Source organism: Castanea sativa, chromosome 9 (genome assembly GCF_040712315.1).
Source record: "Castanea sativa cultivar Marrone di Chiusa Pesio chromosome 9, ASM4071231v1".
Lineage (NCBI taxonomy): Eukaryota > Viridiplantae > Streptophyta > Magnoliopsida > Fagales > Fagaceae > Castanea > Castanea sativa.
In genome coordinates, this window is record NC_134021.1 from 8,874,227 (window position 1) to 8,944,131 (window position 69,905).

General features: G+C 34.1%; 4 protein-coding genes and 2 pseudogenes across 4 annotated transcripts; 3 read left to right on the plus strand and 3 right to left on the minus strand.

Annotated features, from left to right (window-relative positions):
- Window positions 1-11,377: 11,377 nt before the first annotated feature.
- LOC142608712 (uncharacterized) lies at window positions 11,378-11,956 on the minus strand. The gene has a single exon (XM_075780403.1). The coding sequence runs from the start codon at window positions 11,954-11,956 to the stop codon at window positions 11,378-11,380; it is 579 nt and encodes a 192-aa protein (XP_075636518.1).
- Window positions 11,957-20,437: 8,481 nt separating this feature from the next.
- Window positions 20,438-25,036, minus strand: LOC142609978 (asparagine--tRNA ligase, cytoplasmic 1-like; annotated as a pseudogene).
- Window positions 25,037-28,270: 3,234 nt separating this feature from the next.
- On the plus strand, window positions 28,271-32,018 carry LOC142608713 (uncharacterized). Its single transcript, XM_075780404.1, has 4 exons — window positions 28,271-29,537; window positions 29,717-30,806; window positions 30,885-31,114; window positions 31,408-32,018. Exons 1-4 carry the CDS (start codon window positions 28,271-28,273, stop codon window positions 32,016-32,018), a joined length of 3,198 nt encoding a protein of 1,065 aa, XP_075636519.1.
- A 1,427-nt stretch (window positions 32,019-33,445) lies between these two features.
- Window positions 33,446-34,753, plus strand: LOC142608714 (uncharacterized). Its single transcript, XM_075780406.1, has 2 exons — window positions 33,446-33,602; window positions 34,335-34,753. Exons 1-2 carry the CDS (start codon window positions 33,446-33,448, stop codon window positions 34,751-34,753), a joined length of 576 nt encoding a protein of 191 aa, XP_075636521.1.
- Window positions 34,754-63,678: 28,925 nt separating this feature from the next.
- Window positions 63,679-67,887, plus strand: LOC142609593 (AT-hook motif nuclear-localized protein 7-like). The gene is made up of 6 exons (XM_075781211.1): window positions 63,679-64,368; window positions 65,152-65,219; window positions 65,488-65,619; window positions 66,737-66,898; window positions 67,077-67,414; window positions 67,627-67,887. The coding sequence occupies exons 1-5, from the start codon at window positions 63,966-63,968 to the stop codon at window positions 67,404-67,406; spliced, it is 1,095 nt and encodes a 364-aa protein (XP_075637326.1). The 5' UTR covers window positions 63,679-63,965; the 3' UTR covers window positions 67,407-67,414; window positions 67,627-67,887.
- A 317-nt stretch (window positions 67,888-68,204) lies between these two features.
- Window positions 68,205-69,567, minus strand: LOC142608715 (uncharacterized; annotated as a pseudogene).
- Between the last annotated feature and the right edge of the window lie 338 nt (window positions 69,568-69,905).

The window sequence follows — 69,905 nt, forward strand, 5'->3', positions numbered from 1 at the left end:
GTTCAAATATATATATATATTTTTTGGAGAGTAAACGGCAGAAAGTTCAAATATATTTTACCACTACTTTCTGTGTACCTACTCCACTACTTTGTTGACAATTTGATTATCTTTTGACAACTTAACACTATAAATTACTCCACAACACCTAATAGCTCCCATATAATACAGTTTTCTAGCCTCCACCCCCCCCCCCCCCCAAAACCACCCCAAAAAAAAATCAATTAGTAGGTTTTATTTTTTTAATTTCCAGAGAAAAGAAAAAAAAAAAAAAAAAAGGCAAATACTGTGCCTTAGTCTCTTTTGGACCATAGGTCAATATCAGAATGAGTTATATTTTATTCTTACAAGCTATGGATACTTTCAGCAAAAAAAAAAAAGCTATGGATACTCTGAAGTCTGAAGTCTGAATCGTGAGGGATTTTTTTTTTTTTTTGGTCCTACTAATCCTTTGAGCACCGGTCCCTACTGGACTGGGCCAGACCAATCAGCCCAAATCTCTATAAACGGGCTACAAACCAGCCCTAATACCCAAATCATTTGGGCCAACTGTCATTCACGTTTATCCTGCACAAATTGCTTTTTAACGCTCTCGCCTCTCTGGTTTGCTAGTACATACACTTGGCATCCTTATTCATCGTTTTTATTTATTTATAAATCAAAAGGGATATCAATCTAAATCGAACTTGTTTATTAGAATATTTTAAGTATTTCCATTAAATATAAACAGTAAATTCATGCCCATAAAACTTCAACCTTTTTCTGTGCGTCTTATTGAGCATAAGGACTAATTATTTTTTCAATAGATATGGGTATAATGCATTAAGTTAGTTATTTTTTTGTCTTTAAACTCTACTAAAAGTTTATTTTTCATCTCTAAATTTAAAAAAAAAAATCTTTTTTCATCTTTAAACTTTGTAAAAGTCTTTTTTATTTATTTATTTATTTTAAGAAACAGGCCAAGGAGACCCAATTTATTGAAATGCTTGAAAGTCAATCAAATAATAATTATAAAGGTCTAGTGGAACAATCTCCATTCATACTTAAAAAAAGGAAAAAAAGACTTTGCTCTCTTAGCCAAAACATCCGCTAGAGTATTACCTTACCTACAAATATAAGAGAAAGAAAAGCTCTGAAAAGAGTTAGTAGAAGACTAAATGTCTTTTTTTTAATAGTTTAGAGACAAAACAAGGATAAATTTTTTTTTTCAATAGTTTAAAGACAAAAAATAAGCTTTTGGTAAATTTTAAAGATATAAAGTAATATATTTTCAATAATCTATGGATAAAAAATGAACTTTTCAATAGTTTAGAGATGAAAAATAATTTTTTTTAATATTAGGGATAAAAAATAAATTTTGGATAAAATTTAGAGACTAAAATTGTATTTTATCTTTTTTTATTTATATGTTAAATTTGTTGTTCCATATTGTGAGATCTTACCATAATAAATTTAACTTATTTACGGAAAATTCTTAAATAGTTTTGGAGTATAGTGAAATGGTACTTCCTCCTCTTACACTCATGGTAGACCCCACCATGAATTTTAATGAGCGAATCCTATCATGAATGTGAAAGGAAAGAGCATCATTCTCCATTCTATTGTCAAATTCATTGTCAATCATCTCCGAGAGTACCTAAGAATTACTCCATATCTACATGCAGGAACCGTTGATAATTTGATGTCAATCATCTCAAATTAGAAAAAAACGAATGAATAAGCATCATCATTAATGGTTCATTTATGCAATTGTCAAATTCATTGTTGGTGTGCGAGACCAATTGTAGTTGTAGATCCATCACCGAACAAACTTCAGGGTTTTTTTTTTTTTTTAATGATGATTAATTTGGTTCAAATATGCTCTAGTAAACTTGTTCTTTCTTTAGTACCAAATATAATCAAAGTGGACAGAATGGACCAAATAGGACCAATGTGGACCGAAGTGGACAGAGTAGGACAAATAGGGACCGAATAGAGCCAATGTGGACTTAATGAACCAAAGTAGTCTGAAGATGACCCAATGCACGGATTTGGACCGAATAAAACTTTAGTAGACAGAATGCACTAAATAGGACCAAATGGACCAAAGTGGACATAATGGACCAAATAGAACCAATGTGGACCAAATGAAACTTTTGAATATTTATCATTTTTATTGCATTTTTAAGGCTCATATTTATAATTTCTAATGTCCATATCCTTTGTATTTTTTATCTCAAAACTATAGAGTTTAGCACTAATACAATAAATTTCATACTTTTCAACCCAAAAATTAAGAAAAAAAAATGAATTTTTGAGCTAAACTTGAGAAGACAACCTACAAAAAGAATTAATTTAAGGCCCAATTAGTCTAAAATGGACTGAAGGGGACCAAAATTGAACAGGTAGACCAAATTGGACCGACATGAGACCAAAATAGACCTAATTGGACCGAATAGAAATTGTTTAATTTTTAGAGAGAACAAATTATCTTTAAAAAAATTTAGAGAAGAAATTATACATTATATTACTATACAAAATAATTATTTATCTCCACATATCGTGTGAGTCTACAACTAGTATTAATCAAACTTCATTTCATTGAAGCAGGAGCCTTTCACTTTCACGTTTTGTTAAAGCCATATCACTCGCCTTAGTAATTACCATTTTATTAGATGGTTCTCTAGTCTCAGAACTCTTTGAATCTGGTCTTCTGTTGGACAACAATGTGTATCTGCACTGGGACAACCAAGTGACCAAGTAACCTGCCTAATTTCTATATGCAGCTGCACAGTTCAAAATGTCTGCTTGGCGACCCAGCCATCCATAAAGTAGGGTTTCGTTTTATTTGCAAATTAGATTTAGCAACCATTTGATGAAATGAAAGTATGAATTAAAAGTGTAATGCTTGAGAATATTTTTTCTAGTTATTACCAAAGCAATATATGTTTCTTAATTTTATTCTTTTTTTGAGAAACACACACACACAAAAAGAGACACACAATGAATTATAACACAAAAACACTACAATTCTACTCAAAAGTCATTATAACTTTTAAGGAAGGGTGGAGCAAGTTATACTACACACAACACACTCTCTTAAGCAATATGAGACAATTACCTTTTTCTTTTCTTTTTTTGAAACAAACACACACAAATATATGTTTCTCAATTAAATACCACTTTTAAAATTACTCCCACTTTCTCATATTTCTAAATTGTTGAACAAATCATGATTTCAGAAGGACGAAGGGCAAATCTTTCTTCCATGAGGCATGAATCTTTCCTGAGTTTTACCCAAGCCAGCCTTAAATAACTTCGGCAATTTTAATGCTTCGACCCACCATGTTCCACATCCATAGCCTAGCTGAACCCTTCCTAGATTCATCTTCGTAACAACATTGGGCTTTATCCTCTTCAACCTTAGTCAATAGATATAGCCACTCTTCTGATGTTCCAAGCACCTTTCTTAATTTAAATAGTTCAAAGACTTATAATTGTTGCCACCTACTTCCGACACCAACCACACGTTGAAGTAACTAGACTTGTGGCCAAATTTTAAAAAGGATATTTAAGGAATAGTACATAAAGTACTATATCAAAATTTGCCATATTTTTATAATGCACCCATCAATAGAGATTTCAAATAGACATGCAAAATTGGACCTAATCCGAACCTGAATTTTTTGACCAATATTAAAAAAATTTGATCCCTGATCCGACCCAACCTGGCTCAACGACCTGTTTTATAAATTTTTTTTTTTTAATATACAAAACTAAGACATTGTTTGTTTGTTTTGGGCTTTACAATACTTAACTCAAACTCAATTGAAAATTATAATGCTAATGTCATGTAATTGTTACTTTTAAAAAGTAATTAATTTTTTTAAAAGTTTTATGGGTAACGCCATTCAATAGATATATTAGCATCATTCAAATACAATGGCATAAAAAAGGCAATTGAGGCACTTATCTGGTTGCTTTTGAAAGTGAAATTTTTTTTTTTTGATATATACTTGAAAGTGAATTGAAAGGTGAATGATTGAAGCATTCTTCTCACTTGAATAACACAAGAAGTATATATTTTTTATATGCCAAATGACAAAGTGCATGACAAGATAATTTAGTTGAAGTAAAGTTTAAAAAAAATCGAAATTATAGACATGTATGAGAATTATTCATAAGTGTGAAAAGAATAAAGCCAAAGTATATCAATGAAATTGGTGCAAATTATGGATATATATACTGGGATTTATTTTTTAACAGTCCATAGCCAAAATAAACAGTTTTTCAAAATATAAGACAATATTTCCTGGAACGTGTGTTGCTTAACAATGACATGATATTTATAAAAGAGACAATTTATAAATAAATAAACAATCAAACTTTGATATATATATATATATATATATATATATATATATATATATATATATATATATATATATATTCCCAAATTGAAATGAAGGTCAACCACAGTGCATCCAAATTTAAACAAAAATATTAGATTTTGAAATAAAATTTCAAGAATGTAAATTTCTTATTTTGTTTTTATCTTTGTCAAATTAGCTACCTAATAGGTTCTTTGTAATTATGTTATCTGTTTTGGGATGTTGATATCGTGTGGAATTGAAACTCGTTTGTTTGTTTTTGTTAGATTTTCAAAGTGTAGACTAAACTCCTTTATGTTTGTGCTATTTTGTTTTAATTAGCAATACTAGGACATGTATAATTTTATAATTATTGAATAAGTATTAATAATTGATTTGTTGATTTGAGCTCTTTCTTCACATAGGTGAATAAGTATCTCAGTCCTAATCTTAAGATCTTAAGATCCTACATCTCTAAACCATCTTGGATCTCACTAGGATCTCTACTATGGTCAAATTTGTGTGAGATCCCGATTCGGATCTTATGAGCCTATAGGATCCCGATCCCAATCCCATAGACTAAAGACCCTATGATATAAAACAAAATAGCACAAACATAAAGGAAAAAAGTTTGAGCCTTAAGGTGACGACTTATTACTAACCTAATAGCCCTAGCCCAAACCCATAAATATATATATGAAAAAGGAAAAAAGAAAACTCTAAGGCACACGTTAGTAATAGATTGTCACCTTAACGACTTAACCTAATAAACAAAATCACATAAGACAGAAGGGAAGAGAAGAGTCTAAGTGTTCCACTTCCACAATATGAATGGCTATCTATGTTTCCAAGAATTGCTCAAGGGAATCAACAATCATAATGTAAATGGGTTTTAAATTAGAAATTCATACAAAAACTTCTACTTTTTATTTGCACAAATAAAAATTTAAATATAAAATTCCATTTTTCTTTTTTCTATTTTTGGCTAAGTGACAATGATAAAGAAGTTCATGCTATTAGTGATGAATCTGAGTTTGGTGATGTCAATGAAGATGAAATAAATGAACTTCCAAATACAACATTAAGAGATTTTGATGATTATCTAATAAATTATGTAGGCTATGTGACTGCTAACAATGACAATAATGTTGTTTATAGGCGTAAATACACTTTTAGTCCTTATATTTTGCATTTTTTCCATTTTTGTCCATACATCTTCATTTTACTACTTTTAGTCCCTAAATCAATTAACGCGTACCAATTTGACCCTTACCATTACTCACTTAACAGAAATTGATAATATGGCAAACAGAGTGCATTGTTGGCATATTAAATGCTAACATGACCAATAAAATAATATTAAAAATATCACGTCAGCATAAAATAATGATTAAAAAAGACACATAAGCATCCACATCAACTTTTAATTTTGAAAATTAATTTATCTATTTTAACAAAATAAAAAATGAAAAAAAACAAAATTAGAACCTAAAATACATGAATTTAGATCTGCCATCCTCTTCATCAAAAAGACAGAAAAGCACAAACCCAAAAAAAAAAATCATACAAATCCAGAAAATCAAACATAAGAACACAAGAAAATCAAACCCAGAAAAATCATAAATGAATATTGTACGAACAAAATCAATCCATTTATGTATATATACATAAACCAAATTATCCAAAAAAAAAATCAATCCACATATACCAACACACACCCAGCTCAACCATACCAACACAAAGCAAAATTAAAATTAAAATAAGAACACAAACCCAGATTAAACATAAGAACACAAACTCAGATTTTCTAGGATTTTCTTACCCTTTCTTGTCAACCAAACACAAACACAAACTGATCTCCAACAAGAACACCAAAACATCTCAAACCTAGCAATCAACGATCAACAAACCCACCCCACAACCCACTCCAACAACAAACCAACCCTTCGATCCACCATCGGACCCAACCGACCACTGCTTCACAATCATCGACCACCACCATCGATTTTTGTTTCACAACTACCACCACACCGATCTCAGCCTCTCTTTAAACCTAGATTAAAACTATGAAGGTTGTGGAGAAGGGAGGAAACAAGGAGAGCTGAGCAGAAAGGGGAATCGGGGAGGAAGAGACACCGGTCTAAGACAGAGAGACCCATCGAGAGAGAAAAACATCAATCTGAGCCACACACACACACACACACAGAGCAAAGCACTGATTTGAGTGAGGAGCTTGAGGCATTTGGGCGTGGGTTTGGGTTTAAGCGAAATCAAGAGATAAAGAGAATGGGTCAGTCAAAGAAAGAAAGAAAAAAAAAAAAACCATAACTAGTTGTGGTGGTGGCGATGGCGATGAGCAAGGAGGTAGAGCTCGAAGCTTTTGGCCATGAACGTGTTTTGGAAAAGAGAGATCTCAGTTTTTTGGAAGAGAGAGAGGAAGCTTTGAGTTTTGGAAGAGAGAGGAGGCTTGGAGAATGTTTTAGAAGGGTTGGGGGAACCGGTTTTTTATCAGGAAGTTTTGGGTTGAAGTTTTTTATGGATTTGTGTTCATGTGATTGAATATTTTGGTTGTGTGTTCTTTCTTGTTCATGTTTAAGATGAGACCAGATCTGAGTTCATGTGTACTTTAGGTTCTAATTTTGTTTTTTTTTTCATTTTTTATTTTGTTAAAATAGATAAATTAACTTTCAAAATTAAAAGTTGATGTGGATGCTTACGTGTCTTTTTTAATTGTTATTTTATGCTGACATGGCATTTTTAATATTATTTTATTGGCCACGTTAGCATTTAATGTGCCAACAGTACACTCCGTTTGCTACATCAGCAATTTTTGTTAAGTAGCGGTAAGGACCAAAATAGAACGTGTTAATTGATTTAGGGACTAAAAGTTGTGAAATGAAAATGTAGATACCAAAATAGAAAAGATGCAAAATGTAGGGACTAAAAGTGCATTTACGCGTTATTTATAACGATCAACTGTACTTTTAGGAACCCATCCAAGATAAGAAAAATTGTGCTCTTCGTGATTGAGTGTGTTTGTGGAGTTGTTTGAAACATTGTTTTTTGCTTTGAGTTTTTTTATTGAGACATTTATTATGCTTTGAGTTGTTTAACTCGGAACTTGGAATTTGTGAGTTGTAAATTTTGCATTTTGCACTTTGAACTTTGTTTATGTATTTGTAATTTGGTACTGTACTTTTTATTAGTAATTTCACTAATTTATATCAAAAATTATTTTTTTTCAACATTTCTTTAATATATATTATGAATTATAATTATGGGTATTTTTTAGTATTTTTTTAATAAAAAAGTAGAATCTTACGATCCTACAATCCAAGCTCTAAACCCTCTCACCGATCCTACGTAGGATGTTGATCATAATAACTTTGTTCAAATCCAAATCAATACATTTCACAGTAAGTAATTTGTTTCATAATTTACCAAGTGGTAAATAACACATAATTTTTTTTTTTTTTTTGAGAAAACAATGATGGACTTTTCATTAATCAGGCATAAAGCCTCTATCAAAAATTACAAATTGCATTACATTGCTATGAATATCTTCCATCCACACTTGTGGTTCATGCAAGTTTTTTGCTAACTTTGCTAACTTATCAGCTACATTATTTCCTATACGCCTTGTATGTGAAAAGGATGCCATTCTCAGCTTTCCAGATAATGATCGGGCTTCATCTATGATGTGGCCAAAAGCTATCTGACACGGCTGGTCTGCTTTGAGGTGGTGGATAATAACCCCAGAGTCACCTTCGAACACCACGTCTTGGAGCCCAATTTCTAGTGCAAATAAGATGGCCCTTCTGCGTGCCAGTGCTTCCAGGTCTTCAATTGTTTGTGGTAATCTGATGTGTTCCGAAAGAGAGGCAATAACCATGCCATCCAAGTCATGAGCAACCACTCCCAGTCCCGCCGAGTTCGTGTCTATGAAAGTTGCTCAATCAAAGTTTATTTTGTAGACTGAAGGTGAAGATGGCAACCATTGAGTTGGGTGGGAAACCCAATCTTGGTGTAATGGTTCTTCTTGCACCGAGTGATACTCTTGCAACCGTTCAATGGCGTCCTTGTATATTTTTTCCATTGGCAAAGAAATTGATCCTTCTCATTTTGCATTCCGGTCATACCAGATACTCCACCCCATGTAGGCAAAGAGTTCAGCCATCCTCTGATTTTTTTGTGCAAGAATTCCTTGAAATAAATCTTGGAAGCTTGCAAACTTTTCTGATAAAAATTTCCCGCAACTTTCCATTTCCCACCAGACATGTTTCACCATTTGGCACCCCCACAATGCGTGGATACCGCCTTCAACGTCTTCGCCACATCGATCACAGGTTGCATCTTGAATTATTTTCCACCTTTGCAAGTTCTTTTTTGTTGGGAGTGAATCGGTCGCAGCCCTCCAAATGAAGTGGCGTATTTTGTTAGGCACAATCATGGACCAAAGCTCATTCCAGAACTGCTTATGAGACACTGGATTGGAGGTACCAGGGGTTGAAGCCTCTGCCTTTCTTGTTAATACTTTGTATGCCGACTTTGTCGTGTACTGACCAGATTGCGTTTTAGCCCATATCAGTCTATCCTCTGTGGCATTTAAACTCAAGGGGAGCCTCAAGATTGCCTCTGCTTCGTGTGGAAGAAACTCATCACATATCAATTCTTCAAGCCAGCACCTATTCTCCTCATTAATAAGGGGGCAAACCCGACTATTGTTGGGAAAATTTTTCTAGGGTGAAATTACACGGCTAGAATACAAGTCAGGCAGCCATTTTTCTCAACGAATCTGAACTGATTTCCCATCCCCTATCCTCCATTTCGTTCCCAGTCGAACCACTTTTCGTGCTTGTAAAATACTTTGCCAAGCATATGATCCCTTCTCATTTACCCCCTCCTCCAATATGGTACAATTGGGAAAATATATCACTTTAAAGACCTTGTAAAAAAGTGAGTCTTTGTTCTGAAGCAGCCACCATACCTATTTACCCAACATGGCTAAATTAAAATTCTCAATGTCCTTGAAACCCAAACCTCCTTGGCTCTTTGGCTTGCATAATTTGTTCCATCCCACCCATTGAACCTTTCATGCTTCCCCTTTATACCCCCACCAAAATTTCCGAATAAGATACATAAACTTTTTGGGAGTTTGAAACATCCCATGGTATAGGTTGGCATGGCTTGGAAAACCACTTTTATCAAGACTTCTCTTCCACCTTGTGACAATAAATTCTCTTTCCATCCTCGCATTTTATGCCATATCCGTTCTCTAATATAATCGAAACTTTGTTTCTTTCCCTTTCCCACAAAGGAGGGTAAACCAAGGTATTTTTCATAATTGGTTGTGGCTGCCACTCCTAGCAAATTTTTTTATCTCCTCTTGCATGTATGTCTCAATGTTTGGGCTGAAAAAGAGTTGTGTTTTGCCTCGGTTTATTTGTTGCCCTGATGCTTCTTCATATAGCTTCAAAATCTCCAAGGTATGGATACATTCCTGTGGAAATGCTCGACAAAACATTAGGCTGTCATCAACAAAAAACAAATGTGAAACTTTTGGGCTTGCACTACAAAGAGAGACCCCTTTGATTGCACCCAAACTTTCAGCTTGTTGTATAAGTGAGTGTAACCCCTCTTCACACAAGAGAAACAAATAAGGTGATAGCGGATCCCCTTAGCAAAGACCCCTTTCAGGGGTGAAGTTTCCACGAGGTTCACCATTAACCAATACAGAGAATGAGACATTTTGAATGCAAGAACAAATGAGAGAGATCCATCTTTTGTCAAAACCCACTTTTTTTCATTACTTTCTCAAGGAATACCCACTCCACTCGATCATATGCCTTACTCATGTCAAGCTTAATGGCCATGTACCCCGTCTTTCCCTTTTTTTTTGTTTTGAGGTGGTGAAGGGTTCCAAAGGCTACAAGGATGTTGTTTGTAATTAATCTTTCTGACATGAATGCACTTTGTCTTTCTGACACCAGTTTTGGGAGAATTTTTTTTAGACAGTTGGCTATGGTTTTAGACACAATTTTGTATAAGACATTGCAAAGGCTTATAGGTCGGAAACCAATGGCTTTTTCTGGTGATTTTGACTTTGGTATAAGTGTTATGTAAGTATGGTTTAGACTGGTTTGCATGGTACCCAAATTTAGGATAGCCAAAGAAGCATCAACGACATCTTTACCAATAAATTTCCAACAAGATTTGAAAAAAATGGGAGACATACCATCTGGACCAGGGGCTGTTAAAGGCTTCATCTGTTTTAGAGCAAATTCAACCTCATTTGTTGTATATTCTCTTGTCAAATCTAAGTTCATGGTTGGGGTGACCCTTGAGTCAATACCCTGAAGAATCTGGTTGAAATTTGTAGGCAAGGTGGATTTGAAGATTTTCTTGAAATACTCCACCAAACTGTCCCCAATTTGGTTGTCATTCGTCACCATTGATCCCTCCTCCAAGAACAACTTAGAGATAAAATTCATTCTATTTCGTTGTGTTGCTCGGCTATGGAAGTAACTTGTGTTCATGTCTCCACTCTTCAACCATTGCACCCTGGATCTTTGGTGCCACAAGCATTCTTCTTTCACCATAAGTTCATACACCTCACTTCTTAAGACCCGGATCTCTTCATGGTTAGCTCTCACCATTGACATAGTCTTGGCTTTGGTTAGCTGTTTCTTTTTATGGTTTAGCATGTGTCGTATATTGCCAAAATTCATTCTACTTCATTTTTGCAAACTTAACCTACATGCCTCTATCTTGCCAATTAACCTCCCAACCGACTCTCCTCCATTTTGACCATTCCAAGCTCTTTCAATAATCCCCTCACATGCTTTGTCTTTTAGCCAAACCGCCTCGAACCGAAAAGGCCTGGATTTTCTATAAAATCGAACATTCTCATCGTCAGAACATAACCCCAAAGGACAATGGTCAAATAAGGTACCTTGAATGTGGTGAATGCGGACCATTGGAAACAATTGTGTCCATGCTGGGGTAGCCACCCCTCTATCCAATCGAATCTATGTTACTTCCCCATCGAACTGATTGTTACACCAAGTGAAAGGTGCACCAACAAATCCCAAATCTCGGAATCCACAAAAATCCAATGCTTCTCTAAATTCCCTCATCTGTCTTTTTGGTCTATCAGGTCTCCCCTTTTTCTCCTCGGCTTTTGTAATTTCGTTGAAGTCTCCCATACATAACCATGGTAAATTCAATTTTAGACTGAGATGTTTTAGTAGTGCCCATGAATGTTCCCAGTTGGCTGTTGTTGGATTTGCATAAAAACCCGTCAACCGCCAGGCGTCATCCATTCCTAGGTAGACTACTACATCTATAAAGGTTGGTGTTGAATCCAGAACTTTAAGATTGATACCGTCTTTCCAATAAAGGGCCAATCCTCCCCCTGTGTTAACCTGCGGCTCTATGAAAACATTCTCTAGGTGCAACTTTAAGCAAAGAGTTTTGAGCTTGTGATCCTTTGCTCTTGTTTCCATTAGAAAAATAATGGAGGGAGAGTATTTTTTCACCAATTTGGTGAGTTCAAGAACTACCCATGGTTGCCCCAAGCCACGGTAGTTCCAGCTAATGCAATTCATTGGCCTTGGCCGGGCTGTTGGATAGCCACCGCCACTTCGGGTTGTTCATCGTTGTTGCCTTGAGAAATCTGTTGTCGTCTGCTAGGAAAAGCAGGTTCAGGACTTGATTCTAGGACTCCACGCTTTCTGCCCAGGAGATGCTCTGATACCGGGGTTGAGGAATTTGTTGTTGGACGTATTCTTCATGTCCATGTTAGGAGGACTCGAAGCGTGGCTGGTGATGTGTTGGAAACCCTATTCGTTGTGTAGTCATCACGTGCTTCACTTATTTTGTCCTGGCACGCCTCTATTTTAGTGGCACGTGATATTTGTTTCCCATGGATTATGTCCGAGACTTCACAGCTATCGCATGTTTTCAACTCCAAATTAAATCCCTTTAATTGTGTGTTAAATCCCTGGATATTCGGTGGAGCAACAGATTGGTTATTGATGGAGGTTGAATGCACTTCAAAATCTTGCTGAGGTGTATCACTCAACGGCTCGGAATTTATGTTTGACTTGAAAATAGAATCATCTCCACAATTAATGTCTCGCACCAACTGCGGTTGCAATTGACACTTACAGTTAATGCTTTTTTGTGCGTTACACTCCAGGTCTGTGGTGAGCAGTTGGCTGGCTTCCTGACCGTTGGTTTCACTCCGACCAACAACCTGTTCCTTTTCCTTGACTGTCGTCGGCAGCTGATCTGAATTGACATTCACCTCTGCATCCATCGATGAAGCACGAGTGGTATAGTCATATTTTTTCGTCGAAGTGTAATAGCCTGGCACTATCATTCCCATCTTTCTTGTTAGGACGAAAGCTGGAGTTCGTATTCCCGGACCGAACTGTCTTTCCTCTATCTTTAGAGTTCCCTCACTTTCTATCCATGTCTGGCAATCCTTGTCGTCGTGGGTTAGACGCCCACACCAATAGCATACATTTGGAAGGCGCTCATACTTGAAGCTTATCCAAATTTGTTTCCCATTCTCTAGAGTAATGAGTCTGCCCCGGCATAGAGATAAAGATAAATCTACGCTCACCCTTACTCAAAGGAAATTCCCTCCATCAATTTCCTTGAAGTCTTTGGGAATGGACACTTCCCCTATCACTCCACTGATCTTCAAAGCCGCTTCCTTTGTCATGTACCATGCCATGTAATTGGACCCAAAAGCTTGCCCTTTCAAAATTGACCTCATCTATCAGCGTTTCTTTGTCATATCTCTGCATCGTGACCAAATGCTTATCAAAACTCCATGATTCACTTGTTATGATTCTCTCAATTTCATTCTTGTTGTCAAAAGTAAATAAAACCAAGTGGTCTCCATCGTTTTGGATTTTGAAACCATTGCAAACCCTCCTTAGGGGGTTGAAAGTACGAGCAATTACGTCAATGCTTAGATTACTCTTTGTAAAGAACTTTGCAATGATGGAAAATTCCTCCAAACTGTCAGCCGCAGTGAGATTGCATCTGGACCCTCCCTGTCAGTTAGAGTTAGATGGCTCCAACTCTGTGTGAAGTCTTCCATTTCCTCCAAACGTTGAACCAAAACCAATACCCTTTCACTATTTCCCTAAACCCTGGAAAAAATCCCACTAGCCTTGGAATAAACTTGTTACTCCAAGGACGCCCAAAACAGCACCTTCAAACAGAGAAGGGACAAATCAATTCTACCGTGCTAAGGATAGTTTAGTGACAACTTCCGTGGCTACAGAGAAACCGTGGGAAAATTTAAGATAACATTTTTTTTGAAGTAATTACTTTACTTTTGCATTGACCAATAAGCTACAAGGTTGAATGTAACTAATATTTGCAATAACACGTAATTAAGCATTCATTAAAAAAAAAACAAAAAACTTTAAAATTTGAATAAATTATCATTTAGAAAAAGTATTGGTTTACCCACCTTCCAAATTAAAAGATACACTTTGAAGGTTATGTAAAAATCAACATCAGCTAGATTATTAAAAACATTGGAAATTCATTCATGATTCAACCGCACATTCTCCTTTAATGCAATTACCACAATTCAATGATAAAATTTACATAATTACATTAACCCTATATAGCAACCGTAGTGGAAAGGCCAACAAGCGCATATCTAGACAAAGAAAGTCCCAAGAGATAGGAGCACAGATCTCAACATTCACTACCCACATCATGAGAACAAAGACCACTTTGATTCTAGAATCTTTCATGGCCCTGAAAGTCAAGAGAAACAAATTTATTACAGTAAGAAGCAGTAGTTACAGAAATCTGAACTCAAAACCAACTTATAGAGGACCACCAGTATCTAGTGCTAATTAAGAGCACGAGTCACTACCTGTCTCAAATATACAACTTCATCACTTAACCAAGGATCGATGGGTCACTATACCAGTAGTAAGAGAACATTGCCAAATACACAGACCCGGAAGTACAGAAACAATACCTTCCTCTGCATATATTAAAGCAAGATTATATCTGCATGAACCAAACGCCCCCTGACTGTGATGACCAACACATTCATCATGTGGCAGTGGCAATATCTTAATCGATACATTATAACATAGCAAAATGTTCCATGACAAAAAAAAAAAACGTGGCTCTACATACGGATTCAGATTTTCTAGATTTCTTAGGGAACTCTACCAATAGATTTTATTAAATCCTAACCACTTTTTTGTGATTTAAGAGTCTATATTCTGTCATGCCAGCATTCCTTTAACAATACTCTTAAAATAATAAAATAATATTGTAGACAAAATAATTAAGATTATTGTTAGTGGAATACTGATATGACAAAATTTAGACCATTAAATCATTAAAGAATAATTAAGATTTAAGGAAATCTAGTTGATAGAGTACCATAGAAATCTAGAATATCTAAATCTTCTACGTAATTATTTGGAGTTTGACAATTGACAAAGTAACCAAGCTAATGCAATATGATTGCAGAGATGACCAAAGGGTTTAATTAGTGTCCATGAGCATGAGAATCTACAAAAATGTCCAATGCTCAATTAAAGGCAAGAGCAGGATTGGATCTGCTAAAAGGCAAGAGTTTGGAAAAAAGGCAAGAGTATGATGGGATAGTTTGGAAAAAAGGCAAGAGTATGATGGGATACTTCACTTTTGTTTGTCTCACTTGAAACTACGAGGAAAATCAGCCTATAATGAAAAAATGAAGCCAAGTTACCAACTTGATATTCCACCTCATTAAATCACCATCATGAGTTCATTGAATTGCTCGCATTTTCTACATAAGATAATTTTTATATATATCCCCACAGCATCGAGGTGAGTCAGGTGACACTGCACGAAACATAAGTGGTGTAAAATTAAAAAATCCCACTATAGGAAACTGGAACATTATATTAGAGCTTTTTTGATACGTAAAGGGAAAACTAGAAGTAACGTGTAAGTAGCAATACAAGTACAGGCAAGGCATGGAGATACAGAGAAGTGCTAGTTCAGAGTTTCAAGATCCAAGCGATCATCAAAGCAGGTTTGTTTGTTTATGTTTCTTCATTTCTTCATTTTGTTGGCTTTACTTATTGCCACAGGTCACCACCACGTTAATGTTATTTTTTTTTTATACAAAAGAGAAATTTTACTCTAACCTAATGTAAGTGTATATGTGTGTAAATTTTTCTCCTGAAAACTTGAATCTCACCTCTGCCTTCCACACTCCACAAGTACTTTAGACATTCATGATACTTAAAACATCATATTTCACTCCTAAGTCCTAACTAGTTTATATTTTATAATTGTAGCAGGTCATTTCAGACCTTAACGTTAACAGTTTCTAGGATTCAATTTCATGGTCCATTACCTTTTTCTTTTTGAGAATCTGATGGTCTATTACCTGAAGAATCTACTTAAATAAAATCATTAAACACACACACACACAAATTCTTACACATCACCTTCATCTATATTTTTTGACACGAACATCACTTTCATCTATATTCCTACACAAATGGCAATGAAATGGAGAATTGCCATTTTTGTTTCTCCTACAATCAATCCCTTGAGTCGAAAGTCATTGGAGAATCTCTATCAATTATTTTGACATGATATCAAAGATTATATAAGAACTAAAATGACTTATTTGAAATGTAAAGAACCATTTTAAAACATCCAACAAATGTTAGATAACAAAAATAGTTATTAAAGCTATTTCTAATTAATTGAAATTTGCTATCTAAATTCTCATTTTACATTTTGTTCTAAGAGCATCCACATTGGTAGAGCCATAAATTTAGCAATATGACTTCACAAAAAATTGCTTTATCTATCTTAGAGTACTAGCATCTGAGGATGCGAAAAAAAAAAAAAACCTATTTTACATCATCAAATATCACTTTATCTATTTTACCAACACATTTTACAACTTACCCTACATTCTAATTTTTATTTTTATATACAACTCAATAAAATATTATAACTACCAAATAAAATAATATAAACACTACTTTAAGGGAGAGGAGAAAGAAGACAAAAGTTGACAAGAAAGGGAAGCAGCCAGTGAGAGAGGGAGAGAGGGGAAAGTGAGAAGAAAAAAATAATTAAAAAATGCAAGCAACTGTTTCAGTGTATTTATACAACCTCACTATAGCTGGGTTGCAAATTTTTTTAGATATAGCAACCCGATTGGAACTCGTTTTTGTGAATTTGGTAGGTAAAATAGTAACTTGGAGGGTTTTTCACCCAATGCTAATAGTCTTAACTTTTCACTTTATAAAACACCTTTAAATAGTTTTATTTTAGCTTTCAACATAATAAAATAATATAAATAATATAATAAAATAATATATTCACTACAATAAAATAATATATTCACTATAAAGCAGCGTGAACATATGAATAAAATAATATATTTAATATAAAGTAGTGTGAACACACAATTTAATAATATTTTTTAACTAAAATAATATATTTAATATAAAGCAGTGCGAACACCCAATTTAAATACTTGTTTATATGATATTCTACTTCCCAAACATTTTCCTCCTATTCCCATATCACTATCAGTATCATTATATATCGTCTAAAACAACTCTAAAACTAAAAATACCATTATCACGCGTAGATTTAGTCCTATTATTAAATAAAAAAGAGTATTTAAAGCCCGGTAAAAAAACAAAAATTGTTTGCAAACAAATTAACACACTAAACTCATATGACATAATTTATGATTATTATTTTTTAGCATCTTATGGCATAAAATTTAGGGTAAATTGAATTTTTCTATCCCAAATTATCACCCCCAACTACGCTTAACCCCTTGAATTATCAAATCACATGATTGACCCCCAATTTTAAAAATATGTTACACTTTATTTTGTTGTTCTGCTTGACATAATTTAGTATTGAAAGACCAATTTACCTATTTGTTATATGTTTTAGAGAAAGAGATAAATTGATATTTCAATAATAAATTATGTCATACTTAACGATAAAATAGACGGCATGAGAACATTGAAATAGGGTTATAATTGTGCAGGGTCAATTGTGTGTTTCAATAGCTCGAGGGTTAATCGTAATCGAAGTGAAAGATTAAGGTGGAAAAATGTAATTTGTCCTAAGTTTTATGTCAAAAAAGACACTGCTATATTTTTTGTTTAAAGAGAGAGGCTAAGGGTGAGTTTAGTTCAACTTTTTAAAACTGGGTTTTTTGAAAAAGTGGAGTTTTTAAAAAGTACAGTATGAAAATTTACTTTTTGAAAAAACTGAGTGTTTGGTGTAAGTGCACAATTGCACCTAGACCCAAAGACAATTATGGGCTCAGGCCCAATGAGCCTTAAACAATGAAATTTGTAGAGTGTGGGCTTGAAATCTAAATTAGAAGTACTGAGAACTTAATAACAGACTATGGTGTGCAAACGCTTGTAAATAATGAATGATAATGGCAGATGGACCTCCTCGGACGTGAGCCGATGACTACTTCTATATTATTTCTCTTTCTTTCTTAAAGATTACAATTCTTAATTTCTTTCTTGGTTACAGACTGCCCCCTTTTTTCTTTGGCCTTCACCCCTCTTAAATATTTCTTTTCCTGATGCTTTATCCACGTGTTGCTCAAACCCTCTCCCCTCTAGATATTTCTTCTCTTAGTGCCTTTGAATAGTGACCAGAAGTTTCAGTTCTACTGTTCAGGGATCACTTCCCCATTAATGCGGCCAGGGAGGTAGGTGCAGAGTCTTTAATGTGGAGGTGGCAGCATTTGCTCATGATATTTTTCTAACACCGGTGTATCTAGAAGGTTCAGAGTTTCCCCCTCTTAACCAACAGTCTTTCCGGAATTCTGCCTTGACCTTCGTAGTGAATTTCCGAGTTCTCTTGGGTCTATCCGAGGAGAAACTCACCCTCGGATGTGTCCTCGGTCCCTTGACGTATGGGCCGATTCGCAGTACTAACAAATTCTTAGTTCAAGAACAGATCGGCCCTCCTTGCTAGAGCCCAAATGCCCGCTTGGGTCCTTTTACTCCCCACATTTGGCTAACACTTAAAAAAGTAGTGGTTTGAATGGTAAATTACCAAAAAGGGTAATGTAAATATAAAGGAGTTTGTTTCATACTTAAATCAACTACTTCATTATACCTAAATCAATTTTTTTCTTTCTAAAAAAATAATTTTTTTTCTCACTAATATTAGCTAATAATAACCTACCACTTAGATTTATTGTGAAAGTATTGTGAAAATATTGTGATAAAAATTAAAACTAATTTTAATTTTAACGTACTATTAAAATTATTTTTTTCTCTTTCTAAAAAAATTATTTTTTCCTCACCAATATTAGCTAATAATAACCTACCACTTAAGATTTATTGTGAAAGTATGGTGAAAATATTGTGATAAAAATTTATACTGATTTTAATTTTAACGTACTATTAAAATTATTTTTTTCTCTTTCTAAAAAATTATTTTTTTCTCACCAATATTAGTTAATAATAAATTACCACTTAAAATTTATTGTGAAAATATTATGATAACATTTCCTTCTTCTTTTTTCCTTTTTTTTTCCCTCTTTTTTTATTCTCCACACACAGCATTTCTTTCTCTCTCTTTTTTTCCCCCCTTTTTTTCCTCCTCCACCCACGTACCCTTAACCTTTTAAGATTTTTTCTCCTCTTTTTCCCTTCCACTTCCTCACACTCCAGAACATTCCACACGCAACTCCCTTTCTTCCTCTTACTTTTTCTATTTTTTTTCTTCCTTTCTCCCCTTTCTCTTGCCACTTCACCTGCAAGTTTTCTCCCCTTTTTTTCTTCCTTTCTGTCGAAGCTTGCATGGTTGAATCTCTCTCATCTGATTTCAAGTGTTCTACTACCATTGAGTATGTATTTTGATTTTGGGTTGGGGTTTTGGGTTTTCAGTTGATGGTTTTATTTTAAGTTGATTTTTTGTGGATTTTGGATAGATCATGTTTGATTTTCGTTGTATTTTGGGTTTTGGTGGGGGTGGTTTTAACGGGTTTTGGTGGGGGTGGTTTTAACGAGTGATGGTGATGGTGGTGGTGGTGGTGGTTGGGTGGTGATGGTTGGACGGTGTTGGGTGGATGGTGGGATCTGCGTTTTGGTGGTGGTGTTCTTGCAGGTTCTGTGCGTCTGTGTGGGTGTGTTTGTGTTTGTGTTTGTGTATCAAAGGAAGAAGAAGATGATAAGTTTTAAGTGAAAGGTAAAGTAAGAAAGGGTAAAACAAGGGCAATTTCGTAAAATCACCTGTGTTACAACGGATACCTTGTTAACGTGCAGTCCATTTTTCCAAAATGGTCTTAACACGTTGAATACTGTTAGTTCATGATCTAGACACTTAGGCCGAAGCCTGTCCAAAAAGCCCAATAGTAAATCATTACCCATTTCAAACTAACAAATTACTCTTGAGCAATTTTTACCATCTTTCATAATAATAATAATAATAATAATCAAATTAAATAGGGTCTACGGTTATTTATTGGATTTTTTTATAATTTATTTATTGGAATTTGGCTTCTCTAATCTCTAATTCCAAAAACAAGAATTATGCCTTAAACGCATGAATTAATTTACAGATATAGATAAGGTCTACAGTTTGGTCAGTTATGGACTAATGGTTTGTATGGATTGATGTTATAAGTTGGGAAAGTGAAACTCAATGTCTTAGCTCTTTACTAAAATTTTAATATTTGTAAGTTCAAGTTAGCTCAACCAATAAAGTATCTTGTCTTCGAGCATGAAATCTAGAGTTCAAACCCTATCTACAATGAAAAAAAAAAAAAAAAAACCAATGATGATAAAGAACAATTATCATAACCGTTTCAACCATGGATTTAGTTTGGATGGAGTTTGTTCCATCTAACCACTTAGTTTGGATGGAGTTTGTTCCATCTAACCACTTAAATAATGTTGTTGCTGTTTGTTTACCATCATCTTTATAGTATTCCATGAAACATTTTCTCAAAAAGAAAGTAACAACACATTTCTCATTTATATAGAAAGATAATATCTTAACAAATAATTAAGGATGGAAACATAATGTCTTAACGAATTGTTTATCTCTTCACTTAGAATTGCACTCATTAAGATTGATTTGCTTATGGTTGGAAGAAAAAAATAATAATTAAAAAAAAAAACTTAAGGATTTTATTTTGATGTGTGTGCACCAGGGAAGAAGAACTCAAATCCTTCACAGCATTCCACAAGCCTTTTGTCTTCCTCATTTCCCTACTGGCTTCCCTTGTTGGATTACACTTTCAGGTCTTGGGCATCTCCCCACTCAAAAGACACTTCACAATTATCTTGCTTCTTATTATGGCTACAGTCGTTTACAGCAATGCCTATATGAGGATAAATTTACAACCTCACAACAAAGAGTACCTTCCCATATTCAGGTGCATTTGCCTGATTTCTGGAATTATTGCTTGTGAGCTACTTTTAGCAATGATCATCTCTCTCTTCTGGTTGTTCATAATCAATTTAGGCACAATCCTAATTGTAGAAATATTGCATCTTTGGTACCAACAAATTTACAAGTATCTCTATCAAACAGTTAGTGTAATATACAATGCAGTCCGAGGCTTGTTCCAACAAATATTCCAATCAATTCGTCTAACGGCTTCTCATGTAGTTTCTTTGACTCGTCGCTCAACAGAACAAGAAGACGTAGATCAGACTGCAGGTAATGTATAAGTGATCCGTTCTTGTTCAAGAGGAATTTAAACAACCCTTATATACTGTATAGGAAGTTAAATTAGTAGAATTTGTGTATCTTTTTTCCTCTTTGAAATGTGGGTTTATTTTCACTTCACTGAAACAAATTAGGGTTAATTATAATAGCATTGACACAAAATTTTGTACTTTCACTAAAATTTCAAGGATCCCAACATACAACTGGTTAGATAATAAAATCTTGCAAATGCAAATTTTCAACAAACATAGGAAAGCAAGCTGCCAGAATTAAATGCCACAAAATTATCTCATGCAAAACTTTTAACAAAAACAGAACGTCAACTGCAACCCACGGAAAAAAATACAGTGAATATAATTAGTATAGGGATTTACTGGAGCTCACTTTATATAGTGAACATGGCAGTGCAAAAAATATATAGCCAAAACTATTGAGAAATGGCAACAAAGAAAGTACAGGCTCTGACAAGGAAGACAATAATTTCACTAGTATAATTTCGTTCACTTTGGTTTGATATCAATCAACCATAATGATAACCTCAGAGTCACTAGAAATAACTCATTTAATTCTGCAAGCAAATTACCAAGATTTATAAGCAACAGTATAAATAACAGGTCTGCTCTCCCAGGATATCTAGGGAAAGGAATAACGTCTTTGATATTCTCAATGCTAGTGGCAAAAAGAAGCATGCGTTCAAAGCCAAAACCACTATGTTTTACTGTTCCATAGCACCGCAGGTCAAGGTACCACTCATATGGCTCAAGAGGCAGCCCCCATCTCTTGTATAGAAAATAATGCATCCCAACAAAATTGCTTTCACTAATTCAAGGAAAAATTAATTCTATGGATCAACATCTAATTGAGGAAAATAAATGTCAATTTTTTAGGGAAAAATGAGTAGTGAAACAAATCTAGCAGCTCTTGGATACTCCCACCCCATAAAGTCACCAATCAAGCACAACAATTATCATACCTCTGCTGAATAACCTCATAATGCTCCTCCCTTTGGCTTCCTCCATTTAACTCACCCACCTGAAATAAACAACAAATATCAATTTGTTCATATACAAAGATGCTGCAAAAATTAAAACTAGAATCAAGTACATGGAAATCAAACAATAAACAAGTAGAATAGGACAATGTACCTTTGGTACAAGGACATCTGTAGCAGCCACTGTCTTACAGTCATCATTAACCTTCATGTAGAATGCCTTGATATCTTTTGGGTAATTATAGACGATGACAGGCTTCTGAAACTTCACCTCTGTCAAGTATTTGCAAAATTAGAAAAGAAAACCCAGGGCATCAGCAACCACTATTCAAGCACAAGGAACCCATAAAAAACAGTCACAGACCTTTCATGTTCGGATGATAAATCAATCCCCCATTCAACTTTATTCTCAAACTTCCTGCCACTTTTCACAGCCTCTTCTAGAAGTTCAACAGCCTCTGTATATGAAATCTGCTCAAAGGGGGTGGAATATACCATTCTTAGGCGATTAATGCAAGTTTTATCAAACATATCAGCCATAAACTCCATATCATCAAGGCAATTATCAGGTAACCACTGACACAGAAATTTCACATATGCCTCCGCATGGTTCATATCATCCTACAAAAACAGGAAATTTAATTTTACCAGTGTACTATATTTCACACTACATGAATATATGTGCACCTCAAATAGATAAAACAAGGACATTTCAAATAATATTTTCATGGATTTCTTAACAGCCTATTGCATAAAAAAGCATTTTAACATAACAGTTTGCGTTGCAATCCCAACACATAACAATTACTGATAAAACAGTGCAAACAGATGAGCAAAGGGGTGTGAAATGAACTCATTGGAACAAAATCCTATTATCTTGAAATTCCATTGCTCAGACAAAGCCATGTCAGGGTTGATGCATTCAACAACAATTAATTCATTAAATTATTAAAACGGAGCTGGCCACACCAGGATCTTCCACACATGCAAACATCTATGCACAAATTCATTTGAAGCATTCAATTGAACTTCCAAAGTCCATTAATCAGCCTTCTCAAACACGATAAATATCAATGAGTAATTGAGCATACTACATATAAGTTTCACATACCTTGAGTTCTGCAAATGCTATTTCAGGCTCCACCATCCAGACTCTGCTAAATGCCTAGATGTGTGAGTGTTTTCACATTTCAGCTCTAAAAGTCAGCCAAGACGTATAGACACTACTAAGAGCATATGCATAAGATTCAACTTGTAATTGGCCAGAGACGGTCAAAAATCCTCGGCGGGCAAAGAAATCTTGGGTGTAATCAATCTTCCAGTCCTTTATGGGAATACCAGGTTTAAGCTTTGATCTCTCCTCCAGCTTTGCCAGGTTCTCTTTTGCTATTTTTAGTTCAGCCACAGAAGCAAGAATGTCCTCCTTTCTCACTTTATCAGGTTTCAGTTGAGCAACAACTTCTCCTTTCTCCTTGACAAGAGGCTCAGCAGCTTCTATATCGGCTGCTGATGGAGGAGGATTCTTGATCAATTCCTTTTCCAACTTATCAGCTTCACTAGTCGTAGTTGTAACTTGAAACATTTCACCAACACCCTCACAATCACTAGTGGTGATAATTGGAGTGTGAACATAAAGGAATCCATGCTTCTGAAAGAATGAATGTGTTGCATATGCAAGAGCATTGCGGATTCCAGCTACTGCAAATATCTGTAATCACAGCAAAATATATTAAAATAATTACAAAATGGTAAAGAAGATAGACATCAGAACCCAATCAGCAAGTAATAAGCATGTAATATCCATATGTTATCCTTAAGTAGTAATCAATAAGCAATCAATTTAAATTTGCAGAATACTAGTTCCTTATATAAACATTTCATCCGTGTACTAAGAGAAAATACAGCCTTAGAAATATATAAAGAAACAAAACAAAAAATAAAAATAAAAATAAAATAAACCTACACTTTCTTGTCTCTACGCAATGATTCGTTTAAATTCAATATCAAACCTCCAGCAACATTATATGTCAGCCAAAGTTTGTGGAAAGGCCTTAAGCCATTTTTCAGATTAAGATTAAACTTAACCTGTGACATTCAGAACAATATCTACAGTTAAAGTCAGAACTTGAAAAATAAATTTCAATTTTCAAATGTTAACCCAAGTGTAATTTGCTTTGTAATTAATTTTTTTTCTTCAATGAAATTACTACATATCAAAAACTTAAAAAGAGAACAACAATTTCTTCAAGTTTCTTTCCTTCCCTCTGTAAAAGACTTAGACAATTGTAATGAAGCAAGACCCAACTGACATTTAAAATTGAATCAAACTCTCATATGCATAACTTCTATCTTTTAATAAAATATACATGCATATAACAAAAACCCATTCCAGAAATTCGCCAAATTCAACACACTATTCTAACTCCAAAGTTTCTCTACGACTCTACCAAAACCCAATAACTCGCTTACTATTCAGAAACCAACGAAATGGAATTTCTTTGTTTAGTGTAAACTCTATAAAAATAAGCAAATTCAAGGGAGAGAGAGATATACCATACCCTGTTGCTTCTGGAACGAAGATGAGCCTAGTCTTAGGCAATGGGTACTTTGGCCGGGTCAACTGGACCCACGTGCACCACCTTCTCCACCAGGTCCCGGAGCTCCACATTCTGCCTGGTCCCCACCGGAGGCAGTTTCAGAACGCCGTCTACGGCGAAGCAAGTGCTTTGTTGAACTTGTGTTAATCTTGTCTGTTTGCTGGGTCGTGAGTTGGCCTCATTGGTGGGATACGCTTGTGTGAACTCAAAACACTTTAGAGCATATGCTTTTCATGCAACTGTGCGAGTCCAAGGATTTTTCAAAGTACACCACCGAGGGGTGTGGTCTTGGGTGATGTACAAAATAGTTGGGCTAAGCGTGAGATCCAGTGTTCGAGTTAGAATATGTTCTCACGCCTCCCTCAAGTTTATCAGTGTTCCTTGTGAGGCCTGCATTTTAACAGGGTCCAGCGGGTAGGTGCTATTTTGGTCACCTTTTCTACCCATTTTTCTGTTCGTTAAAAAAAAAATTCAAAGTACAACTGTACTCACTTATAAATTTTACCCTAATGAATGTTAGGATAATTACATTTTTCTAGCTGTGGTTTGTCTCTTATTCTATGTGCCTACTCGTAGTTTAAGTTTTGACACTTTGTTTACTTATGATTACTATTATTTATGCTCCGTAACTCACTTTTGTTAAAATTAAGAATAAATAGATATTTTTGCTCAAATTTTATGTCTCTCTCCTCCAAAACAAAAAATAGCACAAAAATTCAAGAGAAAAAATATCAAAAAATGGTATTTATCTTGAACATGAAAAACATACAAAAAAAAAAAAAAAAAAAAACCAAATCAACCTACACGATCGCTGACTTAATCAAATATCTTCGAAAAATCATCGATTAAAGCAAACAATAATTAAAAAGAACACTGGTCATATTATCATTTTTTGTGCATAACTCACTGATCTCTCACTGCTTGGATTAAAAATCCAGAAGACTTTACTACAACAATCTGTAATAATAGTATGGGATCTAAAGTTTAGCACAATATGGAATTTGTATTCAAATTCAAAACAAAAAACTTCTCAAGAAATAAAACAATTACCCAAACGCTAAAAATAGAAATAGAAAAAGAAAAAAGAACTCTTTAAAGTTCAATTAATGCCGCGTGTAGTAGATCTGGATCTGATCCAAAACATTAAACGCAGATCTTGGCGTTCAAACACGCGACATCATATTAGGTCCTCCAGCTGCAGCAGCAGCAGCGGCGGCGGAGGAGGCGGCGCCACCAATGAACTAGAAGAGGCCAGGACCACCACTGGTCAGGCTCTTCTTAAAGCCTTAACCAACACTGTTCTCTTCGACCCTGCCTCTCACAGGCTCGAAGACATCGACGGTTGCTCAGCTGAGTGTGAGGTCAACATCGCTCAAAAATGGCTCGAAATGCTCCCACCTCGCACCTACGATGAGGAGTACATCTTGAAGAGAAGCTCGCGTGCACGTGTTATGAACACGCATTCTCGTCTTGCTTGTCAGATTGTTCTCACTCCGGAGCTTCAAGGTATGATTGTGGTTGTCCCTGAACCAAAGCCTTGAGATATTCCTTAAGGGGAAAAAAGGTTGAAACTCAGATTTGGTTCTTGCTGTTTTCCGTTTTTTCAATTCAATAATTTGGAACAAATGACTAAGACTTTGGAATTTCCATCTGGGTTTCATTGAGTCACTGACTACTGCAATTCAATAATACTATGATTTCTTGAAGACTGTTGTTATTGGGGCTACTGGAATTGATTACAAACTGAACTGGAATTTCCACCTGGGTTTCATTAAGTCTGTGATCTTGTAGGTTGATCTGGGTTTTTTTTTTTTTTGGGCATCTTCTTCGTGTGCAAGACAAATACCATTTTTTGATCTCTTTCTCTTGAAAATTCTGTGCTATTTTTTGTTTTGGGGGGGGGGAGAGACATAAAACTTGAGCAAAAATACTTATTTACCCTTAATTTTAACAGAGAGGTGGGTTATGGAGCATAAATGGGAACTACATGTGGATAAAGTGTCAAAACTTAAACCACGGGTAGGCACATAAAATTAGAAGCAAAACGCAGATGGCAAAGTGTAATTACCTCTAAATGTTATTATGATGGAAATTTTTTTTTTTTTTTTCACAAAACACAGTGCTAAGGGACCACATTTGAATATGATACAGAGAACTTTGAAAGATTGGCCTGGGAAAAATTCCATAGCATTTTCTTGACCGAAATTAAAGTTCAATCTTTTTGAGACAGTCAAACTGCTAAGATGCTTGACAACTCCAGGAGCAATACAATGAATCGGTATTGATAGAAGTCTAGGTGTTAATGTTTTTTTTTTAAGAGAGTTTTAACCTATGACATCCGCTCTTAATGATAGCTCTTTATCACCAAACCAAGACACCAATCAGTTTTTTATGTAGGCGGGGATTGAACCTCAGATCTCTTATACAATCATCAAAGACTTTACCAGTTAAGCTAACTAGAACCCACGTCTAGGTGTTAATGTTATTGTCAGGACTTAGGACAAGATACGTATCAAATTCTTTCAGATTAGGTTATTTAGATTTCGCTCATGCCAAAATAATAAATCAAAGATCAAACTTCATTTTCTAATCAAATATGCACCTTTTTTTTTATTTTTTTATGTCACATATTGAATTGGAAATAATGACTAAGATTACCAACTTTTTTCAGACCGCGTGAACCATCTAAATATATGACTTGAAATGGGTTCAAGTTGAAAAATTATTGAATATTCCGGGAGTATCATAAATGTGTACATTTTTTTCTCACATTAATTATAGGTCTCATCATAGAAGGAGAGTACGCATTTATGGTATTCCGAAAGTACTCAATAATTATTCGATCAAGTTACACATAGTGATTGCTTAACATTTTTTAAGCCGTAGATTTCTAAGAGATCTAACAGTTGAAAAAATATCATTAAATGTTAATACTTTTCATCTTATTACCTAATTAATACTAACATTTTTTACCACCGCACACCCTTAGTGCGGTGGTCACTCCACAAGTATAAGTGTTTGTGGAGTATAGGGGGCAAAGGTCAGGGTTTAAGTCTCCAAGAGGGAGCTTCACACACATATACACTTAGATTATACTAGAGTAGAAATTCTATTTTGTATTAAAAAAAATACTAACATTTTTTTCTATTTATTTATTGTTTTCCACTTGATTAAAGGGCACTACCATTTTCAATAACTTGCAAACCTTACAAATACAAACTTCCCAGAAGCTATTGAACTATACAATAGAAATTTCTGGTTGGAATTTCTACTTCAGATTCATCATCAATAAAGAGCTGGTCATGGTGCAAATAATGCTTTAGAAAGTTTCGTTATTTACCCAATTACAACATTTGCACAACCAACAAGTTTAGAAAATCAAATTCATCATTTTGCCTAATTAACTCCATCTAAGTCGAAAAAATTTCTCTCTGCCTAGGGACGTAGTGCTTATGCCTGCATCCCTGCCAGTGTAGAATTGTTTGTCCTTTGCAGAAGGTGTTAAGTAGTCTCCTTGGAATAGCAAGGCTATTCCTATGCTTGTTGGGGTTCTCTTTAAGGGGATTTGGGAAACAGTTTTGAGGGGTTTTAACACGATGGACAATCTGGCTCAATCTTGGAAAAAGCTTACTCTATCCGACAGAGAGGGACCGGGCTGCAGTCTCACTTCTGATCATTGTATTACTGAATTTTCCATTGCTGCAAAATTCTTGACAAAGAGAGCTATTAACGTGGAGGTTATAGCTCGAACCTTTACACCCCTGTGGAGAGCCAAAAACGGTTTCAAAATCAAGAGATTCAGTGATCATAAACTTCTATTTACCTTTGACAATGAGAAGGATGTTGATAGAATTCTGGCGAGCGAACCTTGGAGCTTTGACAAGCATTTGGTGGTCATGCAAAAATATGATGGTAACTCTCCTTTGCAAGATATCAAATTTGATAGAACAAGGATATGGGTTCAAGTACATGGCATTCCACTCAAATACATGAGCTTTGAAGCGGGGATTAAAATTTGTGAAGTCATAGGAGATGTGACAAAGCCCTCGGATACCAAGCTGTTTGATGGTGGGAATTTTATACGACTTCATGTATCCATTGATCTTTCCTTGCCTCTATGTCATGGTCGAATTATCTCTTTGTCTGAAGGGAATGAAGCATGGGTATCTTTCAAGTACAGAAGATTACCAAACATCTGCTATTGGTGTGGTCGGCTAACTCACGATGACAGGGACTGCGATCTTTGGATCGAGAGCAAAGGAACTTTGAAACCAAAACAAAGAGGCTTCGGTCTGCACCTCAGAGCTCAGCCTTTTGTTGCAGCAGTAAAAAATGTAATCAAAGTCCTAGGTTTTTATGCAGAAAAAAATAATAATAATAATAATAATACTCCATTCACAGACCGGACTTTAGGCCAGCTACCACAGCCTAACAGAGCAGCTGAACCGAAGCAACCACCAGTGGAAGAGGAACGTTACAAAGAGCCAATAAATGCCCCATCAATGTGCAACGAATATATGGAATTTAATTCCTTGTCTAAAACTGAAACCAGCTCAGCAAATCCAACCAAGCCCATGATTAAAGGAAATATATTGGAGGCCGATGATTTGGATTCAGCCTTAAATAAGAATGAAGGATTTATGCGTAGGTTTGGAGATGTTGTGTCAGTGGAAGAAGGGTGCAATAATTCAAATGCACGTGAGGCTTTAAGTGATTCTAAAGGGCAACCAATCAAGTCACGTGTAACTAATGCCATGGGTAGGGTTCCTTCAACTGATGCAAACAAACGTGTTCTCCCAGTGTGGACACGAAAAAATAGAGACTCTGCTTTTGCTGTTTCAGGCAAGGGGCAGCGACTATCAGGTCAAAAAAGAACTATAGAGGGAGTAGAAGAAGTGTTTGGCTTTTCTGCTAAACGTGTCCAAGCTTCCTATGGAGATGATCACACAAATTTTATATTGGCAGAGGCTGATAATCAACCCTACCAGGAGCAATGAGTTGCTTAGTGTGAAACTGTCGTGGGCTTAGGAACCTGCACACAGGCAGAGAGCTCGATGAACTAGTACAGGCAAAAGATCCCTCTATTGTGTTTTTAGCTGAGACACTAACAAATGATGCAAGGCTAGAATTTATTCAAAACAATATTAATTTTGATCATAGGTGGGTGGTTCCGAAAGTGGGGAGAAGTGGTGGTTTGGTACTTTATTGGAAAGCATCAATCAATCTATCAATTGAGGGGTCGGATAAGTATTATATTGATGCAGTCATTAACAAAGGTAGGGAGAGTGAATGGCGATTTACAGGATTCTATGATGAACCGGACACAGTAAGACGACATGAGGCTTGGGAAAAACTCAAAAGTTTGAATTCTAGAAGGGAGACACCATGGTTGTGTTGCGGAGATTTTAATGAAATTATCCTCCAAGATGAAAAATTGGGAGGTGCAACCAGACCACATGTCCAAATGCAGACGTTCAGGGAAGTGATTGATAAGTGTGGTTTTATGGATTTGGGATATGAGGGCTCAAAATACACTTGGAGTAGGTATTATGACAATGGCAATTCAATTTGGGAATGGCTTGATCAGTGCTTAGCTACCAGTAGTTGGTTTTTGAAATTCCCAGGTTCAAAGGTTTATCATTTGAGGTGCGACTCATCAGATCATATTCCTCTCCATGTTGTCCAATCGGATTTGGATTTCCCTAAGCGGAAAAAATTATTTCGCTTTGAGGAGATGTGGTTGTCGAATAGGGAGTGTGAGGAAGTTGTGTTTTCAGCATGGAATAGTGGTGGGGGTCAACGGCTTGGTGGTGATGTGTTGGCAAAAGTTGAAAAGTGTGGTAAGGAATTAACTTGGTGGGACAAAAATGTGTTTGGAAATGTGCGGAGAGAATTGGATCGGCTAAGGAAGCAACTCACAAAAGCCGAATCTGAAGCCATGATTAGTGGTAGTAACCTTTGGGTATTGCAGCTGAAAAAGGAGATTGATGTATTACTAGATAGGGAGTCTACCATGTGGGCTCAATGGTCGAGATTATTGTGGGCAAGACAGGGAGGTAGAAGTACAAAATATTTCCACAGTCGTGCAACAAGGAGATATAGAAGAAATAAGGTGGAAGGAATTAGAGACGAGTAAGATAATTGGAGAAATCAGCAAGATGAGATAGCTGAAGTGTTTGTGAAATATTTCACGGATCTTTTTGCTACTAGTAAACCGAATGAATCCCAAGAAGTGTTGTCTTCTATACCTACCATCATTGATGAGGATATGAAAGATATATTAGACCAAGATTTTAGTGAGGAGGAAGTGGTAGCTGCCTTAAAATTGGCACCTCTAAAAGCTTCTAGATCGGATGGAATGCCACCTCTTTTCTACCAGCATTCTTGGGAAACAGTCAGTCATGATGTCACCTCTTCTTTAGTGACATGGTTGAATATAGGTATCCTACCAACTCCTTTAAACCACACTTTTATTGCTCTCATCCCAAAAACTCATACTCCCGAATATGCTCAGCAATATCATCCCATTAGCCTTTGTAATGTATTGTACAAGATTTACTCAAAAGTTCTAGCAAACTATCTAAAAAAATTAATGCCTCACATTATCACTGAACACCAATCGGCCTTTACAAAGGATAGACTTATATCTGATAATATTCTTGTAGCTTTTGAGACCCTACATAGCTTACAAAATTATAAGTCTAATTCTCATGGGTTTATGGCTTTAAATTAGATATGAGTAAGGCTTACGATCGGGTGGATTGGAATTTTCTAGAACAACTTATGAGAAAATTGGGGTTTCCGGAAAAATGGATACATTTGATCATGGGGTGCGTCAAAACAGTAACCTATACGGTCCTAGTGAATGGTGAACCAAGAGGCACGATCCAACCTACCCGTGGGATTAGACAGGGTGACCCACTGTCCCCTTTTCTTTTCTTGCTTTGTACGGAAGGGTTGAATAGGCTTATTAAGAGAGCGGAATGTAATGGTGACATTCATGGGTATTCTCTTTGCAGGAGAGGACCTAAACTAACCCATCTGCTCTTTGCAGATGATAGTCTACTCTTTTACAGGTCAACTATGGAAGAATGTCGAAAGGAGTTGGAAATCTTGAATGTGTATGAAAAGGCATCGGGACAAAAAGTAAATAGGAGCAAGACTTCACTACTTTTCAGCAAAAATACCTCCAATGATATGAAGCATGAAATTAAGGTGGCTTTGGGTGTTCCAGAAATTATGCAATATCAGAGATATTTGGGGCTCCCATCATTGGTGGGAAAAGGAAAAAAAGAGAGCTTTAGCTACATACAAGAAAGGGTGTGGAGAAAGTTGCAAGGGTGAGAAGGTAAATTACTATCTCAAGCCGGTAGGGAGGTATTGTTGAAGGCAGTCATCCAAGCTATTCCAACCTACACAGTAGGGTGTTTCAAATTACCTATTGGTTTGTGCAATGAAATTGAAGTGTTAATAAAGAGATTTTGGTGGGGTCAACTAGGCGATAGGAAGAAAGTGTATTGGGTGAAGTGGGAAAAGATGACAAGGGCAAAAATAGAAGGCGGAATGGGATTTAGAGATTTGGTCATGTTCAATGACTCTTTATTAGCAAAACAAGCCTAGAGACTTTTGCAAAATAAACAATCTTTCTTTTACAAGGTTTTCAAGGCACGTTTTTTTCTCCAATACTACAATCATGGAGGCTTCGGATTCAAGAATGGGGTCCTATGCTTGGAAGAGTATTTTGGTAGGAAGGGAAGTCATCAAAAGGGGTTGAAGATGGAGGATTGGGAATGGTGAGAAGGTAAATATATGGCAGCACAGGTGGCTACCAAAAAGACACCCTCCATGCGTGCCCACATGTCCCATTGAGGATTTCGAACAGGCCACAGTGAGCTGCCTCATCGATCCTAGCACAAGACAATGGCACACGGATTTGGTGGATGGACTTTTTGTAGAGGAAGATGCAAACTTCATAAAAAAAATCCCACTGAGCAAGAAGGTAACAGAGGATGTTCTTTATTGGCCTTTCACGAGCAATGGCATGTACAACAGCAAATCAGGCTATAGATTCCTCAAGGAAGAAGCAGAATAGCCGGATTCACCTCAGGTACCACCACTTCGAGATAAAAATTTTTGGAGAGCTATTTGGGCTATGCGAGTTCCTCAAAAGGTGAAGACTTTTATGTGGCGAGCTTGCCGGAATGCCATACCAACGAAGGAAGCTTTGATGAGAAGAACCATCATCACCAACCCAACATGTGACAGATGCAGAAATGCTATCGAAAGCTCCTTGCATGCGTTGTGGTCCTGCTTAGAGGTTGAGGTTGTGTGGGTAGGAATGGCAACGGGTCGGGTTCGGGCCGGGTTTTTGCATACCCGAACCCGACCCACAAGCCAAGACCCGCGACTCAGACCCAGCCCGATTATTAATCAGATTTTTTTTTCGGGGCCCAGACCCGCCCCGCTGGGCCCCACGAGCCCCATTTATCTTCCCATCCACAAACCCAGAAACAAGAGACCAAAGACCACCGTTATCAACAAAAATTCACAAACATGTCAAACCCATAACATCTTCATCACATGTCTTCTTTATGGCTTTATGATAATTTGCCACCGACCACCCCACAATAAACCCAGAACCAACGATCCAAACCAAAACCAACCACCACGGCGCCCCTGAAAATAAGAAGAGAGAAGAGAGATCAGCGAACCCACCACCAAGACGCCACCGAAAAGACAAAGAGAGAGACGAGATAGTCGGAGGTTATGAAATGAGATGGTCAGAGGAAGAAAGAGAAAATAGAAATCTGGGAAAGAGGCGTTACAACCGTTTGGGGAATTGGACTGAGATGGTGAGGCGTGGCTACGTGATGAGGCGTGAGGGCGTGGCTGAGGACCTGAGGAGTGGCTGCGATAAGGCACTGAGGCGTGAGGGCGTGATGAGCACTGACTAAGGCAGAAGGCAGTGAGGCGTGAAAATGGGAATGAGAGGGAGAGGCGACTAGGTTAGTGAGTAGTGACTAGGGTTTTCAAAATTACAATGATATATATATATATATATATATATATATATATATATATATATATATATATATATATATATATATACGGGTATTATCTGGGCTGGGTTTTTCGGGTCGGGTTCCGGGTTTTTTTATAAAATCTGGACCTAACCTAGACCCGCTTCAGGTTTTTTTTAAAAACCCATATCCGACCCTATTTTTTATCGAGCCGAGTGAAATCTGGCCCATTAGGGTTGGGCCGGGCCAGGTATCCGCGGGTCAGATTTAAATTGGCATCCCTATGTGTGGGCTGAACAATCCTTATGGGGTTTTAGAAATCACGTGTGTGTTGCTGACTTTAAGCAACTGGTGTCATGGGTAATTGAAGAAGGAAAACAGCTGGAGTTATTCGCGTTTACTTGTTGGCTAATATAGCACCAACACAACTAGGTCCGAGTCCGAGAAGCAGCAACAGCACTCCACCAAGTTGCTGAGTTAGCACGAAAGTCTTTAGCTGAATTCCATGCTAGGTTAGTGGACAATGCTTCACAGATTGAGCGACGCATTTATCGTCTACACACTAAATGGAAGCCTCCCCTGAGGAATTTGATTAAAATAAATTTCGATGGTGCGATGTTCCCAACATAAAATAAACCAGGAATAGACGTGGTGGTCAGGAATGAAGACGAGTTGGTGCTAGGATCTTGTATTAAGCGTTTGTCTCAAGCTTACGATGCCATGGAGATAGAAGCTATGGCAGCAGCAATAGCCTTATTCTTTGCAAGCGAACTGGGCGTAAGGGAAGCTATTCTTGAAAGGGATTCTATGGCTGTTATAAAAGCACTAAAAGAGTTTGAGGAAATGTTATCTCCTACAGGTCTTTTGTTGGAGGATATTAGAATGTTTTCCCAAAGATGTGATGCATTGTTTTACTTTCATACAAAAAGAGAAGGCAACTCGATAGCACATAGTCTAGCTAGATATGCTCTTAGCATACCAGATTTTTTAGTGTGGATAAAGGATGTTCCAACACACATTCAGCATTTTGTACAAGCTGATTTGGTTTCATTAAGTTAATAAAGGTTCACTTTCTTGATTCTCAAAAAAAAAAAAAAAAAGTTTACAAAGACTTCATGTCAAACATAATGTGGAGAAAAAAAAAGTATTTCATACCCATTTAATAGGACTAGATTGCTATATTAACTATTTATTTGCAATACCTTGTAACGACACTTTTGACTAGCTCTTGAGGAGCTTCAACTTGGAGGTTCTAGAGATTTCATTAGAAGGCATAGTTCGTGTCAACTATCCAATATTTTCGAATTATACTAATAGCATTACAAAGACCATGAAAATTGTGAACTTCCAATCCCAAAACAGTTTCATTGCCATAGGTGGTTGCAATTTATTTGCCTTAGTGAAGTTCTTAGATGGCTCAGTTATGGCTGGGTGTATATTGCCTTGTGTGATAAAAACAAAGTTAGAAATTCAAGAAGTTGTAATCCATCAAGTGCTGCCAAACCCGATCTGTCCATATAATAGTGCATTCGATACAAGTATCGCACAACAAAGAATGCAAGTATTAAAATATGTCCTATGTTTAGGTGATACAGGAATTATTTAATTAACATAATATTTAATTGCTATATTGCTTCTCTGCTAAAAGGGGAGATTTGGCTATGGTAGGTGCTCTTTAGTAGATGAGTATGGAGGGCACACAATAAATAAGGAGAGAGATAGAGAGAGAAAAAAAATGTTAGTATTAATGAGGTAATAAAGTAGAAAATATTAACATTTAATGATATTTTTTCAACTTTTAGATCTCTAAAAAATCTATGGTTTAAAAAAGGGATTCAAATCCTCTAGATTTCTTAAGGTACTCTAACAAATAGATTTTCTTAAGGGCCCGTTTGACTGGGAGGATGGAAGAGTAAGAGGATAGAAAATAGAGGAAAGATGGAAAAGTGGGAGGATAAAAAAGTTTTTAGTTTTTCTCAGTTGTGTTTGGTTGAGAGGATGGAAAAGTAGAGGGATAGAAAATTTTTTGGTTTGGTTAAAAATAAGGTTTGTATAAATTTTTTTTGATAAGTATAAGGTTTGTATAAATTTACTATCATGTCTCTCTTAGATAAAACAAAAGGTAATATATTATACTTTTAAAAAAAATTGTGTATAAATGAAAGTGGACATTTCAAAAAATAGCATAAAAAATGATCCAAAAGTGTTTTCTTAAAAAAATAATAAAAATAAAAATTAAGAGAAAAAAAGAAAGAGAAGAAGAAAGACCCACCTGACAAAACAAAAGAAAAAAAAAACCAATGTTTCAGTGGAAAAGTAAAAGGAGAGAAAAAGAAAAAAAAAAAAATGAACGTTTAAAAATAAAAATAATAATAAACCAGAAAAGTGGGGGTAATTTTGTCAAAAAAAAAATCTTACTTTTCACTTCAATTTTCTCTCCAATTTGGAGAGATTGTATTTTGAAGGGAGAAGAGAAAACTTGTGGGCCCTACCACTTTTCTCTCTCCCTCTCCCTCTTAACCAAATAGTGAAAAATGTCATTTTTCATTCTATTTTCCTCTAGTTATTTTCCATCCTCACTATTTTCACCTTAACCAAACACACCCTAAATCCTAATCATTCTTTAATGATTTTTATTTTTTTTTGAGAAACCAGACTATCAGTAACTTGGGCTTTTATTCAAAGGCAAAACAAAACTTCAATGAATGTCAAATTCTACAAGGAGGACAATGTCCTCAGGGAGGGAATCAATCCACACCTAAGTCTCCCTAAAATTCTTGGCTTTCTTAGCTAGAGCATCTGCTACAACATTGCAATGTTTAGTATTAAAAATAAAGTTAGAAGAAGAAAGAGTAGCAACTTAGTTTTGGATGTCTTCAATAATGTGGCCATAAGTCAAGTGGTCCGAATGTTCTTGTGAAATGGCTTGGATTACCTGGAGAGAGTCGCCTACGAAGACAACGTCTTGTAGTCCAATCGCCTTCAAAGACAACGTCTTGTAGTCCAATCGCCTTCGAAGACAATGTCTTGTAGTCCTAGCTTCATTGCAAATTGCACCGCATGACGACAAGGAAGGGCTTCTAACTCCACAATGGATTGGGCTGCAAGAACTGGCATGGATAATGCACCAATGGCCTCACCACGCCAGTCCCGAATGATCACGCCTATCCCTACTTGGTTGCAAGACTTGAAAACCGCAACGTCAAAATTTGCTTTGAACTTAATTTCATCAAATGGATGTCATTGCTGAGGCAGAGGAGGGTCGCGGCAACTGGTGTCTGATCTAGAGTGTCCAAATATTCTTGTAGATAGCTTCCAGCTAAAGTACTAATTCGGTTGAGAGGTTGGACTGGAAGATTGCGTCTTAGAGCATTACGGCGATTCCACAACATCAATGCAATGGTGATGAAGATCTCGGCTCTGTAATCATCCATGAACTGCATCTGTTTGTCAAGAAAACCATGGAAGCTTGTCATGTGGGCATTGGCAGAGAACTGGGACCAAGAAAGTGAACTCTAGACCGGTTCTAGTGTTGTGCAAGACCAAAGAGCATGGAGAATGTCCTCAGCTCTGCAATCATTATTTAATGATTTAATAGTCTAGATTTTGTCATGTTAGCATTCCACTAATAATAATCTTAATTGTTTTGTTTGTAGAATTATTATATTATTTTAAAAATATTATTAATGGAATATTGACATGGCAGAATTTAGACTCTTAAATCATAAAAGAATGGTTAGAATTTAAGAAAATTTATTGGTAGAGTACCCTAAAAAATCTAGAGGATCTGAATCCTTAAAAAAAGTGTATCTCATATGAAGTTACACCAGGTGTAACTTAAACTCATCTCATATAACTTCTTTTTTTTTTTTTTTGAGAAACCCATCTCATATGACTTAGTTATATATATTGTTGCTGCAAACACAATAATAATGGAAATAACACAAAGAGAAACTGAATAGTACTTCTGAATATTATTAATTTAAAGAGAAAAATTACATAACATTATTTGGACTGAGTAATTAATTAATTACTACCCAAATTAATTAGGTCTGTTAAGGACATATTTTATGTAGTTGGCTAATCCTTTGACAAAACGCACTTTACTTATATTTGGATTGATCTAGGATGTGTTTAATACTTCAAAGAACATGTTGTTCAAGTCTAGTATTAAAGCCATGAAGATTGGACCAAGAAACAAGTGAAGAAAATGTGTTTACTAGAGCTGGACACCTACTGGACACCTGCGGATAGCTGCTGGACACCTGCTCAACAACTGCTCGACAGATAGCTATCTATCGAGGTTTAATGAGGCTCGACAGATGCTATCTATCGAGGCTATCTATCAAGGTTACAGAAATCAGAATTTTCAGATTTGATTTTTGGGCCAGGCTTTTGTATTTGTGTAGGGTTTCTTTTCTCACAACCCTAGACATATATAAAGCATATTTTAGAGGTCGTCACATAAGAGAATACAAGGAGAATATATGCAAAAGGTGACCAAAGCCTTATTCTCTCAAAAAGAAGTTACTGCGTCTTTGCGCCTTAGGGTTTTGTAACCAAGTACTTCTTGATCTTCATTATTGATGAAGTGAAGAACTTTGCAACCAACATCTTCTTCTCTAGTTGGTGATTGAAGTCGCGTACTGGGATTCGCGCAATTGGTTAGTCACGTACTGGGATTCGTGCATCAAAGGGTGGCGTTCATATATTGAAAAGTTCAGAGATTCTGAAGCAGTAGAAGGTTTCTGCTGTGAGTTCATCTACGGAGATTGTAGAGTCTAGGGACAAAGGTTTTGTACTAGATCTGAAACTTCTCTTTACTATAGTGAATTGCTTTTCGGGAAGGTTTCCCCCCAGGTTTTTTACTGTAAAACTGGTTGGTTTCATTGGTTTTCCTGGATCATCATATCTTGTCTTATTTATTTTTCCGCTGCACTTAGTTTTGACATGATATTGATGTTTGTTTGTTTTAACAAGTTTTATGCATAATAAATCTAATTAACAACTTGGGTTTAAAACTTGTTAATTCTATCAACCGAGGTCTAAATTTCCTAACAAGGTCCGATATTCAGATGTAATGGGTGTTACAAGATTAATTGCTGGATATTAATCTGATGGACTGGAGTTACACAATTAATGATGAGATAAGGAGTTTCTTAAGAATAAAAAGGCCCAAACAAATAGTCCATTAAGTGGCTTAATGGACCTCCACCCTTCACCTCTCCCTTGCGCACGTATCTAGCTTAATATCTGAGTCAATTCATATTAGCCCATTAATCACCACAATTAAAATGGATAAAATAGTCTCTCTTCTTTTTGATGTGGAGTTAATCATTTTTACTAACTCTCCATCTTCCATATTATCTCCCACATCTTTACATTTATATTGTAATATTTATTTATTTTAATTAATTAATATTAAAATGCTCCAACATATATATATATATATATATATATATATGAATAATTGACTACAATTTTGCAACAAATCACAATCTCTTATTGAAGCATTCTAAACAACCTTTTTCTTTTATCAATTTTTAAAATTCAGTTTTCTTTATTATATGAAAAACTCGTTTAATGTATTTAACAAAACTTATATTGGAGCATAATTCGAAATATTAGGAATATTACAAAATATACATGAGCCTTACAAATTGATGTGCAACTTGCATTTTTTTTTTTTTTTTTTTTGATAACCTACAAACTTCATCAAATCAAATAGAGGTACCTACAATAATGCGATTAGCCTTGCAAACATTCAAGATGACTTTAGGGGTTTCATGCTTTAATTAAATTAAACAAAAAATAGCTTTTGAGCCTAACAGCAGGCTTGGCAGTAGCGTGGTGGACTGCAGAATTTAGCTTTCTCCTAACGCAATTAAATTTACAACTAGAAAAATATTTTTCAAGTTCAAGAAGATTACAACTTGCAACTATTTTCATAACTTGTTAATATGACATCAATCACATTCATTGTCACATTCACTCAAAGTGCACATCAAGAGCATACCTGAGGACCTTAGATCGTAAAACATGCCTAGGCTATGTTTGGGAATCTCTTAACAATTCAATGGCCAACTGAAGTGGTCTATGCCAAAGAATTGAGATTCATGAAAGGCATCCAATTCATCTTGGACAGAGGAAGAATATTTTGCAATGTCACCGTCGATGATAATGGAGTTGTGCATTTCAAATGCCATGTAAACGTCAAGTGAGCCATCCATGGCCAGTTGCACATGGTGGATGACCCAATGTGTGTGTCTGTGCGTGTAAAGTTGCCTAAACTTAAACATGAATTTGCACGGTACTAATTAAGAGATTCACAAGGACAATATAGATCAGTGACTATTTATTCATCGAGATATTGGCTCTACAAAGCCTACAACCAGCATCGTAGCAGTTATGGGCTTTTTTAGATGGGCCGCATGTGGTAGCCTAGTTATGCTTCGTTGTGTTCAAGCAAGAAACCAAGAACAAACAAGAAAAGTGAGTATCTGTATGTGAAATTGTGAATAAATGAGAGAGAGTGTGTGTGTATAGTAGAGTCTTTTGTTGTCAAATAAGAAAAACGGAGTTTAAACACAGTTTAAACAAAAAAATTGATAAAAATCTTTGCCTGAAAAATGAAACATAAGATAACTTTTTTTTTAAGGTACTCTCCTTTGTTAATTTTATTGGACGGAAAAGTTGATAGTCTCTCTTCCTCAAACTCCTCTATTAAGCTTTTCTCAACCAAAAAAAAAAAAAAATTTACTTAAAAAAATCAAATATAGTTTACCTTCATGTGTGTACCTATTCTACCCCTTTGTTGACATTTTGATTATTTTTAACCACGGGAGAGTACAACTTACTCCATAATAAACAATAGCTCCCATAATATCACAGTTTTCTATCCCAAACAAAAACAAAAACACTCGTAAGATTATAAAAAAACAAAAACAAAAACACTCAAGACAACTTTTTTTAATGATTCAATGGGATTGGGTATTTTTCTTTTTTCAATTTTTTTTAAAAGTAAGGACAATACTATAGTAGCTTTTGAATTTGAACCATAGGCCATTATCACATTCACAAGGAGTTAAAGATTTTATTTTTACAGAGTTATGGATTCTCTAATACTATGTTTGGATGTTAGGAGAAGGAGGGGGAGTAGAGTAGAGGGAGGGAAAGTAATTAAATTACCTTGTTTGGATGTTTTTTAAGGAAGGTGGGAGAGGGATTTGGAGGGCTTTGGAAGGGTTTGATTCGTTTGAACTACTTCTAATCCCTTATTTTTAATTCTCCCAAATTAGAGAGAATTGGAGAGAGAGTGGAGTATAAAAATGCTTGACCAAATGAATTACCAATTTTGCCCTTACTATATTAACAAAATTTCAAATGAAAAGACTAACTATTCCCTTCCTCCTTACTTAATTTTAAAAACATCCAAACAAGGTGGAGGATAACCATTCCCCTCTACTCTTTTCTCCACTACTCTCCTTCCCTCTACTCTCCTCTCTCTCAAAACTTCCAAACATAGCCTAAATAGAGACTTGTGAAGTCTCTTTTTTTTTTTACCCCTTTTCTTTTTCAACATCCTGTCCCTGAAAAACTAGGTCGGCCCAACTAGCCCAAATGTCACTAAATAGGCTACAAACTATACCCACAAATGTCATTCTCGCTTATCCTGCGGTCTGCACAAATTGCTAAACGCTCTATGGTTTGCTAGCTTGTACGTGCACTTGGCAATTGGCATTCTTAAAGCATTCACAGCTGGCATTGTATATGTCATATTTTGCCAAGATTTACCGTTTCTGTACAAAAAAAAGGTCAACAACTTGTCGCAGCTAGCATGGTAAAGCTAAAAAAATTTGTAATACTGCTACAATACCATCGCAACTGTAGCAGTATTGCAAATACAAAAATTATTATTTTACTCTCTCCCTTGCACGCGCATTCCAAAATTCCAGCCACGCGCCGTCGCCATCACGCTCCTGCCACACGCCAAAGAAACCCTGCTGATGTCATATGACATCATCTAGCCACGTCAACGCCACACAAGCCCTAGCCACGTCAGCCTTAGTCCAAGTCAGCACCACGTCATTAGGATGACATCCCCATCTCTGCAGCCCAATCCGTGACCCAACCTGGAAACCCATAACTGACCGGGACAACCTGTTGACTGACTTTGACCCCGATCGTTGACTTTGACCCTAGAACCGTTGACTTTAACCAGTTAACTTCAACTTTTGTGTTGACCTTTGACCAAAAGTCAAAATTTCTAAAAAGGCCTATCTTGCTCAGTTTTTCGCGTAGATTCTAATTTTGGACTCTGTTTCTTTATTTGAAACTCTGAAATTGGTCAATTGGTATATTTTTCATTATGGTTTCTTCAAAGGCATTTCTAAGGAATCTTCTCATGCTTATCCAACCTCAAACCTTTATCGAGCTTCCGCCTTGAGTTTGAGGGAATGTGTTTGAGATATATTAGACATATTAGCCTAATGTAATAGGCCCAAACTCACTCTTGCTTGTACTAGTAGTCTAAGACTAGTCGTCTATATATTCTCATGTTAGGGTTCATTGTAACACAGGTTATTGTACTATACTCTTACATAATAAATATGTAGGCCTTAAGGGATTCCTCCATGGATGTAGGCCAACAAGGTTGAATCACGTAACACTCGTGTTCTCAGTATTCCTATTTTATGCTTTCCCTTCCACATCCACTTTAACATATACAAAATGGTATAACACATTAAGTTACTAATATATTTAACAAAAGCTAAAAAAACAAAAACAAAAAAGTGAAAAAAAAAAATTCCTTGTGTCATTGGATTCAGTTGCTCCCAGTGCACTGGATCTCAATCCAAAAGATAACTGAGACGTATTGGCTAACGCCTAAGGCAATGATACGTTACACCCTGCAGATAACTAAATTGTTTTACCTAATATTTGACACTTAAGTGGCTCACCTATATGTGTTGTGGTGTGGATAAATAATGGGGTAAATGTATAATCACTCTTGACCTTCCAGTTTTTTTTACTAATGAGAAAATTACCTAAAATGATACACTTCTGTTATATGGATACATTTGTTTTGCCCATAAAGATTATACCTTGAAATTTCTGTGTTCCAACTTGAGTTTCCTCCATCCTTTCGGTAAATATAAGCCGTTAAGGCTGTTCAGGCTTTGCATATAGACCAATTTTAATTCAACTTCAATATTCCATTGAAGCACGGACCTTTCACATTTTGTAAAGCCATTCAAAAGTAGGGCTTCGTTTTAACACAAATCAGATTGGCAACCATTTGATGAAAGTACGAATTAAGAGTAATGCTTAAGACACAATATTTGCTACAAGTTATTTCACATCTTTTAACATCGTTCATTATAATTGGAAGAACGTCGCTTTCATCTTGTTTCACCATTTGACATCGGTTTCATTGTATACCAAAATGTAGTGAAAAATATATGTTGTGTTGCTATATACTTATGAGTGAAGAATTAATGCTTGTGCCTCTGTATTATCAGAACCTCGGGATTTCTACTGGGAAGGTTTGGTGATAATTTTGTCTCCAATGGAGATACTATAGGAAGGTAAGCTGTGCTCAGCTAAAGTAAAAGCGTCAGCAGTTTCTCCAATCAGAAATTCCGTTATGATTGCTTCTTCTTCTTCTTCTTCTTATTATTATTTATAATTTTTTGAGGTAAGTAAACAGCATCATTGCTTCTTGTTATGGGAAGCATTCTTGAATAGGTTTTCTGAAAACTAGATCGCATTCCTTTTAGATGGTTAAAAAGCCCTATAGGTCTATTGTAGAGCTTTCAAACCATATAGTCGAGTATCACCCAATTGGGATTGTTTTGGCATGGTGAATTTCATCATTAGGAGCTTCTTTTTTTCTTTTCTCTTTTTTTATACAATATAAAAATTATTCTCTATCTTAATCTAATTGTATGTGTGTGAAACTCCCTCTTAAAAACTTAAACCCCAATCATTACCCCCCACACCCTACAAGCACTTATATTTATTGTGGAGCTTCTAATAATGGTATATAACACCAAAATAATTTTTATTTAAAAAACAAAAAAACAAAAAAAAAAACAAACAAACACACACACACACACAAGGAAGACGAAAAGAAGCTATAATTAATTTCATGTAACCGTTTAGATGGATTTACACCTCTCAGCATCCCAAGTCCAAGGACCATTACAAGTGTGACTTGGTGGTAATCGGTAAGAGCTATCGTATTATTTCACATGATACTTGAGAAGAGTTGAGTGGTTTGAATTTTGACCAGTAGCGCTTCAACGAATATGTTGTGTCTACAATAATAACCTTATCAAAACTTCGGTGGTATGCGTAGTATATTATCCATTGTCGTCACAATTCTCTTTTTATTTTTATTTAAAAAAAAAAAAAACAGTTATGTTCAAATGTTTGATCCCACCTCCCAACTTAATTTAGCCAAAATTTAAAAAAACTCACAAAATGTTTGTGCCTAAAAGGTAAGAACTCCTGCGCCCCATGTTTGTCATAAAATTAATTATTTAAATGGGAGAATTGGAATGACAACGTTTTTTTTTCTTTTTCTTTTTCTTTTTCTGAGAATCTGGAATGACAAAGTTGTTTACCAACCGGAAGGGATTCTCAGTCTACTTTCTTTTCCTAGAGTCAATAAAATTTGGCTTGCTTCATTTTTGTCCTATCATCATCTTGTCTTGTCCTTTCTGTACATTCACATTAAAAATATATGAAATTCTTTAATAACAAAATGGCAAAATCTGTGTGCAACAAAGTCAGATTAATTGAGAAAAAGAGCATCTTTCTTTTTATATTTTTTAATTTCTTTCCTTCTTCTTCTTTTTGTGCGTGTGGAAAGGCCTGGTTCTAGGAAGAGAAAACAATTTAAACAACCACCTCAGATAATGAATAATCTCACAAAATATAAAAAGTAGTCAATTTTACACATTTTGAGTCAAAAAAAACTTACATAAATGAGTATAAAATTTGCATAAATGCATAAGTACTACAGTAACCGTGCATATATGCATGATTATCGTAGCTCGTGCATTTAATATTTTAGTATTTTTTGATAGTGTTGGGTATGTGAAAGAGAGGGGTAGTGAGTGAGGAAATAATAACAAAATTGTAAAAAAATAAATATTTTATTGAATAGATGTATAGAATAGATAGATTAATGTGGGTATTTTGTAAAAATTGGTGTGTAAAATAAAAAAAGTAATTTTTTTTGTGCAAAATAGATAAAAAATTACATGAGTAGATACGGTTGCTCGAGTACAAAATATAAATTTACTGCCTACTTAGGAATTTAGGTTTGTGCAAACGATTCTGCTACCAAAATTTTCAACGAAGTTTTTACATCCTCTCTCCCGTAATTTTGCGACAATGCTACTTCAACTCGATTGGACCCACCACAACACAAAGATAGAAGGACGTGTGAAAATTATAGCGAAGTGTTCGATATTCGAAAGACGAATTGTGGTGGGAAATAAGGGAAAACAAAAGAGAATAGTACGTTCATCATTCCTATGATTGTTTAGATGTCTTTTTAAGACAAGAAAATGAGCACAATGGAATCTTGGGTTTCCTTGCTTTTGTCTATTTCAAGTTCCATTCAAAAGTGGACGGAACCATAATTACATTTTCTTAATTAGAGAAAAATATCACTTTGACCCCTATGTGATTAAAGATATAAAAAAAAATGTGTAAAATTATTAAAGTCTTTTTTTTACTTTTTTACTTTGTAATTGTTATATATGTACAATGAATTGGATGTTGGCAATCCATGACAAAAATGTTGATTCTTTAATATATATTTGTAAGTCCAAGACGAAGACTTATGATCTGCTAAAGAAAATAAAATTTCTGAAATCTCGACACTTGCTCAATTGATAGAGATTTAGTCTCAATTCCTTCTCGATCGATTGAGAATAACAAAACCAGATTTTGATCTAACATGTTTTTCTTTTAAGTTAGCTATGCAAGTGGGTTTTCATAACCCTAATTGGTATGCCTTTATACATGCCTCTTAAGCACGAATTTCACTAATGTTGTAGAGGCAAAAACCTTAAACTTTTTACAGAAAAGATCTTAGCCTTCACTCATTTAATCTATGAGTTCATAAATAAAAAGAGATTTATCTTCCACAATGTTTTTGCCATAGTGCAAATATACTTTGAATCCATAAAGTCATCCCAAGGTTTGTTATGGAGTTCAAATCTTCAAGTGGGTACTTAAAGTTGTGAGTGGTAGGTTCGCGTTCAACAAAGGTCACTTGCAAAAGAGTCCATGAATTCGAAGATAAATTGGGTAATATCAGTAAATTGATAAGTTCTACATAAGGTAGCACATTAGAATAAGGTTGCTTTATTTGTAAACTTCAATTCTATATGGTGGGTCTGTTTTTTCCCTTGGGGTCTGTAGGTCAGGCCCTTGCTTTGGTTTTTTTATAATGGGATCATTTTTCCATTGGTTTTTCAGGTATCATTTTTCCATTGGTTTTTCAGGTATCATTATATTGTATTGTTCTATATCCACTGTTATCATTAATATTTATACAATAATGATGTTGTTTACTTTAACTAAAAACAAATCATATTTTGACTAAGTAATTACTTGATTTAAATTTGGTTAACTTGTATTTTTGGAGTCTAAACAAACCAATAACTTTGCTCAAAACATCCAAACCAATAAAAGAATAGCAAAACTTAGGTGTATTTAGGTGTTGTTCATTAGATTTCCTTCTTAAAATTCAATCATATTATTACTTAACTAAAACTATACTTCCACCTCATGAGAAAAAAGTCACCTGGCTGAATTTTAAAAAAAGAACCTAAGAAATGCATTTAAGTTACTTTACTTAAGTTTTGTCCATAAAAGAAACATATACAATTTTTTTCCTTTTTTTAATTATATTATTTCTTTTTTCTTCTTTTATTGACTTTCAGGGTTCCACATGTTTACGAATGATTTATCCAAAAATGATCAACAATAAATGCAAAGTAAATAAATAAATTCAGACCTCAGATTGGTCTAATACTAAAATAATTTATAAAATGAACCATGCGTAGGGGTGTGAGACTTAGCATTATCAACCCACATGGAGAGAAGCAAAAAAGGATTTCGATTCTATATGTATATGGCTTTAATTATAACTCTGCAGCTTTATTTTCATGCTTATTCATTCAAATTGTCATGGAAGAAGAATTAAAAACGTGCTTAGTGGTCCCAACACTTTTCCCAGCCTCTTCTCAAGTCTCAAGTCACAACAAACACTAAAATCTATTTTTCTTCTTCAATCTCATCCTGTATCTTTAAAAAAAAAATAAATAAATAAGACTACAATCTTTCTGAAGATTTTTTATTTTTCTTTTTTCTTTTCTTTTCTTTTGTTATTAACTTATTATCTTTGTTCTGACTCTTCAAGAGGTTGAAAACTTGAAAGTTACATATTTGAGGTACTCCTTTTATCAAAGCACTTATTGGAATGCCCAAATGTTTAATTTATTAGCATGTCCTTATAATATATAAACTGTGTGGCCCACTTTGAACTGTGCTTGGAAAACAAATAAATAATTATTTTATTATGTGTAGCCTTGAAACTCCTTAACCCCACATGACTATCACTAGGGAATCTCCTTTTTTTTTTTTTTAACTTCTTTTATAATTTTTTTAATTAGGAGAATTTTAAAACTTAAGCCTTTTCATAATAAAAAATTATTAAATATTTTGAGAGGGTAGCGACATGTGTTTTTCTTTCATATTTATATTAAATTTAGTTAATAAAATCTACTATAAGTGTGAGATAAAAAATTCTCATGACAGTGTAACTAAAAATTATACCTTTACAACTTACATTAACAATGATAAAATATGAAATTTTATCATATGTAGGCCTGCTGTGGAAAAAGCAGAGATAAAACTGTAAATTGTACTACATGATCATGCGAAACTTTTGGATTTGCTTACATATCTCAAGAAAACTTCCGCTTATGGTGGCTTTCAGGTTAAAGATTTAAATGCAACCAGAAAATGAATCATATATAACACAATATGTAATCTTATTGTTTGTTCCTTTTTTCTTCTTTTTATGCTGTACAACTCATTACATAATCATAGTTTAAGATGATTAAGTAACTTTTAATCATCTGCCTATGTCAGCATTAAAAATAAAAATAAAAACAAAAAGATGTAGGCATGCGCATAGTTTCAACCTTAAAGAATTCTAAGGTTTGAAAAATGAATTTGAGCTTTATTAATTCGAGAATTTGAAATGATTTAATGTAAGCGCTCATTTCAAATCCAAAATATCATAAGTGCCTTTTTTATTAAGTAAACTTTTTACAATTCATGTCATTATATGTTGTTAAATTTATATTAACATCATTTTTTCAATCCTTTAATTTTAAATTCTCAAATTCAAAACATGAATATCCTCCTAAAAACTTTCACATAAGCAGAAGAATTATATATTTTTAGCAACCCATAGAAAGGGCTAGAGAAGCTGTGCCTGTTTCTACAAATGGAATATGCTATACTATTTTTTTTTTTTTTTTTTGAAGGTAATAAATTGTTTACATTCAACTGAGACTTGTTTTCTTTTTCTTTTTTTCTTTTTTCTTTTTTGAGAAACAAAGACTTGTTCTCGATTACAGTATAATACAATTTACACGAGATCTCGATTATAGATAAAGCAACATATTTACAGGAAAAATAAAAGATAAAGCATTTATATATCTTCCTTTCATCTCAAGCAAATTATTTCTCATTAATTTCGAAAAAGTTATAGGTACATTTAGTCAAATTGAAAACTTCTTTCTCCGTATATTATTTTTGCTGCAATAATTGTTTTTGGAACTATAAAAGGATTTAAATGGTCCCCATTGAATGACAATATTGAATGTTTCATAAATACTGTAGACTTTTGCTTTGATAGCTCCTATATGCATTATAGTCTAACATTTGTCTTATTAACCACGAGATGAATCGAAATAATTTCTTTTTGATTTTTTTTAAAAAAAAATATTAAATAATGTCCTATATACATTGGTTTAAGAATTATTTTTATAAAAAAATAATAAAAAAATTATTAGGTATTTCAAGAGTGTAGTGTTAAAACTTTCTTAAAATAAATTGGCCCCTTAAGAGTGTATTTGTTTGGAGAGAAAATAAGAAAGAAAAATTTTTTATGTATGTTTGGTTCGGTGGGAGGAAGGAAAATAAATAGTTGGGTCCAAGTATTTTCTCCTCGAACTTACCATAAAAATTTCTCTCCAAAATAGAGAAAAAACTGAAAAGAAAAAATAAAGCTGTTTAATAGACAAAAATCTCCGTATACAATTCTTTTTCTTTTCCTTTCGTTTTTTCTTTTCTTTTCTTTCTTGGATGTTGCCTTTTTTTTCTTTTCTTTTTGGACAGTGAGTGTGATGGTTGTTTTTTTTTTTTTTTAAATAGACATGATTTTTTTTTGGGACATGATTTTTAATTTTTGATAAATTGGGTGATTACTTTTTTTTTTGGTTGTTTGTCACTTTTTTGTATTAATTGGCCATCATTTTTTAACAATGGTGTATAAGTAAATTTATACAAACTCACTTTTTTCATCCCTCCACTTTTTCACTCCCAACCAAACAAAAATGAAAGAATTTAAATCTTTTCTATTCTCTCACTTTTTCACCCCTCCAACCAAACGAACCCTAAGGGAAATGCTAATGAATGCCTTTAGGACTTTGGTTCATAATCCATTTTAAAAAAAAAAATTTATGGGAAAAAAAAAAAAGTAATTAATATTTTGACAGTTTTTTTCATTTCCCATAAAACTAGTGTTAAAATTTTTCTAAAATGGATTGTTAACCAATGCTCTTAAGACATTCGTTAGCATGACCATTTCCTTAAAAGTGATTTCAAAACTTTCATAATATAGTTGTAAGGACACAATTCGAACCCCTGACCCACAATCAGAAGGGAAAGAGCCTAAAAAGCCTTTTTACAATAAATTTGTGAAGAATGGACTTGAAATCTAGATTTTAAAGATGGTTTAGACAACAAAAAAAGATGGGCTTTGGGCCCAATGGCACAAATAAGGAATTGTTTATATGAATATGAATGAAAAACCCCTCCTCGGACACAATCCGAGAATAATTTATAATACTGCTTCTCAAGATAGATTACAATTGTGAATAGTCAAATCTACAATCTCCTTTTTTTTCTTTTTCTTTTTTCAATCTCCTTGTTACCGAAGGTCCTTTCTTTCCTTTATACTCCCTCCTTCTTCCCCTTCTCATCTTCCACCTCATGGTTAGACCGCTGGTTTTAGATACTTGTCTCATCCATTTTCCCTAAAGTTTGTGGAGACAGGGGTCAAGTTTCAAACCTGATGTTCAAGTCCCATTTCTCCATTAATACGGCCAGAATATCAGTTGCAGAGTCTTTAATGCGGGGTTGGTGGTAGCAGCTTTATCTTAGATATTCCACTGCCCTTTCTCTTATTCTCCACGTGTACCGTATCTTCCCTAAACCACAGGAACGTCTATAACATAGCCTGGGGATATCAAATAACCCTTCTCATACCTCGACTTCATTAGCCGAGAACACAATCTTCCTCGGACATACTTATTCAGACATTATCCCTTCTTTACCTAGTATTTTTTTTATGAGTTAACATTCACACACCCTCGGATCACTTGATATCCTCAAATAGGGCTTTTAGCCCAAAAGATATTCTTAGGCCACCCTTCATAAATTATTGGGCTCAATGACCCTACAATAGTCTATCAACAATTGCCCTAAGATAATTGTTTTAATTATATGTTTTTTTATACAAGAAAATTATTATTATATAAAAATAATTTCAAAATTTTCAAAAGGCTACCCTATTTATGAAAAACATTCAATATTGGATTTTATATCAAATTGAGAGAAGCACACGTACCAAAAAAAAAAACCAAGCAACTACTTTCCCAGTAACCAACAAAGAAAAAAATTGAGTCTCTTGTTAGAATTGGGGTGCTTTGGCCATGGCTTGAAGCAAATCCGGCAACCCAACTCTCGACCTATATCAGATTAGAGAGAAAAAGAAAGCCAAACACAAACTATAACAAATCGAAGAGAGAGCTCATCGTGACCCATATTGTAACCCAACATAACCTAGTTCTCAACCTAAATTGCCACCCATAACGACTAGCTCATTACCCAACTAGCTAGTTTGTCACTGTAATTGCGACCCAGCAGCGTACGTATTAGATTTGAGAAAACATAATTGTCACACAAATTAAATTACAATAATTCTCCACTTTATTATCTCTCATTTTCAATCACAATAAATGGATTCCAAGTTCCATGCATACCTCATCTCACAAGATTCAGACTCATGCAACAACTACATAGAGACATCGAGGTGCCCTTGTAATGCCTCCCGAAAAATGACAAAATTAAACATAATTTTTATGCATTCACAAGTATATATAATCCCATCTAATTAAGTCAAATATTATAAATTTTAAATATAATAAATTTGTGAATGGGTAAAAAATTCTAGTTGTAATGCTTACTAGTATATATGAGAAAGAGGTAAATAGTTAATTAAGTGATTTATGAACAAATTTGTATTTATTTGATAATAAAATGAATTAAATTTGAACAAACAATAATATATAGGGATGAGCTATTCATCCAAAAAATAAATGGTAATGAGTTTAGACTTTAGACGGAACTCTAATTCAACGCAAAATGCTAGACTACGAAACCAACTTGGGTCCAATGCCCAAGAAAATTGAACTGGTTAAGAAGCTAACACATGTCATATACAAGAATATTAAACCCATTGAAAAGTTGACACGTGTTAGGAGTATAAAAACCCCCTGGAGAAGCTGACGACAGGTTTAATGCTCCGGTGAACCGACCCAATCTTGACCCCTAGCCCACATAGTTCAACCTACTTTGAGTCCTCTGAGACATCGCGTCCATTTGGGTTAAAATGAAAAATAAAAAATATTTTATTATTTAATTTATTTTTATAATTATTTATAAATTTTATTATGTTTTTTATATTATTCATGAGTTTATTGTACTATTTCAATTTACTTTTACTTTTATTTATAGTATTTTCAGTAATAATTTTTCAATTTCAACAAAATAAACGGTATTTAAACACGCTCTAATTTTAGCAAACACATCATAATTAACGATGATCACGCTTTCCTTAGATCTCTGCCGTTAATTGGACCGACTCAAAGGAGTGACTAATTGAAGCAATTGGAAAGGAAAACATAGCATAAGTTCCCTTTTGTTTATGTTATCAATGATTGCGTGTTTGGGCGTGGGTCGTCAACGGTCTTACTCTCTTACCGACAGCTTTTGTCTCACTGTTCGCTTTTTGCAGTTGGATTTGGAATTTTCTGCTTGCCTTTGTTTTCTTTACCCTTTAAATTATTTTTATCGTCATCTTTTAACCCTTATTAAAAAAAAAATGATATAGGCACTTTTTTCTTTTTTAATTTATTTTTGGGTAACTATTCGTACAAATTTATTTATTTATTATAAGAATTCATGCAAATTTAATATACAACTTCATAAGGGTGAAATCAAAAGTTCTAAAAATATTTTTTCATAAATATACGTGTTTATATTTGTTATATGATATAATTTTTGCTTAATGCTTCACTTTATAGCTTCACCTGTGATTTACTAAAAAATGTAGTCCTTGATCTTGTAAAAAACTAAAGCACACGAACCATAGGGAGGTTATCAATGATTGGTTCAGAAAATTTTCTTTATGGGTTTAAATAAAAATAGAGTAATGTTAATGGGTGCCTTTAGAACATTTGTTACTAAATTATTTAAAGAAAATTTTAATACAACTTTTATGAGAAATATAAAATGTTGTTAAAAAAATCAATTTTTTTTTCTATAAAGATTTTTAAAAAGCTCCTAAATCAATGTTTTTAAGGCATCTGTTGACTTTTTCCATAAAAACATAACTTCTTAACTCTCTCTCTCAACATATGTGTGTGTGTATAGGTTATGCTAACGAGTGCCCTTAGAGCATTGGTTAACAATCTATTTTAGGAAAGTTTTGACATCACTTTTATGAGAAATGAAAAAAACTGTTAAAACAGTAATTGTTTTTCTTTCTTTTTCCATAAAAACTTTCTTGAAATTGATTATTAAACAATGCTCTAAGGGCATTCGTTAGCATTTCCCTATATATATACACACATACACAATCACGGTTTAACTTACCTCAAGTACTTATTTAAGTGGAAATCTCTTTTTGTTTTAAATACACACTGACAAATGGTAATGGATTTTAATCTCCACATTTTATTTAATTAGTGGATGATGTGGCAATTTCTTATTAAAAAAAAAAAGATTCCAATTAAAAAAGTACTAGAGATAAGTCAAACCCCGCAAACATACACAAATATACAATGTTACTGTTTAATGTATAGTAATTTTTATATCAAAATACTCTTTTCATGACTAATTAAACATATATTTTTTTACTCCTAAATTAGTTTTAACTTAACAAAGTTGTGCTCTACATAGTACTAAATCATTTATAAATCATAAAATTCAACCAAATTATATATGACAAAATAATGTCAACTATAAATATTTAATATCCATAACATAACATTGCGGAGGCTCATGCTCTCTGTGCATCTGAATGTGAAAACCAACCTATTATACACCTTTAAATGAGTGAAAAATAGATGTAAAAAAAATGAGTGAAAAATGATATATATATATATATATATATATATATATATATATATAAAGGAAAATTATTGAATACTCTGAGAATATCATAAATGCGTACTTTTTCCTCTCACATGAATTGTGGGTCTCACTATAAATTTAATTAGTGAGACCCACAGTTATGTAAGAGGAGTAATTCTTAGGTAGTCCCGGAGCACGGAGAATGGTGCTCCCTCCTCTCACATTCATGGTGGGGTCCGCTCATTAAATTTATGGTGGGGTCCACCATGAATGTGAGAGGAGGGAGTACCATTTCACTATACTCCGGGACTACCTAAGAATTTTCCATGTAAGAGAGTGGAGCATGCATTTATGGTACTCTTGTAGTACCCAATAATTACCCATATATAAAATCCTAAACGTAATTAAATGAGTAATATTTAGGTATTCTCAGAGCACGAAGAATGTGAGAAGAATGAGCATCATTTATTTATATTCCAGGAATAAGAATTTTCCTAATTAAATAAATTGACATGTATTTTATAATTTTATTAGGAGAGTAATTATCTGGTATTCTTGGAGTTAGGGGTGTCAATTCGGGTTAGCATGCCGGGTTCGTGTCATGTCGAGGTAGGGGTATTCGATTAAATGGCTCAACCTTAACCCGACCCATTTTATAATCGTGTCATGATCCTTCAACCCTAACCCAGCCTGTTAGTAAGGCGGGTTGACCTGACCCAACCCATTTGACACACTTAATAAACGAATCGTGTTAGGTTGATACAAATGTAACACAACCCATTTTAACTTGCATAATATTTAATATAACATCCATCTAATTTTTTTATTTTTTTTTATATCTCAAAAGCAGTGCATACACTTAAGTCTTCAACCCACATTCAAAATAATATAGTTCAACAAAAATATAACATACACCTAGAAATAAGTTTTTTACAATACAAAAGAAGTGCATACACTTCAACCCAAATTCAAAAGAATATAGTTTAACAAAAATAACATAGCTCAACAAAAATATAATATCCTTAGAACTCGCCAAATGCTAAGTATCAATATTGAAAGATTTGGAGCAAACAATAGACTAATCCTGACTATGACTACAATTATTATCCATAGAGAGAGAGAGAGAGAGAGAGAGAGAGAGAGAGAGAGAGAATAATAACCGGTTTAAGACTTTGAGTTTGAGAATTGCACATGAGACTATAAGATAGTAGAATGAATAGTATGGCTAAAATAAAAAAATAAAATTAGATATTTATAAGAAGGTTTAGAGATTTAGGGTTTAGAGATCTAGGTTTGTAAAGTTTCAATTTCCAATTATATCCCTTGTAAGTTTTTGTAATTACACATTTTTCTTTTTAAATTTAAAATATATGTTGGATATAAAAGGTATTTGACAAATGAATATTTATTTGTTATACAGGTTAAACAAATTGTGTTAAGTGGGTCATTTTGGGTTGACACAAATAAATTGGCGTGTCAAATATGTCTATTGTGGGTTATGCGAGTTGACCCGCTTATGATACGTTTCTTATCGTGTCGCTTTTGGATCGACCCGTTTATGACCCAAACCCATTAAGACACAACCCTAACCCACAAAAACCTGTGTCGGGTTCGTGTCATGTTCGTGAGTTGGGTCGAACATTGACACCCCTACTTGGAGTACAATGACGCCGTATTCTATTCTCTCACATTTATGACAGATTCAATTAATTAAATTCATATTAGTGGGATCCACCATAAATGTATAAAAAAAAATTTAAAAAATAAAAGAAAAAAAAGAAAAGAATATCATGTTATTGCACTCCATGAGGGAAAATTCCTAGATATTCCTGGAACACAAAAAAATGATACTCTATTTTCTCACAATTATGGTGGACCTTGTCATGATAATAATGTACACACACTTGGGACTGCATGGCACGAGAAAAATCCGTCATTGCATTATCCTCTCTTTAGAGTGTGGAAAACCACCATTGTAGGGCAAGGGAGTTAGTGGGGTCTTAGGATGGAGACATTTTGCCATGTTAATTATACTTGGTGTTCATTTAGAATAACCAAAATCGATTGGCTTGCTATGCTTATAAAAACATGTTGGAAAAAAATACAATTATAATTGCAAATGATAAAATTTTACATTATTTGACTTAACAAAAAAAATAGTTTATAATGATTAAAAAAAATCATATGCATGTCCAGGGAGACTTTTTTCATGCTTACGAATTTATAAAATTGACATTGCCTTCTCTCTCTCTCTCTCCCTTCTTTTCTTTTTCTTTTTTTTAACTTCTTAGACAGAAAGACAATAGGAGGAAGAATTAAGAGTTTGAATCACAAACATGGAACACCATAAAAGATATAATTACAACTTGGTTATCTCTTACGCTGCCTTCTATTTTGTCTTGTTGTTTTTCATTACTTCTGTTATGGTAATTACATGGAAGGAATATATTAAAGGATGTCAAGTGCACTCATTAAGAAGAAATTTAATGGTTCCCATTTTGTTGAAAGGGTATGGTAAGTGGTAACAGGTGTTTTTAGGGGATTTATTAATTAGTTCTCATTTCAAAATTTATTAATTTGGTCTATAAAGTCAACTTAGTCTCTAAAAACTGTTAGGCCAGTTAAACATTTTTCTCAAATGTCTTAGGGACTAAGTTGGCTTTAGTGACCAAATTGGTCTGTTTTGAAAAGTCTTGAACCTGGTTGGCATTAGCCCAAACTTTAGGATATTTGAATGGAATTTACCTTTTTTTCCCCATAAAAATTTTATAAAATTATTTCCTAAACCAATACCTTTAAGGCATTCGTTAATTTGTCTCATATTAGAAAATAGCATAAAAATAATAAACAAATATTCATTTAACTGAAAGTGGCTCAATTACCCAAAAAAAAGGTCAATTAATAACAAAAAACTCAATGTTAATTAATATACTTCGATACTCGTTAACCCTAACATGAAAGCACAAAGGAAAAAACTATAAATTACCGTGACTTTTGTAATTATACACACACATACACGTATGCCCTTAAGATATACATTAATAAATCATTTTAAGAAAATTTTTTGTGGAAACATAAGTGATTGACTTTTTTTTTATATCTTTTTCAATTTTCCATAAAAAATTTCATAAATTGGGTGATTAATATGTCCCAAAGGTATAGATTAAATGGACTACACATACACACACATACATATATATATATATAGATATATATATATATATATATATCACCAACACACATAATTTCATAAGATATGGAATTTGGATGTGGTTGATCAAAAGTGGTGAACCCATTAAAACATGAGTGAGTAAAAAAATGTTCACACATTAACATATTTTTTGGAGTGAACTTTAAGCATATATACCATTAGATTAGGTTAAAAGAATAATTTTAACTCCAATATAAAATTGATTGTGTTCCAAATATTATTGGTAATGTGAAAGCCCTTTTCTACTATAGGTGGGTTGGTCAGCCTCTACTCTACACCTCTATTATTAAGAGGGTGGAGGGAAAGGCAGGTTGCTCCATTCATCAATACGAAGAGGTGCCCATATACTTTTTGGAAATTAATAACATATGCATATAAAACAAATTATTATTCTCAATAAATAAAACAAAAAATAAAATAAAATTCAGGTTCTAAATTAGAAGTTCGGAAACGTAAGTTAGGGTTTTTGAATTTTATTTTTTTAACGTAATATAATAAAAGCATTATTTTAAGGCGGGTTGATAGCTTTAACAGCACATCAGCTGTTGAGTTTGACCGAGAATGGATTTTTAATCCTGTTTTGATGGTTTCCATAAAACCACCGTATAATTACTCCTGTCCTTATATACGCGCAATGCCCAAAAGAAGAACCTTATCTTGCAATTACAAAACTACCCTTCAATTGTAACTACAATTCCATTGAGCTCCTTTGTTGATGTAATACTTTTTCTATTTCATTTGTCCAAACAAATAATCCTTTATATATATATATATATATATACACTATTATTTAAGAGGTTTTTCTTGATTGGATTTCTCATTTTTTAGTTTAAAAAAGCTCCTACACTCTTATGTTTAGGTAGAAATCAAACTAAAAGATAATTCTATAAAACTACAACTCTAACTCCTACTAAAACATTACTTAAAAAATATGACCATTCTTTTGTTAATTTTCAAATTATTTTATATACTTATAAATTGGATTCTCAAAATAAAATTATATATATATAATTAAAAAAAACACTTTTTTTTTTACTAAAAAAAAAAGCGCGTGTGATGATGCTAGTATCTTTTTAGAGAGTTTCAATTTATGACGTCCGTTCTTGATGATAACTCTTATTATTAGACCAATACATCAATCGGTTTTTGGTGTAGGCGAGAATTGAATTTCAAATTTCAAATTTCAAATTTCTTATTCAACCATCAGAAATTTTACCAATTGAGCTAACTGAAAATTACTATCTTCATTAAATATTTAATTTAATGCCCATATCAAAAAATTTCAAATAAAAAAGAGGAAGAAATTGGGACAAGGAGTATGTAGTTGTCTTTTACAATTTAATAGTCACTAATTACAAATGTAGTGAGAAGTCATTAACAATAATTACGCAAAATATAATTTTTAAAATATAAATAGAGCCTTGAAACCATTGATATTAAACTTGGATTGGACTTTTATTTGATGTAGACTTTAGATCACAATTTCAGCTAATAATTGGTCTAACCGTACGTTCAATTAAAAATTAAATAAAAATTATGGGTATTAAAAAATAAGATTAAACATTAAAATGTCAATTTTATAAAATTCCAAAAAAGACATGTGTAAAATTTTCACAATCAAAAACATAAGTGTAGGGGTGACAGGCCCAATAGTATATATTGGGCTGAGGGCGCGGTCTGAGAACGCTAGATGTCTGAGGATGGGAAGACATTGTTATGAAAGTCGGTATAGATGAATAAAGGGAGGGGTTTGGTTATGATGGTTCGAGGAGGGATGCCTCTTCAGCTGAACGAAGCTGGGTCAAAAAGTACGGTCTGCCCTCCAAAAACAACGTTCCAGGAGATTCTATTGGTATGAATATGCCTCGTGAGAGCATAGTACAAAGGGAAGTTATGAAATATCTAAAAGAAAGCTACTACCACCGCATTGAATGCTCTGTAGCTAACTCTCTGGCTGCATTAATGAGGAAGTGATATCTAAATAGTAGTTTTCAGCCCTACAACTACTATCCAAGACTTCAAAAATGTGCTAATAGGATAATGATCAACATCAGTAGTCTGATCTACACGTGAAAGGTAGAGATAAATGAAAGAGGATAGTATAAAAGAGAGGGAGGACCCTGAGAATATGGGATTGAGGGGAAAAAAGAGAAAAACGATATATAGTCAAGAAAAGTATCTGTAATCAGTCCCTAAGTGAGATAAATTAAAATCAACCACCTCGGATTGAGTCCAATGACGATTTTCCTTAGATAAAATTGTTTCATCTTTATTTTTATTGTCATTTTGGCCCACTATGATTGTTATCCAAACTCATTAGAACCTAGTTTTCCAACTCATTCTATACAAATTCATTGTATTGGGCTCTTTGGCCCTATTCATTTTTTTCTTAAGGGATTAGGTACTAAATCGTGTCCCATATGGTCACATACTTTTTTTGTTAGATACATATATAATGACATACCTAACGCAATATTAACTTATAAGCATCCTTAGTTTTTTATTTATTTAAATAAGCTAACTTTTATTTGTTTTTCACACTTTTAGTATAAAAGTTTTAAAAATTATATCTTTTATCTTACATTTAGCAATTTTCTTTTTTGCCAAACATATACATAGCTCAACTAATACATACTGATATTATCAACAAAGATGAATATAGTTTAAATTCCCCTCTCCCTGTCAAACAAGAATTACAAGCACCCTTTCTATAAAAGTTAACACAAAGAGCTTGACATTTTGTTTTCACTAAAACGTTTAATCCTCAAATCCTTATATAACAAAATATAAATATATAGAGCCAATATCCAAGAAAATATTTAGATAAGGTCATAAAAGAATATTGATTTTAAATTTTTAAAGAAATATGTAATTACGTTATACAGTTATGGAAGGAAAAAAAAAAAAAAAAAGAGAAAGTGGACATATGTTAAGAAGGTCAACAAAAATATAATCTTTCTGGGGGAGGGGGAAGATAGGTAGATATTGAGGGAGGGGAGGTGGGGGAGGTGGGTGACAGTGTGACACAAGTAGAATAAAAAAAAAAAAAAACTCATTTAAAGAAAATATTATGATAAAAGTTTTGAAAAAATGACATGAAAATGCTTTGAACCATTTTACAAATTTATGCATAATAAATTTATTTTAAATAATAGATACAATTATGAGAGTAATTACAAATAAAATCATTAAATATATTTTATTAATTGACTTTTATATTTCTCAATGTATTATTTTTATTTTTTTCAAAATACTTAAATATTAAAAAATAAATAAAATTTATGTATATAAGTGAGTGAATGGAAAAAATCGAGCAATTTAAAAAAAAAAATTATCATACCAAGTTTTTTTTTTTTGAGAATGCATACCAAGTTAAACGGGCTATAAAAAGAACCACATAATTTCTTAAACGGGCTATAAAAAGAACCACATAATTTTACTGAGTTTTATCGAGTAATATGCTTCAACAGTCTAATTAAAGACTCTCACAGAAGTAGGTATCAAGTAACGATTCCAACCAACAAGGTCGATCTGAGTTTGATAATTATGTGTGAAATACATTTGGGAGCATGTGTGAATAGATTATTTATAATATTTTAGTGGTTTTTCTAAAATTATTTTGCAATTTATATATAACTACCATATTTCCGCGTTATTTACTCAGCTTGATCAAACCAATTTATACCAACTCGACTTCAGCATGCTTAGAATGACCAATCAATCCTATCAAAAAAGAAAAAGAAAAAAAAGAATGACCAATCAAGATTTCCCCTAGGTAAGGGTCAAGGGAAATCGAACTAAATGTGAGAGTAACGAATGTGCTCCTATATCAACCCCGTCTATAGTTACATATGTTACTCCAAAATTACCACGACATTAAGAATTGAAAAAAAAAAAAAACAGCTATATCCATATCAGAACATAAGTTTCATTATAATCCAAATGGCATGTCATTGTCAAAGTACACATTTGGTTGTCTAAAAATTATAAACATTCTTTCCAAAAGAAGAAAAATAAACACAAACTTAAGCATGAGAGACCCTATAACCACGCAAAGGGGGTCTTGTTAGGCCTTTCCACAGGTCAGTCTAAGTCGAGTTTGTGCCCAACCAAGAACCGACCCAATTATTTCGGGTCTACCATTTTTGGACTCGCCGCCGACAAGTAAAAAGGGTCGGTTTGGGTGGTTGGACCTCCCCGAAGACCGTTCGGTCATTAGTTGGGGTTGAAATTTGCAAAACCATACCAGAATCTACTAAAATCCACTGGATCTGTACCAAATCGAGCCATATATGTTGAGATCTGGCCATTTCTCGACTAATCGGACTAAAACCACTAGCGAAACGCTCCCATCTGTGGAAAACAATTAATTTTTCGGTGGAATATGGTTGGGTTGGTTTTTTCGATTTTTCATGTTCAGACCCGTCAACCGATCCGCCGATCTCAAGTTCTGGGGGCGAAGACTCGCTGCTGACCCGTCATTGGTGTTGGGTTGGTCGGTTCTCAGATCGGATTGGTCGGGTGGGTCAATTGACAGGTTGGTTTGGATACCCCTAGGTCTTATAACTGAATTGATGTCTTTCTATGCACAACGTGATTGGAGGTCTAAGAGGGAAAACGTTCGAATTGCAAAATTTAGCAGCATGTTGTAATTATTTGTAAAAGAAAAATGACCTTATGACCACATTAGTCATACATTTATTTATTTATTTTATGGGTAAATAGTGATAGAGAGGGTGGTGAGATTTCATTCACCGACATAGGATACTACAATTAATGCCATTATTGTTAGGTTATTACTTGAGCCACATAGGACACTAAAATGAATGCCATTACTCTGTTAACACTTCTAATGGTAAATGTATAATTGAATTTTTATTTTTTTTGCTGAATGGTATAATTGAATTTGAATATATCAAATTCTCTATTATCAATAAAATTGTGTTTGATATCGGTATTGATTGTTTGAGATGATTCTCTACATGACAACCAAGGAAATAAAATTCATGTTGGATACAAATTTTAACCAGAACCCTCAAGATGTCATATTTACTCGGTCAGTATGTGTGGTTCAAGTCACTCTCTCTCTCCTATTCACCAAAAAAAAAAAAAAAACAAAAAAAGTGACCCTCTCCTCTACTCTTGTACTTTACACGTGCCTCTCCCTCTCTCTCTCTCTCTCTCTCTCTCTCTCAATTTTATTGATAAATACTACTCCCGACAATTCTTTTTTATAGAGAAAAAGTACATTTATGGGCATTGATGCTATTGGTTTTTTTTGTTCATAAGCTAATCATTCCATTTCTCATCACCGTAACCGACTAATAGTATAAGTAAATAGATTAATAGAAAGTTATTATTGATTTACCGACCAAATGTATTTATTTTGGGAGCAAAAGGGGAAAAACGAAAGGACAAAAAAAAAAAAAAAAGGTGACAAAACTAGATGGAGTACAATTTATATTGATTTCACTTCAGTTTATTCTCCAAAAAAAAAAAAAAAAAAAGTTTCTCATAGTTCAACTATCTTTTTTTATTTTTTTTTAAATACAAGATAGAATTCTACTTTAACCTAATCTAAGTGTATATGTGTGTGAAACTCCTTTATAGAGACTTGAACCATAATCCTTGCTCTCCACACCCCACAAGTACTTATACTTGTGAAGTGACCATCAGACCAAGGGTGTGCAGTGGTGTTTAAGGATCATTCTTATTGAGCTTACAATAAGTACAGGTAAGTCGGCAAGGTAACCCGTATAATTCAATTAGATAGAATGAATATAGTACTATTTTATATATATTTTTGAAGTTAATTATTCATTCAGAGTCCCTCTAACTCTTTAGATACCAGTTTGCCATGGTGCAAAACAGCAGATAGACCAATGTAATTAGAAACCATGACATTTTGCTAATCTTAGAGCAATTGCATCAATGCTTCTAAAATATAAAAAAAGTGATAAAATTTACACAAATGAGCTACAATAACTGTGCAAATACACACACTGTAGCTTTGTATAAATTATTTTATTAATTTCCTTTCCTTCTCTCTATTTTCTCTCTTTTCTTGCCATAATTGCATTAGTTTTTATCTCTCTTCTTGCTATAGTCTTATATCTCATTGTAATAAAAAATTACAATAGAATGAATATTTTATTAAAATAAATGTTTAGAATAGATAAATTAATGCGAGTGATTTGTAAAAGTGACGGTGGAAAATAAAGAAAAGTAAGTTCTTTTTATAAAATAGATAGAAATTTTTAAAAGCACTGATATAATTGCTCTTACCATACAACAACGATTACTTTAAACTTATATAATTGGAAAATTTTATTAATCTCTTTAACCTTAATAATTAGAAGAAATTTATTATTTCAAAAGTAATTTATTTTCTCATCTGATTATCATCACAAAATGCTATAAGAACTTAAATAGATTTATTTTCATTATTATTAAGATGGGAGATTGGAAGTACATGATTCAATCCTAAATGGATGAATTTTAAGAATAATAAAACTAAGGACACAACAAAAATTTACGACAATTTTATGTTATTTTTAAATTAGTCTACCACCACGTTACACACGAGTTTATCACAATCTATAATTTAATTTTTCTTAATGGTACAAAGATATCAATGAATTTGTTTATTTATAATAAATTGATAGTTATAGCGAGAGAAGTGGATTAAATCTTTAGAAATACTAGGGAGTGCCAACCAATTAATTTATGAAGTTCTGGTTTAATGAATTTATTTTAGGTGGTTAATGTAGATGGAATTCACTAATTGAGTTGTAGTTTAGGTGGTTATGAATTGATGTCTCACAATGTTTCATGTTCTTTATATTACCTCAATATTGGACTAGCAGAAAAAGAACGTTTCATTATTTTAAATTTTAAAATACTAACATTTTAAAATACAATATTTTCCAATAAAAAATCTCAAATTTGAAGGGTAATTTGGGTATATAAAAAGAGAAAGGTAATCTGGTAATTGAGCCTATTTAATAATAAGACTAGTTTAGGAGTCCAGACAAGAAAAAAAAAAAATTCCCATCAGTATTCTCTCAGTCATTTTCCTCTCTCCCCCACCATTGATGGAGGGAAGAAGTTTATATAAAATCTCCCACCAAAGTTAAAAAAGCTACAGCCCCCCTCCTTTGCCTTCCACTTCTGGCGCCATTTGCAGACTCTCTCTCTTTGTTCAAACTTCTTTCACTTCCTCTCCTACAAAACCATAGAGAAAAACCCCACCAAAAACACACGCATATATCTATTATCTATATATATACAACATATATTTCTGTATCTCTTTCCTGTTTAGTAATGGAAGAGAGGGAGAGCACGGTTTCTGGGTCACTCGGGAACTCAGACACTGACTCACCACCAGCCCCGTTGAGCAACATGGCTGCTGTCAACACAAGCCTTGGCGTGTCAACGACGACAACGATGGTGATGATGACAGAAACAAACACAAACACAAACACAGACACGACGACAAAAGCTACAACAGTAACGACGACAACCCCAGTGAGTAGTGGTGATTTGTTAGGGAAAAAGAAGAGAGGGAGACCAAGGAAATACGACGCAGATGGGAACTTGAGGGTGTCGTATACGGCGGCACAACCACCGCCTGGTTTTACTTTGTCTCCTTCTGATTTTTCTTCTTCAAAAAGAGGAAGAGGAAGGCCTCCTGGCTCTGGAAACTGGCAGCTTCTTGCTTCTTTAGGTGAGTTTTTTTTTTTTTTTTTTGTCTTTTTTTTTAGGAAAGTACCACACAGCTGGGTGTACTTACTGTTTGGTTGCAGAGAAAAAAGTGTAGGAAAATCTAAAGAGCAGATTTATTAAGGTTTTGTTTGTGGTTGGTGGCCTGTAGTTAGCAACTTTCTTTTATTGTTGGTCAACAAACATCAAGTTAACTTACCCACCTTTTTGTTTTCATTTATTTTTATAATTATTATTATTATTATTTTTTTATTGTGTTCATGGAAACTAGGACAAAGAACAATACGGACTTTAGACTTTCATTTTATTTTATATATTTTTAGTCCAATTTCTCACCAACCTGTAATTAAGTCTCGTTAAGGGATTTGCAAAATTATTTTGATTTAGTTGTGGGTTTGGGTTCTATATTTAAATTTCACAGAAATAATAGGAACTTGTGTAATTATCTAGTATGTACTTTTTTTAAAATATAAAATTTGTACATATAGGTTGCTTAGGGGATTTAAATGGGGCTTAATATCTGGAGATAATGAAAATTAGGGTTTAGGTTTCTATGGAATATATATATATATATATATATATAAAATTTGATATATATCATAAGCCGAGGAAACATTTTATATTGTTGAATTTTGTGAATGGAATATTCGGATACTAATTAGACTAAAAATTGAGTACTCAGTTTAAAATATTATATTATATTATATAATGAGTTTCTTTTTCAATATGAGTTGCTTTGAATTGTTTTAGCTTAACTTATCTCACTTCTGGACTTTGATCTGTGAAGGTGAATTGTTTGCGAACACGGCAGGAGGGGACTTCACACCACATGTTGTCACTGTTAATACTGGAGAGGTAATGTTTAATAAAATTGTATTTACATGGCCATCTGCTATTTTTATCTTTGCTATAATAATAATAATAATAATTTTTATCAAGAATTCTCTATAATTGATTTGAATGGAAGCTCCAATGCTCAATTTCATAGTGGAGATTGATTTTCTCTTGAATCTAATGGTATATATGTATATGGTGTCACGTTATTCAAATACTTTATGACCTTAGAACATATACTAATTGTCTTTGGTTTACCTTTTTAAGGATTTTGGTTTGTCACTTACAGGATGTTGCAGCAAAAATTCTTTCCTTTTCTCAGAAGGGTCCTCGAGGAATATGTGTTCTTTCTGCCAATGGTGCTATTTCGAATGTTACCATTCGCCAGCCAGGTTCCTCTGGTGGAATCTTGACATATGAGGCATGCCCTAGGATTTGTTTTTTCTCTTCTCTTATTGCTATTATTCTCTGGATCTTTTTTATTTTCATTGAATTTTTTTCACATAAATGGTATTGTGCCCTTGTCTGTTATATGGTTTAATCACTTGAATTAGGTTCATAATTAAGAACGCCACATCAAGGATGATGATGATGCTCTATTAGTTTCTTCTTTCAATACATCCATGAGTCACCTATTTCATATTGTATTTGAATGTTTAAGCAAATATAAGCAGGTCTTCTATAGTAGGAACAAGCATAATTTAACTAAGAAAGTGTGGTACTCTTTTGAAAGTGCCCCTTGCCGCTACGAGTGGTTTGGTATAATAAAACTGTGTACCTTTTCCCATTAAACTGTCTACCTTTTGTAGGCATCTGAGGAGCTATTCGCCTATTAGAACTTAAGAAAATTGTTTCTCAAGAATGCTACCAGAAATAGCCCATTAAAGCTCAATATTATTTTGTCAAAGCTGGAGGGGCTGATTCTTTCCCTGACTTGCAAGTAAATTCACTCATTCTTTACCTCACTTGCAAGTAAACTCACTGAAGGCATGTGCTATTTCAGTTGAGAGACTTATATATATGTTCTAGTTTCTCATACCTTTTGAACTCATATTGACTAAGTAAACAATTTTGAGCACACATGTTGATAGTGGCAAGATCCTTTTCCAAACAGCAGAAGAGGGGAATCAAAAGGAGGAAGAACGATAAACTATTCTATTAGTACTTGGACAATAGTTGGTTGTTAGACATGCTGGCACTGATAATAATTTCTTTTCTTTTTATACAGAACTTTGATTTTTACTGGTTGCCTCATCTTACAAGCTGAAACTAAATTGAATTAAAACATTTTATATCCTTTTCTATTTTAGAAAAAAACTGCCAAGATTATGGTGGGTGTTGCAGTGCAAGTACCTTGGGGTTTTTTTTTTTTTTTTGGTTGTGTTGTTTCATGATTTCTGACGGAACCTGGAGTAGTGCATAAAGGAACCAATACCTTTTATAACCAAAATACCTCGATATTGGTCTCTTTTGAAATATTCCTGCATAATCAAACTGGTTTTTGTGTCTGAGGACATGCACATTATGGTTTCTTGCAGGGCCGCTTTGAGATATTATCTTTATCTGGATCATTTACAGTTACTGATAATGGTGGTATGAGGAGTAGGACTGGTGGATTAAGTGTCTCATTGGCTGGTCCTGATGGTCGTGTAATAGGCGGTGGAATTGCTGGTTTATTAACAGCTGCTGGCCCTCTCCAAGTAAGGATTTTATTTTAATATTGACTAATTGATTCATTTTAATTAATTTTATCAATGAAGTAATCCAAAAGGAAATATGAAGTTATACAGCTCTAATGGAAGCTAATTTTTTTCTATAAAGACAATACCTCGCAAGCCACATTACTGATAATTCTATTTTTCCTGCATGATATGCCAGATTGTTGTTGGTAGCTTCATGCCATATGGTTATAAGGCACATAAAAGGAAGCATCATCGGGAACATTCTTTGACATCTCCCATCTCAGGTGCTCCAGCCATGCTGACTGCTGCAAGTCCCATCTCACAAGCAAAACCTGATGTTGATAACTTTTTTAATCCAACATCACCATTACCAGCACAAAAACATGAAGAAGCAGATGACAACAGTGATAAACAGAACCAAAATGCCACACTGATTAGCTCCGGCTGGAATGGCTTAGAGCCGACTGCAGTTCAGTCTGTTCAGAGGCCATCTCCTGACATCAATATCTCAGCTCCTGGTGAATAAAATGCTAGGTACTTACATTTTATTTCCTCTTTTCTTTTAAGATCACTATTACTTCACATCCAACAATGTTCACACGAAGTCTAAAATGTGGACACTCCGTTACACATGGTATGAAACAGTGTACATTGTTGGAAGTGAAGTACTATAATTCTTTTATTACTGATATTATTATATCTTGTCTTTCAAAATCAACTTTATTGGTGGATTATTTTAATTTCAGGTGTATCTAAGGGACTTGGATGCTGAAGTGATAACTGAAGAGACTAATCAATTTCAGTTAGTTCTGTTGTAACAAATTGTTTTCTTAACGTGTACTACAATTTCAACCTAAGATTAGGAATTAGAGACAATATTGAGAAGTGATATGGGCGAAATTATTTCTGAAAATGCTAATACTGTCATCATTTATTTATTCCTGACTTTGTTATCTTCCTGATATGTGACTATTCTGTTTGTAATGTTCGTGCATGCATGCATTTGAGATAGTCTAACAACTGCACTGGCAATTAATCATATTCGAGATTGAAGCAGATTTGTGTTAACGTCCATCAGCCAGGTAAAAAATGGGAATTCTATGGTTGATGTGATTACTTTTCAGATAAATATGAAGGTGCAGTATGCTCATAAGTGATTTGCTTAAATCAAATGGACCAACTACAGTCAGTAAGTAGCACATCTAAAATGAGGCTAATATTAGATTCTTCATGTTAGAGGCAAGATATTGCTCAGCAAGGATTACTAAGTGATAATTTGCTTTGTGAATGAAATCCATAACTAGAGGAAGCCATTACATGATCAATTACACCAGCAGAGAGCTCACTTGTAACACAAAAACAACTTTCATTCCTATACCCAGATAAAGCATTTTAGAGGTCTCTGAATTTTATTTCGTAATTATGTTATTCAGTCGATCATTCCTCCTTCAAACTGCGGATAATCCTGGAATAGTACTCCCAATCAGAATGCTCTGGAGTTATTGCAGGCTGCCCGAATGGATGTTCTTTCACATGAGAAGGAACATTCTCTGCTGCCGCCAGTCCATCCATGTACAACCGCAGTTCACTATTTGGACCTATTGACAACATTAGTTTGAAATTATAATTCATTAATTCATCTGAATATATCAAGTTATCATCATTGAAGCATGATGGTTCTATTTCGTCTCACCTAATGCTGTATCATTAACTTGGTCAACATTGTATTCATTAAGAAATATTGCTGTATGAGGCTGCAGTAAATTCGGAAAAGAAAATTTAAATGAAAAACTAAAATCATAGTAAAATTTTAAAACTTTTAAAAGATAGTAATTATTTTACTGGGTTTAGCAAGGTCTTATATGGCTTGTCATCTATCAGCAAAACTTTTGATGAATGTTCAAAACCGAGACTCCCTAGTTTCTTCAGCTCCTTCAAAAAGATTGGCTTGTCCTTCTTCTCCAAAGTCTTAAACCCAGAATCGGTGCATTTATCTTGGTCCTAAAAAAACCAAGATAATAAAGATTTAATTGAAAAAAATAAAAATAAAATCCCTATTTCAAAGTCCTTTACTGAGATAAAACACATGTTTAAGTTATTTATTCTCACCCAAGCAACTGCAAGCTTGCTTTTCATTCCTCTCATTATACAGTCCAAGGTGTTGTTCAGATGCCATCTAATAACCACACAAATTACTTCATAACAATAAGTACATAGAATAAAATGCAATTTATGGAAAATATGAATTGAAAACAAATGCAGAGTTCATGGCTTAGTTCGACTGACTCCCTTGCAGAAGACCATATTCCAACTTCGAATCTTTCAAAGCAAAATTTCATGAACTCTTCACAATGAGGCCTCTTGTAAAATGATAAGAGAAACATGTTGCATTGATTGATTAGCTGCAAAAACTAAACATATAAACATGACAAAATTTAAAGACAATGATATTCACCTAAAAAGCTTCCATAGGATGTATCAGGGTCGCGATATCTTGGAATCTTGGACTTGTCATGGCGGAAGACTCTATTTCACAGTAAGCCTCCTAAGCTAAGAACAAGAAGTTTCTTTCTGGGAACAAGGCTCAACTTCTCTAGTGCTAGGCCAAAATCAACTAAATCCTCTTCCTCATCACTACTGTCGTAACTTACAGATTTGTTTTTCAAGTTGCTAGTCTCTCTAGCCATCTTTGTTAATATGGAAATAGTAGTATACTGTTGGATTGGAATAAGAAGAGGCTGTTGTAGTTTGGCTTATATTGTTGAATGTTGCCAACTTTTGGGCTTCTATCATTTACTACAACGGATGGTTTTCCAAGGATCACGTATATAGAAAATGAACCTGCTAGCTATTGGCTTTGACACTTCGTTTGCTGGTTTTACTTTGACGTACCTACTTCCAACGTCCAAAGGTCTTGATTCATGTGCTACCTGACTGGCAAGTGGATGGGGATACACATCCCCTTTGAAACAAAGAAAAACATGTACGATAGAAGGGTCACCAAATAGCTCATGGCTCACGGTCT

Coding starts and splice junctions, on each gene's coding strand:
- LOC142608714 (XM_075780406.1), top strand. CDS start 33,446: ATGAGATGGTCAGAGGAAGAAAGAGAAAATAGAAATCTGGGAAAGAGG. Junction 33,603..34,334: donor CTGCGATAAGGCACTGAGGC/GTGAGGGCGTGA, acceptor AAAATAAACCAG/GAATAGACGTGGTGGTCAGG.
- LOC142608713 (XM_075780404.1), top strand. CDS start 28,271: ATGGACAATCTGGCTCAATCTTGGAAAAAGCTTACTCTATCCGACAGA. Junction 30,807..30,884: donor GTGGAAGGAATTAGAGACGA/GTAAGATAATTG, acceptor TTTTGCTACTAG/TAAACCGAATGAATCCCAAG. Junction 31,115..31,407: donor AGTGACATGGTTGAATATAG/GTATCCTACCAA, acceptor GCTTTAAATTAG/ATATGAGTAAGGCTTACGAT.
- LOC142608712 (XM_075780403.1), bottom strand. CDS start 11,956: ATGAATTGCATTAGCTGGAACTACCGTGGCTTGGGGCAACCATGGGTA.
- LOC142609593 (XM_075781211.1), top strand. CDS start 63,966: ATGGAAGAGAGGGAGAGCACGGTTTCTGGGTCACTCGGGAACTCAGAC. Junction 65,220..65,487: donor TCACTGTTAATACTGGAGAG/GTAATGTTTAAT, acceptor TGTCACTTACAG/GATGTTGCAGCAAAAATTCT. Junction 65,620..66,736: donor GTGGAATCTTGACATATGAG/GCATGCCCTAGG, acceptor GGTTTCTTGCAG/GGCCGCTTTGAGATATTATC.